Source organism: Aethalodelphis obliquidens, unplaced genomic scaffold (genome assembly GCF_003676395.1).
Source record: "Aethalodelphis obliquidens isolate GAN/ISIS:26980383/991018 unplaced genomic scaffold, ASM367639v1 scaffold46, whole genome shotgun sequence".
Taxonomy (NCBI): Eukaryota; Metazoa; Chordata; class Mammalia; order Artiodactyla; family Delphinidae; genus Aethalodelphis; species Aethalodelphis obliquidens.
Window position 1 is genome coordinate 6393428 of NW_020837990.1, and position 60948 is coordinate 6454375.

Genomic DNA, 60948 nt, shown 5'->3' on the forward strand with positions numbered 1-60948 from the left:
GACAGAGGTCCTGCTTGGCAAGCCCTGAATGTCACAGATACTAATAGAGATGTCAGTGGTTACTGAGACAGGGAGGTGTGTGGATTGGACTTGAGGGTAATCAGAAGTTCTGCTTCAGAAGCAGCCATGTCTCAGGAAGCAGGTGGCAAAGAGAGGCCTCTCAGCGAGGCCATCACTCCCCTCATTATCATCCTGTGCCTCTATACTTCAGAGGATGATGAATAAATTACATTTACCGTAACAGTATGAAACCCCCTAGGCAAGAACTTAACCCTTAGCCCCTACTGGTTTGAAATCTCCCAGTGATAGAAGGATGTAAGGCAGTGTTACTCCCTGGGCACGATTATAGGTAATGATATTCATTATTCATTCATTCATGCGTGCCTACATGTATTCATTTGTTGAGCACCTACTATGTGCCAGATACTGTGCTAAGTGCTGAGATCCAATAATGAGCTGAAACAGACATGGCCCCTGTTCTCACTGAATTTAAAATCTTGACAGATGTCAATCAAATTATCACACAAATATAGAATTACTACTGTGATAAGCTGCAGAGGAGAGGTATGTGGTGACATGAAAGCTTGTTCTAGGAGAATTTAGCTGGGAAAGGAGTCCCTCTGTCACCCCACAGAGGCAGGAAGCCAGCACGGTAACATGTCTGAGCAAAGCTAGATGTGGCTTCTACTGAGATCGCCTGACTTCCGTCCTCTCAGAGGCTAATGGACTGACTGTTTTGTATTTGGATTTGGGGGAGGTCATGTCCTGAAGGGCAGCTAGAAACAAAAGCTCTACCACATTAGGGGTTTGATCAAACAGCAAGATGCCCAGTTGCTTGTCCAGGATTCACTGATCATCTAATCTATCATTTTAAGTGGAAAGAGCTACCGAGAATAGGGAGATAAATGTTTTAGTTAGGATGATCAACTTGTCCTGGTTTACCTGGGACTTTCCCAGTTTGGGCATTGAAAGTCTCATGTTCTGGAACTGTTCTGGTTTTAGAACTGAAAGCTCCACATCCCAGGAACCCCCTGAGTCCTGGGCAAACCAGGATGGTCATTTATCCTAGTTCAAGCCACTGCCCAACTCTGCCTCTCAGTTTCCTCCTCTGTGAGATGAAGAAGTTGGATGAGAACAGGGGCTTCTCAGCCCCAGCTGCTCATTAGAATTACTGAGGAAGCACCTCAAAAATACCAATGCCCAGCTTCTCTTCCAGAGCGTTGGTTGGGGTGAGGGCCGGGTATCAGTGATGCTGGTGTGAGGCCAGGATGGGGAACCATTGCTCTGAGAATCTAGAGTCCTTTCTGGTGGTCTGATCCTCATTTGCGGTGAGTGTTATACCTGAACCCATTCATTAATTTATCCCTAAGCTCAAGTGCTGGCCTGTGTGGCCACTGTTGTTCCTGCTGACAACAGCAGGTTCCTTTCTTTTCCCTCTTCTCCTTCTCCCTTTGCTGCTCTCTTGGTCTTTCTACCTCTGATACCTGGATTCCTAACACTGGTTCTACCCAGCTTTGCCCACTAGGCCTGGACCAATCAATGGTCCTCTAATCAGTGGTCCAATGATATCAATGGTCCAATGACATCCCCTCCTCTGTCCTTCCTCTTTCTTGGCCTTCCCCTTCCCCAGCCTCTCTCAGTTCTCATCAGAGAAGCTGAAAGAGATCTCTAGGTTCAGATGTCCCCTCCGCTGGGGCCAGAGCCAGGCCCTGTGCCCCGGGAGTTCTCCTCCTCTCCCTCTTCGCAGTAGAGACCATTTCCAGTGTGTGCCTCCTCCCAGTTGTTTCCTAGGGATCACCCAGCCCGGGGGCCATGTGGCTGCCTGGAGGCCTTAATTTCATTCCTATTTTGGGGTCAGAGGCTGGTACATAGCTCCCTGCTTCAGACACTAATGTGCTCTGTGGCTACAGAAATAGACCAACAAATATATAGTCAGTTGAGTTTTGGGCAAAGGTGTTAAGGTAATTCAATAGGGAAAAGATAGTCTTTTCAATAAACGGTACTGGAATAATTGGATGTCCAAAATGAAAAAAATGGACCTCGACCTTTACCTCACATCATACACAAACGTTAACTTGAAATAGATTATAGATCTAAATGTAAAAGCTAAAGCTATAAAAATTCTAGAGAAAAATAGGAGAAAAATTCCTTGGGTTAGGAAATGACTTTTGTTTTTAATTTTTAAAAAAATTTTTTTTTGGCTGCACTGAGGCTTGTGGGATCTTAGTTCCCCAACAAGGGATCGAACCTGGGCCTGGCAGTGAAAGCACCAAGTTCTAACCACTGGACCGTCAGGCAATTCCCCAGGAAATGACTTTTAGATAAGTCATGAGAAACACAAACTCTAAAGGGAAAAATTGACATGTTGAATTTCATCAAAAATTAAAACTTCTCTTTAAAAGACACTGTTAAGAAAATAGAAAAATAAACTACAGACTGGAGAAAATATATGAAAACATATATCCAGAGTGTGTAAAACATTCAGAATATATGGAGAGCTCTTATAACTCAATAATAAAGAGACAAACAATTAGATAAAAAGGGGAGGGGCCAAAAATATTTGAATAAACAGTAAAGAAGGTATGGAAATGGTCAATAAGCACAAGAAAGAATGCTCAACATCATTAGATATCAGAGAAATGCACATTGAAACCACATTGAAATACTACTATACACTCACTAGAACAGCTGAAATTTTAAAAGACTGACAATAGCAAGTGTGGGTGAGGCTGCAGAGCAACTGGAACTCTCGTATGTTGCTAGTGGGGGGTGCAAAAATGGTACAACCACTTTGGGAAACAGTTTAGTTTTTCTTATAAGGTTAAAACTTACCATAGGACCCAGCAATTCCACTCCTAGGTGTTTATACTCAAGGGAAATGAAAACATGTCCATACAAAGATGTACATGAATATTGATAGAAGCTTCATTCATGATAGCCCCAAACTGGGAATAATCCAAATGTCAATCAACTAGTAAAGGGACAAACCAATTGTGGCATATACATACGATGGAATACCACTAGCAAGAAAAAAGGAACAGACGATTCCTATTTGCCGATATAGATTAATCTCAAAAACGTTATGCTGACTGAAGGAAGCCACACAGCAAGGAGTGCGTATTTATGACCACATTTATATGACATTCGAAAAAGGCACAAAAAATGAATCTGTGGTTGTCGGGGACAGGGAGTGTGGACAGAGGATTGACTGAGAAGAGGTATAAGAGAAACTTGGGGAGATGGAAATATTGTCTATTTTGAGCACGGTAGTAGCTATGCAACTGTAATAGTTTTCAAAGCTCATCAAACTTCATACTTTAGAAAGGTGAAGTTTATTGTACATAGATTACACTTCACAAAATCTGATTTAAAAAAAAAAAAAAAAAAAAAAATCAAGGGCTTCCCTGGTGGCGCAGTGGTTGAGAGTCCGCCTGCCGATGCAGGGGACCCGGGTTCGTGCCCCGGTCCAGGAAGATCCCACATGCCGCGGAGCGGCTGGGCCCGTGAGCCATGGCCGCTGAGCCTGCGCGTCCGGAGCCTGTGCTCCGCAGCGGGAGAGGCCACCACAGTGAGAGGCCCGCGTAGCGCAAAAAAAAAAAAAAAAAAAATCAGATCATGCCTCTACACTCCCCCCACCCCCACCCTCCCGCCACTTCCACCACTTACTTGAAAGAACACAATGGCTTTTCATTGTTCTTGGAATAAAATTTAGATCATCCTTGCCTGTGGCCTACGGGACCCTAGGACCACTCTTTTCCTTGCTCGTTCTGCTCCCACGATGCTGCTGTCTTTTCTTCTGAGCTCTTCCTTCTACCTAGAGCACTGCCCGATTGACTCTTTTTCATTATCCAGGGCCTTCCCTGACTGTACCATCCAAAGCAACTCCCTCATTCTGCTCCGTTTCATCAGTTTTCTTTCCGTTGCTATGTGAAATGATTGTGCTTATTTACTTTTTCTTGCCTACAGCCTGTCTTCCTTTTTAGAATTCGAGCTCCATGAGGACAGAACCTCATCTGTTTTCTTCACTAGAATTTATTCAGATTTTTTTCACCAGATTTGTCCAGAATCCCTAGCACCCAGCCCAGGCCTGGCACATAGGAAGCTCTCAAAATTATTTGTGAAAAAGTTCCTTAAAATGTTAAACACAGAGTTACCATATGACCCACCAATTCCAATCTTAGGTATATACCCAAGAGAACTGTAAACATATATCCACACAAAAACTTGTATATAAATGTTGGTAGAGCATTATTCATAATAGCCGAAACGTAGCAATAACCCAAATGCCCATCAACTGATGAATGGGTAAATTAAATATGAGATAACCATGCAATGGAATATTATTCCACAATAAAAAGGAATGAAGTATTGATACAAGTTGTAACATGAATGAACCTTGAAAATATTATGATGAATGAAAGGAGCCAGTCACAGAAGATCACATGCTGTATGATTCCATCTATATGAAATGTCTGGAATAGACAAATCTATTGAGACAGAAAGTAGATCAGTGGTTGCCTATGGGGCTGGGGGAGGTAAGCTCCAGCTTACCTCCCCTGACCCCATAGCAGTCACTAATGGAGAGTGACTGCTAATGGGTGGGGTGTATCTTTTTGGGGTGATGAGTATTCTAAAACTCATTGTGGTGATGGTTGCATAACTCTGTACCCTGTAAGTGGGCAATTATATGGGATGTGAATTCTATCTCAATAAAGCTGTTAGTTTTTATTTTTTGTGGGACGAATGAATGCATCTTCTCCTTCTGACCACTTCCTGGCTTTTAGGGGAGACAGATCAGGTAACACATGCCCCGTGAGCTGGTCTATTCTGCTCTATTCTGCACATGCACAGTTGATGCAGGCGTTCCATCTGTACACATGCCCTGCCTACCTCTGGGATTCCATCCCCATGGAGCCCCCCTGGATGCCATGAGAGACCTAATGGGAAGGGTGTCCTGGAGGGCCACACAGGGTCCAGGCCCAGGTGGGACTGCTGGAATTTTCTCTCCAGCTCTCTGAAGCTAGAGCAAAGCATTCTCTTAGTCACTGGCTCTGTCACCCCGCCCGGGGTAATTAACCCTCGTTAGCCCCTCTGTGTGTGTCATCCACACATGTGGGTGATTATACTGAACTTGGGCCTGATGATTCGGGCCACATTGCATCACACCAGCCTTGGCCCAGTGAAGGCAGGGAGAACCAGCTCTTCCAGGTGCTCAGGGTGAGTGGAAAGCCAGGGCACCCAGTACTGAGAAGAAAAGGGGACAGTGGTGACACAGGAGGGCTCTCTGGTCTTCCTCACTCCTCACCCCAAAACTGGAACCCAGAGCAGGTGGGGCCGTGGTGGTTCCAGCTGGAGCTGAGGATGGCTGGCTGGTTGGCCTTGTATTTAGCCTTGAAGCATTGAACTTAGTATAGGAGGGTCTGTGGTTTGGTGTTGAACCAAAGAAGCCTTGGGCAGCCTTCAGACTCTGAGGTCTGGGCACAGGCCTGGGTGGAAAGGCCAAAGGCAGGAAGTGGGTCTTTAGAATCCTGGCCTCTCAAAGCTCTGCCATAAGATGTCAGAGGTTTACCCTGCAATCAGAAATTTAAAAGAATGATTCAGAAAAGAGGATCCCTGAGGTTCTTCCAGGCTGGACCTTCTGTGAGTCTGATTGCGAACATCCACGGAGCACTTGGTCTGTGCCATGGCTGTACACGCACCAGCTCTGTTCACCCTCACGTAACACCATGAGGTGTAGCCTATTCACAGTAATTTTTCTTCATGATGGGGAGATCAGTGGAAGCAATTTAGTTATTAAGCAACTCCTGATAGGCACATAGTACAGACTCAATAAAGACTTGATGACTGACTAACTGATTGCTCAGATTTGTGCTACACATTGTGAGGAGATGCAAAAGAATTATATCAGTCAATTGGTGAAGACTTATTGAGTGTATATTATGGGCAAAGTATTGTGCAATCTTGGAAGGGGAAGCAGACTTCTTTGGGGTTTTTAATGTTGGCAATTAATTCAGGTAAAAGTAATCCTGTCCAAATTCAATAAAATATATTGTGGGGCTTCCCTGGTGGCGCAATGGTTGAGGATCTGCCTGCTAACGCAGGGGACACAGGTTCGAGCCCTGGTCTGGGAAGATCCCACATGCCGCAGAGCAACTAAGCCCGTGAGCCATAACTACTGAGCCTGCGCGTCTGGAGCCTGTGCTCCGCAAGAAGAGAGGCTGCGATAGTGAGAGGCCCGCGCACCGCGATGAAGAGTGGCCCCCGCTCGCCGCAACTAGAGAAAGCCCTTGCACAGAAACAAAGACCCAACACAGCCAAAAATAAATAAATAAATTTAAAAAATATATTGTGAAATAAGAAATTTATGTATTGGTCTCTGTTCCCCACAGTTCCTGTCACAGGGCTCCTGAAACCCTTGTAAATAGGATGCTAGGAGAATTTTTGGTTTTAATATTTAGTCTTTGATCCTGGTTCTGGACACAGGGTTCCTAAAACTCTTTTAATTTCCTGGGTGATAGGAGTGTCTTTTGTTCTAATGAGGCAGCTCTGGGTGGGCTCTTGAATGGCTCTTGGTGGAGGGCTGGTCACCAGAAAGACCAAGCCATGATGAGAAGCTTGGAATTTTCAGCCTCACAGCCCCCATGCCCTAATGAGGGCAGAGGGGCTGGAAATGGGGTTGATCATCGATCATGGCTACATGAGGAAGCCTCCATAAAATCCCAATAGTGTGGGCCTCAGGGAGCTTCCAGGTTGGTGAACACATCCATGTACTGGGAGGGGTAGGACTCTACAGAGACAGAAGTTCCTGCCCTCCCAGACCTCACCTATGTATCTCTTCATCTAGCTGTTCAGCTGTGTCCTTTATCATATCTTTTAATAAAGTGGTAACTGTAAGTGCTTCCCTGAGTTCTGCGAGCTGTTCTAGCAAATAATTGAATCCAAGGGGGTGGAGGTCATGAGAATCTCCAATTTGTAGTTAAGTTGGACAAAACTGGTGGGTAAGCTGGGCTCCTACTACTTGCAGTGGCATCTGAAGTTGGGAGGCAGTCTCGTGGGATGTGACAGAATTGAGTTAAATTGTAGGACATTCATCTGGTGTCACAGAATTGCTTGGTGTGGGGGAAAAAACCCGCCGTCTGGTGTCAGGGTGTTGTGGGTAAGGTAGTAATGGAGAAATATAGGAGGAACACTGAGTTTTTCCCATCACACACATCTTAATCCAACTAGAGAGAAGCTAGTTTTCAATGTTTGTTTTAGATTTTCTAAATATGGTAAAAGTTCCAATATCCAAGACTATTGAAAACATTGTGATTAAGAGGAAAGTTGTATGGTAACATACATTACCGTTTTATCTCATTTAATCTTTAATGGGGTATTGTAACCCATCAGATAGGTATTATTTTCTCTTTTGCAGCTGGAGAAACTGAGATTCAGATAGTAAACTTGTAACTAATGTGACCAAAATTTCACCCTAGGGTGTTTTTTTTTTTTTTAAACCATAGTCTAGTTTACATTCTTAACCATTATGGTATATTGCCATATAGATAAGCAGCTAACCTAGAATGGAAAACCAACCATAGAGAAAATTGAAAACTTCTCTATACAAAGAATTAAGTAACATCCTCTAAGAATCTTGGAGTGGACAAACCTTATTTAAATCTTCATGAATTCTCTGGAAGACAAAATGACCATTCATATTTCTATGTCTGAAGTCGATGGTGAGTTGGGAGACTGTATAGAGAGGCATAGAGTAGCATTAGAAGCAGTTTCAGAAGTCCAACAGAGCTGTTTTCAAACCCATTTCCAGCATTACTAGCTTTGTGGTCTTGGGGCAAATTACTTATCTTTTTTGAGCCTTGATTGCTTCTTCATCTGTAAAATGGGTATAAAATATCTATTTATAAGTTTGATGTGGCAATTAACTAAGACACTGTCCACAAAGAGGGTGCAATACACATTAGCTATTCTTTTTCTGGTAGCAAAGTCCCAGGGTGGGGAGGGTGAGGATGGAGGAGAGTGAGGCTCTCACGGAACGGTAAGCTTCATAATGACGGGTGTGATGCTGGGCTGCCCCTGCTATGTTTTAGTGGCCTGAGCAGTACCTGGTATACGATAGGTGCACAGCAAATAATCGTTTACAGATGTATAAAAATCAGGCAAGATTTCAGGGGCTGAGTGAGTGGCCTTTGATTTGGTAAGTGAAAGGGAACATATCTCAGCAAAATGATCCATGCACTAGCTTTAAGGTCGTGGGCCCTGAGCCTTCTGTCTTGACTCAAGAAAGGGATCTAAACGGTGCTACAAACAGTTTTGGATACAGCCTGCCAGTGGGTGATCCAAAGGGTAGTCGTGATCCAAAGGGTAGTCTCAGCCCAAAAGGCCGATGGAATCTGGGTGTTTTCAGGGAAACATCAGCTGGAAACCTTGTCCTGCTCTGTGTAACAGCCTCCATTCAGTGCTTCCGTGATTAAGGGTCTCCATCAGAAACTGCTAGAAACGTCAGGACCCCTCAGTGTGGGAAAACTAAAGCTGAAAAAATAAACCCAGTATAAACTTATAAAACTTGGAAGGCTGAACTGAATTCTGATGTGTTACAAAAGGGCACATCTTAGCGGTCAAAAGCATTGAGGGAAGACATACTGTAGGGAGATCTGTTTACACAGAGTTTTAAGCTGATAGTATAACATCCTATATCCTTAGAGTACGTCAGCGTTTCCCAAGAGCCATCTCACAATATCATTTGATCCCTAAGGGACAGGCAGAGCAGATCTTACCTTTGCTGGATCACAGTTGAGAGAACTAAAGTGAAGTGATTTGGCCAAGTTTCTACGTCTGGGAGGGAGCTAAGCCAGGGCTGGACCTGGGTCAAGGTGCATTGTCCCTAAGCAGTGCTCTAGGTTGGATATAAAGATAGTTTCAAGGGAAGCATTTGTCTTCATGAATTTTATGTTGATCATAATTATTAAGGGCCCCTGTTTGGGGTGTACCATTAATGTGAAATGCACAGACTTGGAGACATTTCGGCTGTAGCTGGACCCAGCCAAGCCACCAGCCTTGGGACCTGGAGCCTCTCTGGGCTTTCCTGAGATCACCTGTCCTGTCTGCTTGGGAGGGCTGTCCTAAGGGCTAGAGGAGATGAAGAGAAAGTGCTTTACAAATGTGATTATTCAATGTCTTAATACCCATGTGCATAGAGAAAAAAAAATCATATTCCTTTAGATTAGTTTGTTCTAAACTGAGAAGTCTTTTGAGGGCCAAAAAAGCAGAAAGGCTCATGTTCTCTTTCCAAATTCTGAATGACCTATTGGAGAAATGGAATAATGTAGTTGCATGCTCAGACTCACAGACATAGAAAACAAACTTATGGTTACCAAAAGGGAAAGGGAGGGAGGGATAAATTAGGAGTTTGGGATTAGCAGATACAAACTACTATATATAATAAAGAAGCAACAAGGACCTACTGTATAGCACAGGGAACTATATTCAATATCTTGTTATAAACTATAATGGAAAAGAATCTGAAAAACTATATATATATATAACTTAATCACTTTTCTGTACACCAGAAACTAACACAGCATTGTAAATCAACTATACTACCAAAAAAAAAAAAAAAATCTAAAGTTTCTCGTGTTATCTAAAGTCTGTATCTTTGTATCTTTTAAAAAATAATTCATATTCTAAAAGCCAAAATCTCAAAATGCATAACATTTCCCTTTCACTGAGCAAACAATATAAATGTCTATCTTTTGGTGACAGTTGGCAAAACACAGAATGATTAATCTGGGGACCTGCAGGGATTCATCTTCAGTGACTTCACACTTATCATCTGCTCTGATAAAAACACATCTGCAGCAACTGAAAAAATGAAGCTAGGGAAAGAATTACATCCAAAGGAAGTGTTCCTTTTAAAATACTCTGAACTGTAAAGACTATAGATAAAGGTTCTAACAATAATGTACATATTTAGCATTCTATACTGTTTATTATCAAAACAGTGTATTGATAGTTTGGAAAATTTAAAAATATGATGATCCGTTATACCCGTCTATTACAACAGACACTGTCATAGTAAGAACATAGATCCACGTGGAAGCAGAGAATGTGGATTTGAGCATTAGCTCCATCCTTCATAAGCTGTTGACAGGGGAGAGTGTATTTATTTGACTCTTTGCTCCCTGTTGCAAAATGCAGTTGTGTTCTGAGGACAAAGTGAAATAATATTCGTGCAAGTGCTTTGCAAATGTGAGTTATTATTTCCTGGTGTTCTTTTTATATTTAACCATGAAAAAATATGTAGTTTCTCCTCATAATTCTTATTTACTGCACATTGCACCTGTTTTTGCTTTTTCTCTGGGTTCTGACCCCCCTTCTGTTCTGTCTTCCTGGGCAAAACCTTTAGGCAGCATTTTATTCTTTCTCAAACTGTAATTCTATTTCTTTCTGTCAGATTCTCTGTTCCTCAGCTCTTGTGCAAGGATCTCCAGACTGCCTGGTCACCTTCACTGACTCTCTTCTCTTGTGCCCAGTCTCTCTACTTAGAGATTAGGTTCTCCAGAGCTGAAAGGGACCTCACTTTTTAGAGATGAGGAAGCTGAGCCCTGGTGCCCCTGAGAAGTTGCTCAGCAATAACAGAGAAGCAATAAAAGCCCAGTCTCGTGTCTTAGCCCAGGGCTTTCTCCACCAAACTGTCAGCAAAGGACCATTTTCTCCGGGCTTTGAATTCAAAGCATGCGTCTTAGCCCTCTCCATACCTGCTCAGAGCACTACCTGTTGTTCAACCAGAAATTATATCATCTCACAATGGCTCACAATGGCTCACAATGGCTCACAATGGCTCACAAGTTATGTCATCTCACAATGGCTACTACTTATTGGTGAGTACTATGTGTCAGACCTTGCGCCAAACGTTTCATACAAATGATTTCAGTGAATGGACATAAATACTCTCTTTGAGAGGAACCATTATCCCCTTTTAAGGAAACTGAGATTCTGAGATGGGGAGTAACTTGCCCAAGGACACAGAGGGAGTACCCGAAGAGCTCTGATTCCGTGACAGATCTCAAAGTCTATTGTACAAACCACTCAACACTTCCTGCTCTGAACGTTCCTTTGAGGACTCTCACACCCTCCTTGGCAGCCCCAGAGTGCCAGGCTGTCTTACTGCCTGTCTCTCACACCTTCTGGAATCCCACCTCCTCCTCCAGAAAGCCTTCTCAGATGGATCAGAGGGGAGTAGAGATGCTCCTGTCTGAATGTGGGAGTCTCGTGGTCACAGCAGTGTCTCATTTGTCCTCACTCTGTGAGTATTTGAATGTGGCTGTGGCTGTGTGCAGGTGACCCGTGTTTGCCTCTGCAGGACTTAATCCCTACCTGTCTTTCAGCACCGCTGGTCTCTGGGCAGCTGCTTCAGTCCTGTGGAAAAATTAGCAGCAGCCCAGTTGGTGGTTCTGGTGAACCACTGGTTGGTTTTATCTCAAGGAGGAGCCTGTAAATATTGCTGTGGGGACAGTGGCTCTGGGACCACCCTTCAGGGGGGCCATAGTGCCCGTGGGCCTGCTTTTGGAGAAATCCATGGAGGGAAGAGGACTTGACATCACCCCACACCAGGAGCAAGTGAAGGAACTGGGTGTGCTCAGGTGGGCAGAGTGCCGACTCAGAGAGTCACCAAACTGTTCCCTCAAGTGTGAGAGGGGCTGTCGTGCTGAAGTGGGGTTTGACTTCTGCAGGGAGGGGAACTGGTAAGACAGAAAAACGGGTGTGGGCGAATCACGAGGAAGAGCAGCTGCGTCAAACGCTTCTTTGGAAACAGGTGGCACCTAAACAGTCAGAACTGTCTCCGGATGGTGGTATTTTCCACTCCAATCTGGGCACAGCTGGGTGACTTCCAGGTAGGCGGGTCACAGGTGGTCCACCTGAGAGGACTCGGCTGCCCTGGCCCGGGACACCCTGGAGGGCGGGGCCGGCCCTCCTCACGGCCCATGGCCCACTGTTTAAGGGGCTGGTGGCCAAAGTGTGCCAGAGGGAGTCTGGGGTTCTGCCAGAGGCTTTCTACATAGTTTATCCCATCTAATCACGGATTTGGAGTGATGCAACCAGAACTATGATAGTTACGGGGAGAAGAACAGGGCTTGGTCCCTCTCTACCTCCTGTTGGTCCTGAACAAGACAAATGGGGCAGCAAATTCCATGACTAAGGGGAACGCTGGCTCCTGGGTTGAGGGTTCTAGACTTTCTGAGGCCCTGACCTGCTGGGGGGTCATCAGGTGGTCCTTTGGCCAAGCTCAGGCTTTCTGGCCAGCTTTCTCTTCTGGGTGTGGCTGGCCTTCCTCCCTCCCCTGTCCCTATTACTCAGCTAAGAGGCCCCATATCTGCTGGATGTGGGGAGCCTCAGAGTTGCCCCACCAGCAGAGTCCCCTGCCAGCCTTCCTTAGGCTGGCTGAGGGACTCCGCTTAGGCTCACGAGCTGTTTCCTCTGGGTTTGAAAAAAAAAATACTGCCACCCTCTCCAGCCTCCCTTTATAATATCCGGGAGCACCCTTAACCAAGCACCTGGTGTGGGTCCCGGCCAGTAGCCTTGCTGGTCTGGGCTCAGGGAAGAGCGCTGGGGTGGGGAGAGCAGGGGCTGGGGTAAGAGTCCAGGCTCTGGGGTGGGGAAGGTGTCCTGGCCCAGGGGGTCTCTCCTGGTGACTTATTCCCTTGAGGGTGGGCTTGTTGTGTCCTCTCTGCCTGGCCTCTAAGTATGTGGTCTGTGTGTCCCAGCTTCCCTTAGACCTGGAGGGAAGTCCCTCTGTTGAGCTCTAAGTGATGGAGAATCTCAGAAGTGGGCTACACAGGAGGGATGGTACTCAGAGCTTTTGCGGAGGGAGCGGGGAGGAAATTCACAAGTAGGGCTGATGAAGGAGGACTCACGAACCAGGACTGTTGACAACCAGGTGGGCCTAGAATGGCCAAGAGCCCTGTTTCCCGGTCTGTAGCCGCAGGAAAGAGCTTGCAAGGCGCTGGGTAGTGGCAGCTGGAGCGGCCATGAAAGCAGAGCACTAGGAGTTTAGTCTCAAAATAGTAGTGAGATTTCTGTCACTCCTCACTCTCTTGGGGCTGCCTTGAGGCATGTACTTGTTTGCATGGATGATATATTTTCTGTAAAACTCCCTCCACCCTAAATGAAATGAACCAGAGGCGGGAAAAGACCAGGCTACTAAAAGCCTGGAGTCCCCCCTGAAGGCGAGGTAAAAGGTAGAGCAGATGAACACCTGGGCCCAGTACGCTGCTCCCCTCTGGGTGGAAAGTCGTCGTGATCAGGTCTCTGGAGGGAGGAGGGTGGGGAGGCAAAGGAAAGGCGGTAGTCAGAGGGATGCAGGGATGGCACGGACGGGGTCTCCTTCCTTCCAAGGAGACAGGAAGAGGCAGAGCAAGGCTGGAGCCGGGTGCAGAAGCCGGGGTAGGTGGTTACTAAGGCCAGCTCTGTTGGGGGAAGAGTCCAGGCCTTGTGCCACCCCAGGACCTTCCCCTCTGGAAACAGGAAAACCACCAGCAAAGAACTTCATGCCTCAGTGTCCCCTGGCCCCGTCTCCGAGCCCCAACGCGGGATATTGCATGTTCACCCCACCCCCCGGGGCAGGGTCCCCACACTCCTGTTCTTTGCCACCTTCACCTCCAACAGCTACGGCGGGGCCTGGTGCCGAGCTGTCAATGCTGATTGAACTGAACGGACGGCTGATGGGCATTTCCACGTGGGTCAGCTGGTTTGGTCAGCAAGGACCCTGGGACGACTTGTGCCTCTGATGGACCCAAGGAACAGAGCAAGAAATACAACCCACGTCTCTTCAGAGCCTCCCCAGGGCCGGACACATTCTCTGGGTGGCTGTGTCATCACGGTCTTCCAGAGGGTGAATCTAAAGACCTCCAAGTTCACATTGCTGGCATTTACCTCCGAGGTGGGGTTTCCAGCCCCGCCCCCTGCCACGGGCCCAGAGTCCCAATCCTGAGCTCTTACCAGAGGACGGGGGGACCTTCAGGGAATGAAGCTAAGGGTGACCCTGGGAGGCCAGTGGTCTGCCTGGGAGACAGAGTGGGGTTCCTCAGGTCTGGTCTATGGAAGGAAAGGCCCAATGCCAGTCTCCAGCCTCAGAGTCCCCGGTGGCCTGAGGAGGGGTGGGGTGCCTCCCTAGGAAAGAGGGAAGAGGAGGTGCTGAGGACACAATTCGGTGTCTCCTAGGGACTGGATGACCACGTGGGAGGGGTCCCTCTGCCCTGGCAGGCTGGTGGCGGGAGGAGGGAGAGATTGGAGAAGCCTAGGGTCTCTGCCTGGGCCCACCATCCTTCTGCCTCTGGATTCCATTTCCTTCAAGACACCTCTGGAGCCAGCAGCTTCCACTCCGAGCTAGAAATTCCTGTTTTCTTGTATGTAAATGGAGAGAATAGTAGTCACTTCCCTTGTCTTTGCTTAAATGTCAAGTCAGTGATCCCCTCCCTGACCTTCCTGTAACTCTGCCTGCCCAGCCCTCTGGATCCCCTTCTCTGCTTTGGTTTGCTCTGTGGCCCTTTCCACTTTCTGCTACACTGTATCATCCACCTATGGGCACCACTCTTGTCTATCTGGTTTTTTTTTTTACATCTTTATTGGAGTATAATTGCTTTACAATGCTGTGTTAGTTTCTGCTTTATAACAAAGTGAATCAGTTATACATATACATGTTTTTAAAATTCGTTTTGTTTGCCCCAACCCACCCGAATGCTACTGCCATAGGGTGGGGGTCTTCGCTGAGTTTGTTCACTGTGTCCCTAGTACTTTGAACAGTGCCAGGGACATAAGCACTCAATAAATACTTGTTGAATGCATGAGTGAAGGATGGATGCACAGGATTGTTGCAGGAATTAAATGCGTTGCTGTATGTAAAGCATTTCCTAGGACACCCAGCACCTTATTATTATTGCTGCCGCTGTTGTTTGTTAGATGTGACTTGTGAAGTTTCCTCAGCTGCTTGGCTTTCTGTTTCTCCATCTGTAAAATGAGGAGATTGAATCACTAGATGAACTCTGAGCTTCCTTCCATCTCTAAGGGTCTGCAGTTCTATGATCTCTATGCCCCCAAATACTCAGAGGCTGGAAAGTTCTTCCCAAAGCTTACATTCTGCTGTTCTCAGCAGTTCTGCTGGGTGTGGAGGTGCTAACTCTCCCTTCGCAGCAGCGCTTCCTCTGTTTCTTTAGACTATTTCTTTCGACAGGCTGGGGCAGAGGTAGGGAATCATGAGTCAGCATAGTATTTCTTGGAATGGTTTCCATTCCAATATATGTATGTTTTATTTTCATTGGTTTTGATGTGTTGTTTCATAATATTTTATTATTTTCAATAGAGGCAATTTATTATGTGCGTAATTAGAAGCCATTTGATTTGAATTTCCTTGTTGAGAGTTGTTGTGGAAATAAGCAAAGTTCAGGAAAAAACTTCTTTTTGCCAGCCTACGTGCCCTGATTTGGGATTTGGGCATGTGGTCCTTGGAGATGAAGGTTCACTCTGTCCTGCCCTGGGTAGGCGCTGGTCCCTGATCTTGGACGATCCTTATGGGGACAGGGTCGTACCTCAGAGGGCTCAGAAGCACCTGTTTTAGGGGCCCAGGTTGGCATGGCTAAGATTGTCCTCCCAAGGCCTGGGCCACTTCTCCCCAGAATCCCCCTTTGAAAAAAGGTGGTCTGGAACCCCTGGTTTCCCCACAGCTGACTCTGTGGGGACAGCTTTGGGAATAAAGGTAGCTTTATCTTCCCAGTATTTGGTATTTGCTGAGTAACTAGGATGGCCTTGGAGGAGGGACGAGGGACAGGTCTGGCTAGTTCTGCCCTGTTGTTCATACACAGGATTACCTCACATGTCCCAACTGGCTTCCCCGCCCATCTGGTGAGGGCTGGCCCTCAGCCCTCCAGCCCCCTTTTCCTTACCTGCCTGGGAAGCCAAACATGGATCTTCCCGTCAACATCAGCTGAGCCTGGAGGCTTCACCCCTCTGGAGACCATGGAAAGAGACAGCCACCTGGTGAGTGCATCTGTGGAGCTCGGGCCAGAACCTCCGGCACTGAGGAAACAGGGATGGGGCTGGAAGCTAGGTGGGGCAGCGGCAGTGTGCCTCGGTTTCAGGGGAAACTGAATGTGCCTTTTCCAGTTTGAAGCTACTGGGGATCACGATCATGCAGCCTCCTTTTATCATGGTTCCTAAAAGGGGCCCCATGGGAGGAGAAGCTGATGGGACCTGGGGTCTGGTCAGGAAGCACCCCGGGGCTGTGTGGCTGAATCCTGGGCTCCCGCTCTGTGGCCCCTGAGTACCCCAGCCAGGACGTATGTGCTGTTGGGACAACTTTGCTGGTTTGAGAATCATGGAAGCTTAGCATTCTAACTGGGCTTCAAGGTTATCTTTGGGTAACCCTCTCACTAGACTCATAAACCGTCTTAGAAAAGGTGGTATTGAAGATCTTCAAGGGGATTTTAAACTTCTCTTGGTCATTATTTTCAGGCTTAATAATCTTCATGCTTGGAAAGTGATTCTTTATGTCTAACCATGATTCCTTCTGCTACAACTAAGATTACTTTCCTCTTCCGTTTTTTGGTAGAGAGCAGCTAAGTGTCCTCTGTGGGAAAGCCAGTCATATACACATGAAGGTTTCCAAAGGTTTTTTTTTTTTTTTTGCGGTACGCGGGCCTCTCACTGTTGTGGCCTCTCCCGTTGCGGAGCACAGGCTCCGGATGCACAGGCTCAGCGGCCATGGCTCACGGGACCAGCCGCTCCGCGGCATGCGGGATCTTCCCGGACTGGGGCACAAACCCGTGTCCCCTGCATCGGCAGGTGGACTCTCAACCACTGCACCACCAGGGAAGCCCGGGGTCTTCTTAAAGTGGAGCAAGTTTTCAGTCAGCCCAAGACCACAGATGCTGTGCACTTGAGAATGGCTGGAGGCCCCAGGGCTGGTCCAGGATGAGGCACCGTCTTTAGAGGGGGCTGGGCAGGTTCCCAAGATGGCAGACCAGTAGGCTCAGGTCGCTCTGCTATCCCCTAGACCCCAAAGTGCAGGCACCCCCAGGATTCCTGGCACCTGCCCTTTGTCCCTGCAGGTATGCAGCCCTCACCTGAACCTCTGTGTTGCATGTTGGCACTGGTGCCGAGCAGCCTTACACTGGGCCCAGCCCACCCTACCTCCCCCTGTGTTGTCCCTGTGACCTGGCAAATGTAAGCATAAAATGTGTGGGAGTGTGTGTGCGGGGCTCTAGGCGGGGTGCTGGGCGGGAAGGCTGATTGATGGAACAGTAGCCACTTGGCTTAAGTGTCCTGCTTTGGCAAAACAGCTTCCTCTCGGTATGGCAGCAACGGGGGTGGACGGTGTCCAGCCAGGCAGGGAGGGATGCCAGCGCCGGGAACCCAGGGCTTTGTCAGCCAAGTGGAGGCCTTGGTGATGCCAGGTGGCGTCTGGCTCCTGTGATAGGGAAGCAATACCCAGGACTGTCCATGGGGCCCCCCTTATGTAGCAGCCCTGTTACCACCCCAGCCTTGCAGAGAGGGGGCATGGGGAGAAACTGAGGCACCAAGGTCCTGGGCAACCAAACGTTGTTTGTTTGGCAATAGGGGTACTCAATGTTCTTTAAACTATTTGATGAATGAATGAATGAGCAGGAAGGTGTTTTGATTCTAGCCTAATAGGGATCCCCAGGGTTTTTTCACGTGTATAAGAGGCATCATAAACTAGAAGGAGCCTTAGCATCCAATCAGACATGCAATTTTCAAGTTCTTTGAAGTAGCAGCCTCTTTTGTTCAAATGAAATCTTATGTGGAACCCACTGCATAAAACTGAAAAGTTAATCTGCTCTGTTTGAAGTGGGGTAAAGGACTCGAAGCTCTTTACCTACAAGCTGGCCTCCAAGGCATCTCCACGGAACTTCTAATGCTCAGTAGAAACTTGGTTGAAAATAGATGATTGTCCAGCCTTTTCCTTGGTTGGACCCAGAAAGGAATGTGACTATCCTTAAGGTCATGGAGCTGGTTAGGAGCAGAAGCAGGGCTCCCTGGAGCCTCCTGTGCCTGGGGTGAGGGGGGCCTCGGGGCTCTGGCCCAAGCCCAGTTTGATTAGACTGGAGCCCAGTTTGATTCGTCTGGAGCCCAGTTTGATTCCAGGCCGACTGGGGTCCCTGAGGTTAACGTTGCATGTATGTGGGGCGTGCTGGTGGCTGGGTGGCAGGAGGTGCTGGGAAATCTGCCTGTGGGTTCTGAGGGGGCCTGTATCTGCGTGGTTTCTCTGGGTCCAGGGAGCGGGGAGGGTAGGACGGAACCCTGTGTACCTGGAGGTGTAATGAAGCCTGGGTTGGGTAGTGAGGATGGGAAGAAGCATCAACCCCTCCTATCCAGTCCAGTCCACGCTGGAGGGGGTTCAGGCTCCCCTGCCATGGTCCAGGGGGTCCCCAGGCTCCCAACAGGCAAGGAGGCTTTTTAAGTTCTGTGAAAGGGGGCTTCTGATCTTTCTTGGTACCGCTTGTGCTTCTGGTGGGGATTGGGGAACACCTCATCCTGCGTAGCCTGGAATACTGGGGTGCCGGCCTGGGGTGCCACCCTTTGAACATCCTTGATTCTCAGTGTCACTGGGAGAGAGACGCTGCCACCGGGGCCTAAATCTAGCAAGGGGTCCTTCCTTGTTGGAGCTTGGTAAGGGGCAGGCAGTGGGAGAGCATGGAGGTGTGCAGCAGCCTGAGGACGGCAGTCAGAAGAGCTGGGTTCTGGTCCTGGCACTGCCCCCAGCTGGCTGTGTGATCTTAGACAAATCACATTGCCTTTCTGGGCCTTAATCGCTTCATCAGTAGGAAAATGGGCTGTACTAGAGGGTTTTCAAGATGCTTCTAGCCTGTGGTATGCCCAGCCTGAGCGTGGCCCGGAACTGAGGAGGGAGGCCCAGTCAGCTCGTGCTGGACTTGAAGGGGCCCCGAGAGACATGAAAACGTGTTCAGGTCACTGCAGGTGGACATTCTTAAGCCTAGCGTGAGACTTTATTATGGGGTTCTTCTCCCAGTAATGCCGGGTGCTCTGAGTGACCCACAGTGCATCTAGGCCGGAGATCAGGCTGCCGCCTGTGGGTAAATAACAGTCTCTATAGAAAGCCCAGGGCACAGTCCATGGGGGGAGCCACATAACCACTGAGGTGAAGCGATCCAGGAGGTGACTGTGACATCACTCAGCACAGCAGAAGCTCCCTCCTCTCTGGCCCTGCTGGCTAGGCCTGCAGGAGACCCAGAGAGGCCAAGGGTAGGACCCACTTGGGGGCTTGTTAACTTACTCCCATCCCCCACCAGGTAAGGGCCCAGGGCAGAGCTGCCGCAGGAAACCGTAACACTGGCCCAGGTGCCATGGGCTGGGGAATCTACCCCGGAAACTGTGGTATAGAGGGCAGTGGACCGGGTGCAATGGGACTCGGGTTTTAGTCCCTCTTCTGCTCTAAGACGTACCTGAGCGACTTTGAGCAAAGCACACAAATATTTTGGGCCTCTCCTTCCTTGTCTATAAATTGCAAATAATGATCCTTATCAGCTCCTGTCCCGGAAAGTGCTTGGAACGAGCCCCAGAGCCAGGCACTGCTCTTTCCGGGCCTCTCCCTGGCTCATCCGCTGCTGTCTTCCTGTGGACCCTGCCCTACCCGCTCGCTGCCTCCTGCCGCAGAGCGTCTTGAGGGGACTGGATGAGTTTTGAGTAGGGGTCCCTGGGAGCTGCAGAGACACAGGCAGGTGGCATCAGTGACAGCCTGTGGTATAGGCCTGGTCCATGACACAGTGAGGGTTCATGGCTGTATTAGCCCAGGGGGTAAGCCCAGAGACCATGCAAGGGGTGGCGGGGGCAGAGAGGCAGAGAATGATTGGCAATGTTAGGCCAGGGAAATGGCCAGAGTCACCCACGCTCTGCCCTGTCCCCCTGTCCCCATGAAGACCGAGGAGCCTCTGGTCTGCAGGCAGGTTGTGGAGAGTCTGGCCTTGGTCATCTGATTCCCAATCCTGGGTCTGCTGCTCGCTGGCCAAGGCTAGGAGTCTGGCCGGTTCTGGTCCGGGCTCTGTCCCTTGTATCTCAGGACCTTGGGCAAGAATTCTCCTCCCCTCCCTGTTCCCCACCTGCTCAAGACATCTGCTCTGAGGGAGAGGTCCGGCCTCCAGGAGGGATGCTGGAATCTCAGCAGTTGATCTCCAAGAATTAAGGAACGGAAATGAGTTCCTGCTCTAGTAGGTTAGACGTCAGGAAGAACTTCCAGGAGGGTAGGGTGGAAGGCTGTGAAACGGATAAAGAAGGAGGGCTGTGGAATCTCCTGTTCGGGTAGTCCTAGAAAATGAGAACTCTTCCCAGCAGCGTCCTGGAAGTGTGATGGTTTGGAGTCAGGAAGATGGAGTAGATGGCCTCACTCTGGAGGCTGTGTTCCTCTGGTCTTGGCGCTGCGCTTCCGTCCTGCTGTCCCTTGCAGCTCTCTACGTGGGCAGCTCTATCTGGCACTTTGGGGACTAGGGCCCTTCTCTTGTCCTGCTCTGTGGGGCCAGAAACTCTCCACCTGTCTCCCACCCTGTCCGACACCACAGTGCTCGTTCTCCTGAGGCCAGGGCCTCCCGCCCCTTCTCCCCTCCCCGCCAGCTTCCCCTCCATCCCCACACCCCACTCTGCCCAACCTTGGGAAGACTTTGTGCTGGACCGCTGAGGCCCAGAGGTAACAGTTTGAAAGAGTCTGGCTGGAGACTACTCACCCCTCCACCTGGCTCCTTGGGTACAGAGCCCCAGGTTAGTTCCATTTTACACGTCCCACCTCCCTCTAGACTCAAGAAGAGGGACCCAGGTGGCTCTCCTCCCCACTTCCTGCCGGCCAAGGCCGTGGGTGGGCGCGTTGGGACCTACCTGTGGGTGGAGCCAGTATTGGGGAGAGGGACCCGCAGGGCTCAGGAGGTCTCCCTGCCTCCCTGGCTGCCCCCGGCTTCCTGCTATGCCTGCCTGCTCCCTGTTCCCTCCATCCTCCCCCAGGTCTCCCTACCCATCTTCCTCTGGGCCTCCACCACCTGTGGACCTCTCAGCCCTCTCTCTCGTTCAGGCCCTGCTGATGGGGTGACAGGACCCTAGCTGGTCGTGGGGTCCCGCTCAGGTGGAGGGCCTGAGCTCTTGCCGGGGAGGTCAGAAGTTTGTGATAAGAGTCCCAGGGCCACTAATCCTTTTTGGGGTTTTAGGCATGCTCTTGTGTCCCTCTGAACCCCAGTTTCCTCGTGTAGAAACTGGGGATGATAACTCCTGTCCAGCTTGCTAAACCAGGAGCATGGTGAGAAATCAAGTGGAATAATGGGTGTAAACGCTCTTTGCAAATTGTAAGCCCTGAAGAAATGCAGGAAGTTACTGTGGGCATTCGTGATCATTTGGGGCCAGACTCAACTTGCTCTGAGGAGGCCTGGATAGAATCCAGGCCCCGTCACTACCTGAGATGTAAATTTGGGCATGTTCTAACCACCTTGGAGCTCAGTTTCAAAATCTATAACATGGCGTTAATAATACCAACCACAAAGGGCTGTTATGAGGTTGAAATGGGATCAGGTGAAATGCCTAGTGGGGCTGTTCCTATTATTACGGTGATAGGCATTTATAAACCAGCCTCTTTCCTATTTATTCCTTGTCAATCTGGAGGAAGAAGGTAAGATCATTCCCATTTTATATGCAGGGAGACAGATTCTGAAGGGTTAATGTACTTGCCCAAGCCAGTTAGGAATGGATGTAGTCAAATTTGAACACAGAGTTTTCTATTTCAAGCCCAGTGTCTTTAGCAAACAAGCAAATAGACAAACACCCACCCACCATCACAGCTAACGGTCACCAAGTCTTACTTTGTGTACATCAGCTATCACTGCGATGCCATGAGGCAAGGTGACCGGCTCACCGCACAGGTAAGGAAACCGAGATGTGAAGAGGTTAAGCCGCTTGCCCAGTCGCCAGCTGGCTTTGAGAGTACTGCAGGGCTGTGATGCCACTGCTTCTGACGACCAGGCTTGTCCTGGCAGGCCACCGGGCCCAACCCTGCTTCCCACTGGAAACTTTCAGTTCCCTTTTTCCTACTGGAAAGACCAAGATCCCTGCAGGAAGCCTCGGCTCCACCTCCAGGCTCCCCATGGCACTCCCAGCCCGGCAAGGTCCCGGGCCCGATTCTCAAGCCACGTCACAGATGCAGAATGAGCATCCCATGCACAGGGTTCAGAGAAAAGACTGGGCCAGGAGCCTCTTGCTCCTGACTCAAGAAGACAGGAGACTCAGATGCAGCTGGGCTCGGGCCAGGTTCCTGACTATGTGATTCTGGGCAATCTGAGCTCTGAGGCTTGGATTCCTCACCTGTAAAATGTGCTTCGAAACATATCAACCTCTCAGGGATGGAGTGATGACCTCAGGAGGCCAGAGATGTGCAGGTGTATTATAAACCCTCAAGTACCATACATTGGGAGCTATAATCAATCATATTTAATTATATAATCAATTATATAATCAATTTATATTTATTGGATTGAGTTATGGGAATTTCCCCTGAGGTGAGGGACGATGTACACTGTGAACATAACAGGGAGGGAGGCCTGGCATGCCAGCTGAGGTGCCACAATGCCAAGGTCTCGCTCAGGTGCCGAGGCTGGGACCACCACTTGTGGGAAGGAAGCACAGGGCTCTGCACAGCCTGGGCTTGTTCCTCTTGTTGAAGGACCTTAGTCTGGCCTTCGTTGAGCATCCTCTTTTCTCCCAAGATGAGCTCACACCACCTTTTAGCCTTTAGAGGCACCTTTGGCCAAGCCTCAGGGCTGTTAAATCTTAGCACGGTGGGCGCTGGGTGTGCCAGTGCAAAGGGGGGAGAGGAATGACCGTTTCCTGCCCAGCCACTGTGCGCCAGGCACGGGCAAGAGATTTCCTATTTTATCTCATTGAATCCTCAGGAGTATTAGTCCTATTCTACAGATTAAGAAAAAGAAAAAGGAAAGTTAAGTGTCTTGTCTAAGGTCACACTTCTAGAACTAGGATTGGGACCCAGGTCTGCCTGACTCCAAAGCCAGTGCTGTGAACCGATGCATTGTACGTTTCAGCATATCCTCACCCCCTCTCCATGCTGCAGCCCCAGTCCTGTTCCCCTTGAGGCTTCCAGGGGCTAACGGGCCTTCGTTTTGTGGAAATCTAGTCTCTAGACAACAGGGGTGAGAGGGAAATCTGAGCTCTGGTTCAGCTGCCCTTCATATCCCTAAACACACACGAGTGTGTCCCTGCTCTGCTGGCTGGGGCATCTGGACTCATGTGTATTTACCCATGTTCATCAATTAACCCCTGGGACAGTGACTCCTGGTCCCTGCCTCTGGCAAGCTGAGTGTGGTCAGGGACTCAACAACCCTCCTTGAATTCATCCCACAGCCTCCAGAAAAATGGAGAAGTGACCAGATCCATTACCTCTGACTCTTAGAAGATGGAGTTAAAAAAAACAAAAAACCCCACCCTGCCTGGCAGGCTTGATGGTGTTCACTTGAGCCGGATGTTCTAATGAAGAGGACTTTTTATTAACTGAGCTGCTTACTAATGTCAAATGCTTTTAAGCACAGTGGTAGGTGAGGGAAGAAATAGAGGTGCCCAAGGTCCAGAGCCCGTCTCTTCCACACAGCCCTGCCGACTGTGCCCAGAGCGCAGGGTCCCTGAGCACAGGTCCCTTCCCCCACCATTCCTGCTGCTCCCCGGCTGCCCTCCTGGGTGTCCAGTCAGTGTTCAGCAGAAATGATAGTGAGGGGCAGACGTGGCCAGGTCAGTTTCCAGCTCCCCCTGCTGTTCTGCTTAGAAAGCAGAAATGGTGTGAGGGAGGGCAGAGGGAGGAGAGAGGATGCCTAATCTGGTGACAGGGACTGGGGTTCCTGCAGACCAGGGCTTGGCCACCAGTAGAGGCTGCTTAAGGACTTTCCATCAGCCCTGGCTGCCCACCAGCTCCCAATCCCAGATTCAGTGCACGCAAAGGCTCAGACTCTCCAGGAAGGAGCAGTACTGGTGTTCACTGATTGCCTGCTCTGGCCACTGCTGCATCATCTCACGCATCCCTCCTCAGAGAGGCAGCAAAGCCTGGTGGTTGAGTGTGGCCTCCACAGCCCAACTTTCTGGGCTCAAATCCTGTCTCTGCCACTCTAACCCTGAGAGTTTGATCAAGTTACTGAATCTCTCTGCCTCTGTTTCCCCTGATGCAAAATGGGGATAATAAGAGTTCCTACCTCATAGGGTTGTTCTCAAGATCAAGTGAGTAAGTACATAGAGCACTCAGGGAATAAGTCCTCTGTAACTACAGATTAAAGTGCTAAATCTAAACGAAAAAATCACTCCACCTACAGCTGAGGAAGGTTAAGGACCTTGGTCACCTCCTTCCCCTTCATCTTGCGTCTCCTTTTTCCCTGACGTATCGGGGTGTGTGTGTGTGCGCGCGCACGCGCGTGTGTGTGACTTCCTGTGTTACTGAGAACAGTGGGGTACAAGGCAGGTCAGGGTTTTCCTTAGGTAGTGCTTTCACACTTTTTGATGACAGCTCATTGTAAGAATGATGTTTTATAATATAACACACATACACAGAAGGGCGGGATGCAGGGGCGTGAAGAGGGCAGAAAGGGTGGTTACTTCCCCCTCAGAGTGAGGATCCGGTCCAGCAACCTCTTTTCTGAGGGTCCCCAGACACGTGTAGCCAAAGCAGGTGCCCCCATACCCCAGGCAGATGACCCACAGCCCTCTGCCCCCCTCCGCAGGTCCCTGTGATGGGGAGAGACCACAGGGAGTAGGGTACCACAGGCTCTTTGAGCTTTCCTCCATCCCTGGACATTCTCTTCCCTGTCTGGGAGGTCTGTTCAGCCCCTAGCCGCCTGCTCCAGGGCATCTATCTCCTGGCCCAGCAGGGCTGACAGCTGGGTGGGAAGCAGCCTGAGGGATGGCTTTCACTCTGCTTTCAGAATGCCTCCCCAGCAAGGACGCCTCCAGCCCGGGCACCCCTGGCCTGTGCATGCCCAGCCCGGGTATCACCTTCCAGGTCATCACCCGGCGGGTCATCGTCTGCCATGTCAGCCTCCATGACATCGTCTCCAGCGAGAGTACACCTTGTTAGAGCCACACCAGTGAGGGCCGTGCCTGTCGAGGCATCTCCTGCCAGGTCCACACCAGCTGCCAGGGCCACCAGGGAGAACCCAGGTAAGGGGGGCTCCTACAGGGAAGGCAAGAGGAACAGGGAAGCAGTCCAAGGGCGGAGTGGGGTGCAGTGGGGGGTGAATCTCCAAGTTGTCACTCTCTGCTCCTCCTCTAGCTCTTGAATAACGATGACTGGGAAGGAGCGGGGATGGTCCGGGTGGGCAGCGGGGGACCTGGGGAGGAGGGGGCAGAAAGGAGCCATGACATGCAAACCCAAGGCAGTGGGAAATTGCAGCAAATGGGGTGGAGGATAAGAAAGCAGGACCGACCAAGCAGATGGAACTTCGGAGGCTGCTCAGTCTGGGTCAAGGTGCAGATTTTGAGAGCCAGGCCTCCTGGTTAGAAACCAGGGTTCTTTCCTTGGGCTGCCCTGGGGGTCTGCCAGGGAAGCTGGGGTCTGCACTGGAGCACAGTCATGATCGTGGGCTCATCTGTGGGTAGAGGGGCAAAGAGAGAGATTCTGAGCAGGCAGGCATGCCCCACCCCCAACTGCCCAATCTGGCTTATAGGATTCAGCTAATAGGGGGACAGAGACGTCAAACGGTCCTCAGGGACTGGCTCTGCCCTTAGGGAAGCAGCCTTTCTGCCCATCCCAACTTTGCCCTCCTCCTGTCCTCCTGCCCCAGCCCTGCAATATAAACAGGACTGGAGGAGCATCCCAGATTTGGGGCCCAGTCTTGCCCTTTGCAGGACCGGTGAGGCACTTTGGTGTGGAGACCTTTGGGATCCGACACATTTCATTTGAATCCCTACTCTGCCACTCACTAGCCAAGTAAGCTTGAGCAAGTTATTTAACATCCATGAACCTCAGTTTCCCCATCTATAAAATGGGCGTAATGGTACCCAGCACACACAGTTGTGTGTGTTGTTAATTCTGAGTTGTTACCTCAGAATTAAATGAGGTAACACACGCAAATGCCCAGCTGGCCCACCGTAGATGCTGAGTAAAAGGGAGCTTGGTTTCAGGCAGGGGCGGTGCCGTATTCTGGGTGGAGTGGTCCTCACAGGGCCCTCCTGGGCCAGCTTGCTTTCCTTCTCCCTCATCCACTGTGCCAGACTCCCCTCCAACAGCCTCACCCTCCCCTGCTTCTGGCCTGTTCCCAGGTATCCACTTGCCCAAGTTCACCAGGAAGGAGGTCCTGAAGCAGCTGCTGCTCATCGGATGTATCTTCTTCCTCATTGCCCTCGTGGTGTCCCTCATCGTTCTCTGTGAGTTTAACAGAGGGAGCAGGGCTGGGCTCTGGTCACTGCGGGGTGCAGTGGGGTTCAGGGATGGGGACACGCAGCAGGGAGACGAGTGGGGAACACACACTCACCGGCTGCCATGTCCACAAAGGGACACTCCTGCAAATGGCCTTGGCCCGTAGCGCCTCCAGGCCCCTTGGAGACAGTTGGATCGAGAGGGTGGGAAGTCAGAGGAACCTGGCTTTGGTCCCATCTGTGTTACTTACTTGGGCGAGTAGTTAACCAGTCTGAGCTCGGTGTCTGTTTCTTCAAATGGGATTAAATTCATTCATTCAACTTATTATGTGCTCAGTAAAATTTCCTAAAGATTTCACTGGGTTATAAGGAATAACTGAGCTACTGGCATAATGCCTGGCACAAAATCCCACTCTAAAAGAGTTAGTTATTTAAAAAACAAACATAAAAACATTGATTAGGAAAAGTCCCCAGGCATTTTTAATCAATGGGATAAAGTGTTCAGGGGTCCAGGCTCCCTCAATTCCTCGCCCTCCTTTGGGAAAGATACTCAGGACATGTCCCTGGACTCCCTGCCAGGGAGTCCACTCTGAGCCCAGCACAGTGGGAAACCTTAGGAGGGAGCGAAGGGGATCACACATCACACCACCCTGTCCTCAGGGAGAGGACTGTCTCCTGGGGGACGTAGGTGGAAATGATTAAGACCAAGTGGATTTGAGTGTGACCATCAGCAAGAGAGGACAGCTGTATGGGCTGAGGTGGCAGGGGACAGCTCCTAAAGGCCGTAGGGCCAGATGAGTACCTAGAAGATGGGGGGGGGGGGGGGTGCGTCTTGGGCAGGGCATCTGAGCAGGATGAGGAGCTGCAGGAAATGTGGGGGGCAGATGGGCAAGTTGGCATGGGGAGAGGGAAGGGACCCACTTAACCAGACAGAATATTCATTTGGGGACCTGAGGGCTGTCGTTTGGTTGCATGTGGCTGGGCCACATTGTAGAGAGCTTTAAATGCCAGGCTGAGGGGTAAGGATTCTGTTAAAGAGGCAGCACGGGTGGCGAAGGGCAGGTCTGTCTGAGGGAGAGGATTGCGTGGGAAGAAGTTGCACGCTGGTTAAAAGTATGACTTTATGTTTCCTTTTCTGGTAAGTGGCTTGAGGTGACCTCTAAAAATGGTTCGCTCTTCACTTGACCCAGAAAACCCCACAAAATCATGCAAGTCAAGAGGTTCAAATCTTCGTGTTCACTTTAAGAACACTTGTGAAACTGCCCAGGCCATTAAGGGTATGCTTATCCGAAAAGCCATCAAGTATCTGAAGGACGTCACTTTAAAGAGGCAACGTGTGCCGTTCCGTCATTACAATGGTGGAGTTGGTAGGTGTGCCCAGGCCAAACAGTGGGGCTGGATGCAGGGTCGGTGGCCCAGAAGGAGCGCTGAAGTTTCACTGCACATGCTCAAAAATGCAGAGAGCGATGCTGAACTTAAGGGCTTAGATGTAATTCTCTGGTCATTGAGCACATCCAGGTGAGCAAAGCCTCCAAGATGCGGCACAGGACTTACAGAGCTCATGGTCGGATCAACCCATACGTGAGCTCTCCCTGCCACATGGAGATGATCCTTACTGAAAAAGAACAGATTGTTCCTAAACCAGAAGAGGAGGTTGTCCAGAAGAAGAAGATATCTCAGAAGAAACTGAAGAAACAAAAACGTATGGCCCGGGAATAAATGCCGCAAAAAATAAATACAAATAAAAGTAAAAAAACAAACAAACAAGGAGTATGGCTTTAGGACCAGACAGACCTGCCGAAGCATCTCGGCTCTGCCACTTACCAGCTGTGTGGCTTCATCAAGTTAGTTAACTTCCCGAGCCTCAGTTTCCCCACCTGCCTGACAATGCATGTGAAGGCGCCAACACAGAACCTGCCGCCACGTGGCATGCATGTGAACCTCCCGCTGGGGTGCCCCACCCGGCTGCCTCCCTTCCCCACACGGGACATCTGCTCCAGTAGGAAATAACCCATGGAGGGGGGAGATGGCAACTGAGGGCAGGTGCTCAGCATGATTTCACAGCATTCCCTGAAGCCCCCTGACCTCCGGAATTCCCAGGGAAGTGGTCACTGAGCAGCTGTGCAGTGGGGTCAGGACTAGAGCCCCCGCCCCCTGAGAGCTCTCTCTGCTACACATCAAAGTGATCCCAGGAGCCTCAGTGCCCAGGACGTGGGAGAGGGAAGGACCAGGGCACAGAGAGGAGGGGGAAGTCCAAGAGGTTAGGAGGGATTGGTGTCTGGACTTGGAAGGAGCAGTCACACAGGGCTGACCTGCACCCGGGGTGACGGAGAGCATAGTGGGACCAGTGGGATGTGTGAGGGCTGAGGAACAGGTTGCAGACAAGAGGCAGGGTGAGGAGTCAGAACCGGGGTTTCTTAGGCATCCAAGGGGAGGTGTTTCCGGGAAGGAGGGATGACGGTTCCTAGTTTGGAAAGAGATGGGTCTTAGAAGCAGTCATGAAGCTGATTTTCACATATGGTTTGTAAAGCTGTCGGCTTTTCAGCACAACTTGTACGTTTAGGAATCAGCCACCTGGAGCTGCTCGTGGAGTGGGAAGACATTTAAAGGCAGCAAGACAAGTAACGGGGCAAGAACTGAGCCAAGGGGACATCCCTTGTTTAGAGAAGAGGGAGGAGGAAGAAAATCCAGGAGCTTCTGAGGCTGGGAGGACAGCCTTTGCGAAGACAGGACAGGTAGTGGTTGCAAGTGTATGACTGAAGATGGAAATGTCTCTGCTACAACCCACAGGGCACAGAGGCGGAGGGATGCCAGAGTGGCTCTGAGAAGGGGCCTCTGGGATGGTGGAGGAAGGGCTTTTTCTGACCACCACTCTGGCCGGCACATAGGGCAGGGGAGCTCCCAGAGTAGTAACCGTCTCCACACCTCCCTCCCTCCCTCCCTCCCTCTCTGGGTGGCCGCTCTTGAGTGCTGCCCTGCTTGCAGAAGCTTTCTGGAGCATTCCAGAGCATTCCTGAGCAGCCTTTCTCTCCATACAGAAGGGGGACGAGAGACCCAGAGTCCCAGAGGGATTGCAGATCAGTGTCTCAGAACACCCAGGGCCATGGGCTGCTTAGTGTCATGTCTCTCTGGGGCTGGCAGTGACCTGGCTTCTGCTTCATTTTTTTTCAGTCTACTTCTGGCAGGGCCACGTAGGGATCAAGTACAAGGAACCGGTAGAGAGCTGCCCCAAGCGTGCTGTGCGCTGTGATGGGGTCGTGGACTGTAAGCTGAAGAGCGACGAGCTGGGCTGTGGTAAGGAGGCCGGCTGTGTGTGTGTGTGTGTGTGTGTGTGTGTGTGTGTGCGCGTGCGCGCGCGTGAGCATGAGCAAGCGCACACCCGCGCATGTGCACTCTGGGGACTGCAAACTGGGTATCAGCTCAAATGGGAGGCAATGGAGAGAGACTCAGAGGATCTGGGTTCTAGTTACAATAGGCTGGGGTTTGGAACCTGGCTTTGAGTGCTGTGTGACTTGGGTTAATCACTTACCTTCTCTGGGCTTCAGTTTCCTAACTTGGAAAATGAGTGGATTGGACAAGATTAGTGATTCTCGGATACCATCTGACAGCTCGCAGCTACCAGACTGAGCAAAGCAGGGCTGCTCTGGCTGGAGGCAGGTGTGGGGTCCAGAGCTCTGTCCATGTGCCCAGCAGGTGACCTCTGACCTGCCACCTCTATGGTTCCATGAAGGTCAGTTTGTAAATGAAGGCTTTCATGAGCACAATGATCTCTTTGAGCGCTGGTCCTCAGTGGTTTTTACTTGTGTTGTCCATGTACAGCCCCAATGTGGGTGTCTGTGGGTGCACAACTGGCCCTTTCCACCTGTGTGTACATGTGTGTCCTTGCCCATGACCACATCCATCTGTGACTGAGCCTGTCTAGCGAGCACTCAGTTGGATCACCACTCCCCTTGTCCCTCTCTTATTTGGGCACGTCACTGCCCCCGTGGGGTGATAGCTCCTGGCAGTGCACACCCCTTCTCCCAGTGACGGCTGTGGGTCCCGTCGGATGGAGATCTCTTTCTGCTCTGCCCCAGCCCCTTGCCTTGGCTCTGCCCTTACTGAGCATCTTGGGCTCTGAGCACTGGCTGACGACCATCCCGTCCCGGGCCAAGCTCCCGGCTGTTTGCAAGGCCTCAGTGAGAAGCCTTAGGACAGGAGCATCTCAGAGCCTTACTCAGTTCATTCCTCAAGAACTTGGAGCTTCCTGGTGCTGAGGGCCTGCCTTGACCTTTTTTTGCCCTGCAGTGAGGTTTGACTGGGACAAGTCTCTGCTTAAATTCTACTCTGGATCCTCCCATAAGTGGCTTCCCATCTGCAGTGACAGCTGGAATGATCTCTACTCGAACAAGACCTGCCAGCAGCTGGGTTTCAAGAGGTAAACCTCCCCCATGAGTCCCGGCTTCAGGGGCGCCTCAAACTCTTCACAAGGGCATCTCAGGATCATTGATGGAAACACATATTAAAAAGACTCTTGGGGACCAGGGCTGAGGTCACTAGCTAATAGCACACTTGGATTATTCAAAGGGACAGTGGCCTGGGGAGCCCAAGTCTGGGGACAAGCTGTTTCCAGGAGGCCAACGTAGTTATTTGCAGATCTACAGCAGGATGACGTTCCTGTACGGTTTTTTGCATCAAAGCGTCCTCATGCCCACGCTCGCATTCAGTGGTCGCAGAGGCCCTGTGAGGTGGGTGGGCATTCGGGCAGGTCTCGTCTTCTCCTCACATCTGGGAACCAGCAACTCAGGCTGTGCAAACCCTTCAGTGGACTTTGAGCAAAAAAGCATCTGCGGCTTGGGCTAGAATGCGTCAAACGAGGAACGAGATGGGCAGACGTGGCTAGATAAAGTCATTAGCATCTTTGGCTCTACAGATCTGAAACAAGAAGCTGGTACCAGTGGGTGGAGTAGGGAGTGGGGTTCACCGTGACCTTCCCCCTTGAAGGAGCCCCCGGTTGGCAGGCCACATAGTCACCTCCATCCTCCCCCTTGGCCTGGGTTTCAAACCAAGTAGTTTGGGGGTTCACCAACGTGTGTGAAGTTGTAGCGAGAAAGGTTTGTTTAGGATCTCACTGTGGGCTCTCTGTAGAAACCACCTAGAACACCAGGGCTTGGGGACGAGGACTTAGAACCAGTTCTCTGCCCCTACCTCAGCCTCAGAGTTCCCATCTGTGAAAGACGACCTGGGTGATCTAGTTGGAAGACAACGGACATCGTTTATCATTGAGTTGTGTGACCTTATGCAAATGCGAACTTCCCTTGGGCTTCAATAGATAGTGTCATTTATTCAAAGAACATTCATCGAGCTTTTATTATGTCTGAGCCATTCACCCAGACAAGATCCCTGCCCTTGGACAGTCTCTGGTATGGTGCGGGTGAGAGAGGCTTCAACCAATAATCACAGCACCGTGTGATGTGTAACGGAAAGGACACGTGGCAAGCATTATGCACACACAACGGAGAGGGTGCCTGACTGTGCCTGGAGGTCAGCAGAGCATGGACGAGGCCCCTGGGTAGAGGGACAGCGCCTGCAAAGGCATGCTGTCATGCAAGGGTGTCCCGTGTTCTAGAAACACACCGAAGGGCCACGCAGATAGCGGTCCATGGATCACCCACAGAAGAATCACCTGGGGTGCTTGTTAAAATGCACCCTGAAATCAGAATCTCTGGGATTAGGATTTCAGACCTGCTTAACAACACCCGGGGGTGATACTTAGGCACGTTGTAGTCTAAAAGCCAAACGGTTCTCAGGCTTTAATGTGCAAACCCATAACATGAGGATCTTTAAAATGCAGAGCCTGGCTCAGCAGGTCTGGGGTGATACTGCTGCTGTCAGTCCGTGGATCACAGTCTGGAGAGAAACGGGCTAGGTCAGTGTTTCTCAAACTTGAGAGCGCGTCAGAATCACCTGGAGAGCTTGTTAAAATGGAAAACCAGAATTCTTGATTTGGTAGGCCTGGGACAGGGCCCAAGAATTTGCATTTCTAACAACTTCCCAGGCAGTGCTAACATTGTCCCCTGGGATTGGACCACACTTTCAAAACTACTGGGTTAGGGGCTTCCCTGGTGGCACAGTAGTTGAGAATCTTCCTGCTAATGCAGGGGACACGGGTTCGAGCCCTGGTCTGGGAAGATCCCACATGCCGCGGAGCAGCTGGGCCCGTGAGCCACAACTGCTGAGCCTCCGTGTCTGGAGCCTGTGCTCCGCAACAAGGGAGGCCACGACGGTGGGAGGCCCGCGCACCGCAATGAGGAGTGGCCCCCGCTTGCCGCAACTAGAGAAAGCCCTTGCACAGAGACGAAGGCCCAACACGGCCAAAAAATAAAAATAAATAAATTAAAAGAAGGCTCAACATTAAAAAAAAACCCAAAAACTACTGGGTTAGTGCGTAGGGCTAGTAGGGGGCAGTGGTGGAATATGTGGGTGGGGTCTGAGATTGTTGGGTTTTAACTGCCTTTGGCCTCTGCAGCAGGGCTCGCTTGGGACTCTAATGCTGGCTGGGGAGCCATGGGTGTGCGCTGTCTCGAGGAGGTTCATTCTTCTCCCCTCTCCTCCCTTGCAGTGCTTTCTGGACAGCCAACGTGACCAACAGGAATTTTGACAGCAGTTTCTCAATCTCCAAATATAGTTCCACCTTCCAGGAGAGCATCTACAGGTGTGTGAGGCGGCCCAGGCTGTCAGCTGTGAGCAGGGGAGTGAAGGAGTGCTCTGAGTCAGGGAGCCCCTCTCCCTCGGCCTTTCTGGGATCCCACCTCCAGGAGTCCCTCGTGAATGTCAAGAGCATCTCAGAAACAGCTCTCATTCATTACCTGCCTCCTGACTTGAAAGCAGTCGAAGCTGGGTGCACAGAGCACCTCGAGGTCAGAGGGGCCCCCAAGAGTTCACCTGGTTGGCAGAGACAATGAATAAACCTCGGGGCCACTGGTCAGCCTGATGTTTGGACAGAAAGCTGCTGCAGGGAGGGGGCTTGGGGTGGAAAGGGGGAAACATCAGTGGGGTGGGGAATGGGGCGGGGGAGCTTCAGCAGGGGGAGTGCCAGGTGCAGGTAGTTAGGGGGCAGGGAGGCCCATCTGAGGAGCATCGCCATCCCCCTGGGCCTCGCCATCTGTCATCTTTGCACTGCAGCTGCTCTTTCCCACCACCACTGGGTGGAGGGGAGGAGTGGGGGGGGTGCCCCACCAGCTAGCAGTGTTTACCTTGGGGAGGGGAGAGAAGAAACCAGGCTGTGAGATAAGTAGGCATGGGGAGGGAAGGGAAGCAATGAGCGGCCTCCTGGATGCCTGCTTTGTGCTGGGTGGTTCACATGCTACGTTGCTGGCTGAACATTGAGCAACTGTCAGGGGAATGTTGGGTCACCTGTTTAGCTTGGGAAAGATGCTGGGACAGTGAAGTCATGAGTTCAAAGGACATGGACCTAGCCAATATGTGCGATCTGCCACAGAAAAACGGACGTTGGGAGAAGAGTGGGCATGTTTTGCACTAAGCCATCCCCATTCCTGCAGAAAGCACTGGAAGGGTCTGTCCCACTGGGAGGGAGAAAGGTCAGAATCTCCATCTTCAAGTGGGGTTTATCCCAGGAACGCAAGGATTCTTCAATATATGCAAATCAATCAATGTGATACACCATATTAACAAACTGAAAGATAAAAACCATATGATAATCTCAATAGATGCAGAAAAAGCTTTTGACAAAATTCAACGCCCATTTATGATAAAAACTCTCCAGAAAGTAGGCATAGAGGGAACCTACCTCAACATAATAGAGGCCATATATGACAAACCCACAGCCAACATCATTCTCAATGGTGGAAAACCTGAAACCATTTCCTCTAAAATCAGGAACAAGACAAGGATGCCCACTCTCACCACTATTATTCAACATAGTCTTGGAAGTTTTAGCCACAGCAACAGAGAAGAAAAAGAAATAAAAGGAATCCGAATTGGAAAAGAAGAAGTAAAGCTGTCACTGTTTGCAGATGACGTGATACTATACATAGAGAATCCTAAAGATGCTACCAGAAAACTACTAGAGCTAATCAATGAATCTGGTAAAGTAGCAGGATACAAAATTAATGCACAGAAATCTCTTGCATTCCTATACACTAATGATGAAAAATCTGAAAGAGAAATTAAGGAAACACTCCCATTTACCATTGCAACAAAAAGAATAAAATACCTAGGAATAAACCTACCTAAGAGGACAAAAGACCTGTATGCAGAAAACTATAAAACACTGATGAAAGAAATTAAAGATGATACAAACAGATGGAGAGATATACCATGTTCTTGGATTGGAAGAATCAACATTGTGAAAAATGACTGTACTACCCAAAGCAATCTACAGATTCAATGCAATCCCTATCAAACTACCACTGGCTTTTTATCACAGAACTAGAACAAAAAATTTCACAATTTGTGTGGAAACACAGAAGACCCTGAATAGCCAAAGCAATCTTCAGAAACAAAAATGGAGCTGGAGGAATCAGGCTCCCAGACTTCAGACTATACTACAAAGTTACAGTAATCAAGACAATATGGTACTGGCACAAAAACAGAAATATATCTCAATGGAACAGGATAGAAAGCCCAGAGATAAACCCACGCACATATGGTCACCTTATCTTTGATAAAGGAGGCAAGAATATACAATGGAGAAAAGACAGCCTCTTCAATAAGTGGTGCTGGGAAAACTGGACAGCTACATGTAAATGAATGAAATTAGAACACTCCCTAACACCATACACAAAAATAAACTTAAAATGGATTAAAGACCCAAATGTAAGGCCAGACACTATAAAACTCTTAGAAGAAAACATAGGCAGAACACTCTATGACATAAATCACAGCAAGATCCTTTTTGACCCACCTCCTAGAGAAATGGAAATAAAAACAAAAATAAACAAATGGGACCTAATGAAACAAAAGCTTTTGCATAGCAAAAGAAACCATAAACAAGATGAAAAGACAACCATCAGATGGGAGAAAATAGTTGCAAATGAAGGAACTGACAAAGGATTAATCTCCAAAATATACAAGCAGCTCATGCAGCTCAATATCAAAAAAACAAGCAACCCAATCCAAAAATGGGCAGAAGACCTAAATAGGCATTTCTCCAAAGAAGATATACAGATGGGCAACAAACACATGAAAGGATGCTCAACATCACTAATCAGTAGAGAAATGCAAGTCAAAACCACAATGAGGTAACACCTCACACTGGTCAGAATGGCCATCATCAAAAAATCTACAAACAATAAATGCTGGAGAGGGTGTGAGAAAAGGGAACCCTCTTGCACTGTTGGTGGGAATGTGAATTGGTACAACCACTATGGAGAACAGTATGGAGGTTTCTTAAAAAACTAAAAATAGAATACCATATGACTCAGCAATCCCATTACTGGGCATATACCCTGAGAAAACCATAATTCAAAAAGAGACATGTACCACAAGGTTCATTGCAGCACTATTTACAATAGCCAGGACATGGAAGCAACCTAAATGTCCATCGACAGATGAATGGATAAAGAAGATTTGGCACATATATAAATGGAATATTACTCAGCCATAAAAAGAAACAGAATTGAGTTATTTGTAGTGAGGTCGATGGACCTAGAGTCTGTCATACAGAGTGAAGTAAGTCAGAAAGAGAAAAACAAATACCATATGCTAACACATATATACGGAATCTAAAAAAAAAAAAAAAGGTTCTGATGAACCTAGGGGCAGGACAGGAATAAAGACGTAGACATAGAGAATGGACTTGAGGACATGGGAAAGGGGAAGGGAAAGCTGGGACGAAGTGAGAGAGTAGCATTGACATATATACACTACCAAATGTAAAACAGATAGCTAGTGGGGAGCAGCTGCATCGCACGGGGAGATCAGCTCGATGCTTTGTGACCACCTAGTGGGGTGGGATAGGGAGTGTGGGAGGGAGATGCAAGAGGGAGGGAATGGGGGATATATCTATACATATAGCTGATTCACTTTGTTATAGAGCAGAAACTAACACAACATTGTAAAGCAATTATACTCCAGTAAAGATGTTACAAAAAAAAAGAAAAAGAAAAAAAGAAAAGAAACTCCATATTCTTGTGCAGAGGGGATGGGATGAGACTTAGCAGAAACCAATCACGGAAGGCTTCCTGGAGGAGCCAGCTAATGTGCCCTTTTCTCATCTTTTGTGTTTCCTGCTGCAGGTCTGAATGCCCTTCCCAGCAGTATGTGACTCTCCAGTGTTCCAGTAAGAAGATGCCCTTTCTCCTGGATAGTGGCCTGTGTGGGGTGGGAGTCAGGGGGCAGAGCAGTGGGGTCCCTATGAGGGAGAGGGCCAGCCCTGGGTGTCCAAGCCAGGAAGAGGGGCTGGAGCAGCAGGCCTGTTTCAGGGCCAGGGTCCCTGTAAGGCACCTGGATGGACATTCTCAGGGTAGCATTTCCCCTTCTCCTGACTCTGCTTAGCCCAGCAACCTCACCATCCAAGTCTCCTGGATTCTGGGCAGAGGGCAGAGGAGTGGGAGAGCACGTCAGGGCCAGCTTAAAGCTCTGCTATCGATAGATGTGGAGCTAGATCCAGAGCCAACATTTACGGAGCACACTGGGTACCAAGGCACTGCGCCTATGGCTTTACAAACGTGATGACATTTAATTCTCATGAGGCGGGTGCCATTATTGTCCGCTTACTGAAAAGAGACTGAAAATTTTGCCTTACTTAAGGTCAGACCGCTGGTAGGTAAGGAGCTGGTATTGGAGCTTGGGTCTGACCCCAAAGCCCAAACTGTTAACCGGTCCATGAGTGCTGTGTTCTCATGATGGCCGGGCGGGGTGCTCCCCTGAGCAGGCGGGCACAGTGCTGCGGATGGAGCCCCTCAGACCACCGCTGGCTCTTCACTCTCCTTCTTCAAAGAAAGAACACACATGTGAACAAACTCTGTCCATGATTTCGGGGGGAGGACTCACTCCAGAACATGTTTGGAAATGTTCGCTTGGGGTGCAGGGTCCCCAACAGCACAAGATGACCCACTGAGGAAACACGTGGACGCCACCTGCCTGTGCATCATGGGAAGGGCTTTTCTCCTTTGTTTTGAAACGATCCCCCTCACAGTGCTTACCAATTCAGGGTCATGTTAGGCTTGGTCTGCTTTCACGAGGTCCTGACAGCAGCCCTGGAATTCACCGTTGTGAGCCTGGCACAGTGCCCAAAGCATGGGGTATTTAGGAAGCATTTATCGAATTAATGGAAGAATGAATGAGGGGGAGGAAAGAGGATCTTTCCTAGGACCAAACTACCCACTGGATGATCCCAGAAGGCTAACCCGCCACGTGGGAGCTCTGTGTTGGCAGGAAGCAGCTGTGCTGCATCAGATTAAGTGAGCAAAGCGGCCTCCATGAGTGGGTGGTACCCTCAGGATGCGGCTGCCTGAGATTCCCTGGGCCTGGGAGCATGGTTGCAGCTCTGAGAAAAGCTGAGTTCGTACTAGCTTATCTCTTCTACTTCTCCCCAGGCTGTGGACTGAAGGCCCTGACCGGGCGGATCGTGGGAGGGGCGCTGGCCCCAGAGAGCAAGTGGCCTTGGCAAGTCAGTCTGCAGTACGCGCACACCCACATTTGTGGGGGCACGCTGATCGACGCCCAGTGGGTTCTCACCGCCGCCCACTGCTTCTTCTTGTAAGTGCCCAAGGGGGCAATGATGCGACACCGCTGAGGGTCGGGGACGCCAGCAAGGGCTGAGGGCAGACTACTTCTCTCTGTGGAGGGGGGCTTTGTTGGTAAGGCTGGCCCCTGTGGGCTGGGCAGCTCGTGTGTGGTGAGGACCATGGTTTGCCATTGGTATTTGGTCCTGGGACTGTGAGTTGGGATTACTTGTTCTGAGCCAGTACAGATTGGTGGCTCCAAGGGAGAGAGAGAGGCAGGTAGAAGGAAGGAATTGTGAGCCTGCCCTGAAGAACAGGGTGAAATAAAGAGGGTTGGGGCTTGTTGCTGCCAGAAACTGCAAGTTAGAGGGGAGCAGCCCAAGACATCAGGAATGCTGTCCCAGGAATTGAGGGATAGGGATTGTGGGAAGGGCAGTGCGGTCAGCTTCTGACAGTCACCAGCCAGGCCTGTCCTTTGAGCTGGTGGACAGGAAAGGGCTCGGAGACGAGGCCTCAGGGGCACTGGCTTCCCCAGTAGTGAGGCTTCAGTGGGTCACTTTGTCCCGTCGAAAGCTCCGTTTCTGCTGAGGATACTACCACTGAGATGTGTCCCACCCGCCTTATTTGATCCTTGGTGGCGTCCAGAGGAGACAGTGGGGCCAGTGGTCCTAGAAGTCTTACTCATCCCCTCCCGTTTTCTATCGTAAGGTACAGAGCCGCCAGTTCAGAGTGGTTGTTTGGAAGTAGGGGATTGTCCTAGATCCCTGGGCTAAGATAGAGAGCTCCCTCCAGAGGTCATTTCATCCATTCTCCTGCCTCCAGTGGCGCTCTGGCTGCAGCTCCCTGTGTGCTGCCAGAGGGCTCTGCCATGTGGTAACTGGCCCATGCTCTCTGTGGCCCTAGCAGGACCCCGAATAAGATCCTGGAGGACTGGAAGGTGTACGTGGGCACCAACAACCTGCACCAGCTGCCCGAGGGAGCCTCCATTGCCCAGATCATCATCAACAGCAACTACTCGGACGACGAGGACGACTATGATATCGCCCTCATGCGGCTCTCTGAGCCCCTGACTCTGACCAGTGAGTGAATCCATGCCTGTCACACCCCACCCTGCTCATCCAGCAGCCCTGGGGCCCAGCCTTGACACTTAGCAGCGTCCACTGACCCATCCCAGGGTCCAGAGCTTCAGCATGGTGGACGTCAAAGATTGTTAGAGATCATTTAGTGGAACACCTCTGTCTTACAGTTAGGGGAACTGAGACCCAGAGGTTGGAAACAAACTTGCCCCAGTGATACATCTGACATTGCAAATTGGTGACAGAGCCAGGGTTTGGATACTGGCCTTCATCAAGATAAACAGATCGAATTGTTTCACTGGTATATCGAGCACTTAACAGAGACCAGACCCTGTGGTAGGCATTTTACATCTACAATTTCATTTACTCTTCACAACCCATCCTGTGGAGCAGGTACTATTATTAACTTCATTTTACATTTGAGAAGAGGAGCTTGAGAGAGAGAGAGTTCCCCGAGGCCATGCAGTAATGAGTAGCAGCTCCAAGACTGGGTCCAGTTGGGTCTGGCTCCTAAGCAGTGCTCTTCCCTTGCTGCTCTCTGCTGGCAAATTGCCAACACCAAAGTTGCGAACGCGAGCAAAGTACCTATACATCCAAACATCTAACTGCCGTGAGAGCTGAGGGTGGAGCTGAGGAGCGAATGGGGCTACAGGAAGGAAATGCTACTGAAGTTCTCAGGAGATCAGGGTTTATCTTCATTACTTCATCCACCCATTTGTTCACGCGTCAAACACTGTGTGTCTCCCACATAGCGGCTCTGCAATTTCACCGCAAAGAGAACAAAACGGATGACACACACAAACAGCCACTTAGAAGCTAGTGATGTGATGTCGGGGGCACCCCGGGGAGCCGTGGTGGCACAGATTCGGGCACCTAATCCGTCTTGGCAGGCTACAGGGGCTTCTGGAAGCCTTGGAGGGCTCTCTGCTTAGTCCAGCCTTTCTGGTGCTCTGGGTCTGTGAGCGGGCCTTTGCCGGCACGTGAATTACGGAGGCGGTATTGGTCCTGAGTCGCAGAGGTTAGCTCATCACAGCGGTGTGCGGAGGAGAACCCCAACCCCAACGCAGGACTGGGCTGGGTGGATCTGGCCCCCAGCGGATCCCAGCAGAAGCCAAGCCCACCACCCGCCACGGGCGAGCCCTCTCAGCCTTTCTCCTGCCCCTCCTAGCCTCGTCTGTGGAGCCTGGAGCGGTGAGATGGGGGTGCCGTGCTGCCCCTCGCGCACACATAAAAGCGGGCAGGCAGTCTGAAGGATCAGAACAGGCCTTCCCAGCCTTGTAAAACCCAGACTTCATTTGACTAACCGTCCAGATCTTACCTGCCATCACCCCCAACCCCCTGAATATTATTTGGAATTCCAAATAGAATTAATTTGTAAAACTAAATTAAAGCTATTATAGCACTACCTATGCTTTTCAGACTGCAGCAGTCCCTCTCTAGACTCTGATAGCCGCTCCTACCCCCTCCCACTCTTCTGGGAAGGAGGAATATCTCTAGGCTGAGACACTCACAGCTTAGATTTATGTAGTCCTGTGGTCAGACCATGTGCGCTGATTTTTGGTTTAGAGATCAGGGCAGAGTTTCTTAAACTGTCTGGTAGGCTGAGCGCTTCGAAGTCACAGTACTAGCTGAGGAAACTGTGGAGGCTCACTGATAAATTTAATTACCCCATAAAAAGAGTAGAATATATAATAGTGTTACATGTTTTTAAGACTGCATGTCTCTAAAATAGACACACTATTTTAAGAAGTCAAGTTTTGTGTTTTTGCTTAATAATTGATGGCATCCCTTCATTTATTTTTTGTTTGTTTACTCTCTAGCAGAGAAATGTGTTCGACTCCCAATTTACAGGAGAAAAATTTTACATTCATTCTCCCTCCCTCTGTCTTTCTCCTCCCTCCCCCCTCCCTCCCCCCCTCCCTCCCCCCTCCCCTCCCCCCCCCCCTCCCCCTCCCTCCCCCCTCCCCTTCCTCCCCTCCCTCCCTCCCTTCCTTCCTTCCTTCTTTCCTTCCTTCCTTCCTATGAGCACTTTCTATGTGTCAGGCACTATTTTAGGCACGGGAAGCTGCAGTGAGCATAACAATCATGAACACTGCAAACATTCTATCAACTCTTTTCTTCTTGCAAATTGGTCGATGCTCTAGTCCACATGGGAACACTGGTCCTCAGAGGGAGCTTATGAACTGATGCACAACCGCACCTTCTATATGATTCTGAGTGTGGGAGCAAGGGAGCAGCAGTTTTGTGGTCTGTGCCTCTAGGGATGTGCTCTCCCCACTTGGAGAGGTTGTCTCACCCTGGAGAGAGAGGCTCAGGCGCTGGCCAAACAGGGGTGCTCTCCCCAGACCAGGCAGGACACACCCTGAGACGTCATGGCAGTAATACCTGGGATTTAGCCTGCACTGCTCCTTGCTCTGAGGGACAGGCGTGGAAGAGGCTCAGCCGGGACAGCCACTCTTGAAGAGAGAGACCCTCAGACACCCAGTACCAGCTTGGCACAGGGGAGCTTCCAAGACATATGCATTTGCCCACATGTCACCCACCGAAAAATCAGAATGTCTGGGGGACTCTGACGACACCCTGAAGGCTGAAGGGTCAAGATAAAGTGATTGAGTTTCTTGCCTGGTCCGTTCAAGGCCCTGAAAGATTCAGAAGCACTCTGGGGGGAAGGAGGAGGTCCTGGGACACTGGTACTCCTGTCCCTCCACACACCCCCCACCAAAACCTCCAGCCTTGTCCCTTCACTGATGTCTTGAGGTCTTGTCACAGCACATGTGCAACCTGCCTGCCTCCCCATGCACGGACAGACCTTCAGCCTCAACGAGACCTGCTGGGTCACAGGCTTCGGCAAGACCAAGGAGACAGATGGTGAGAGGCAGATGCTAGAGTGTGTGTGTGTGTGTGTGTGTGTGTACATATGTGTCTGTGTAGAGTGTGTGGGGGTGATATGTCAGGGTATAGAGATGAGGGTCTACCTAGAGGAGGGTTTGGATATATAGAGTCATGGGCCTTGGTGTGAATGTGTGTGTATATACACCTGCGTATACATCAGGGCAGTTGCCGTGACAATGCCCCAGCCAACAACACAAGGAGAACCCCTGTCTTTGAAAGACCTGGGTTCATTGCTCATTGAACCGAGGGAGAACTCACACCAGGGAGAACCGTGGGGCGTCTCAACAAGAGGGTGTCAGAAAGGACTTACAGGATTCGGGTGCTTTGAAGGGGGTTCAAAGAAGTGAAGTATTTCTCTAGATTGGTTGCCTGTAGGAAGCAGGGATAATCCTGTGAGTGGATATCTTAAAATCTCATTTAGAAAGAGTTAATAGACTGCGTCTAAAGCTGTAGTTGGTGAAGCAGCAGGAGCTGCTCCTCCTGGCTGGGACAGGGGGCTGTTTGGTCCTTTCGTGGATTGACCTACTTTGTGTTTTGTCTGTGCTGAAACAAGGCTAGGAAGGGTTTGGTTTTCCCTCACTTCATCGTGATCACAGGTGGCCGTGTCTGGTGTCCGGTCTGTAAGGTCATGTATACTGGGCAGGAAGGCACAGCAGTCAGCTGGCCTCGCCGTGAGCATCGCAAGCTCGTGGCCGCCGCAGGTGTCGGGCCTGCTCGTGGGATGGAGCGGGGACTGGCCAGGAGCAGCCTCGTTTTGATCTTGGCCCTGTGACTGACTCGCTGGGTGGCCGTGGGCAAGTCCTCCCTCAGCCCTAAATTTCTCCTTCTGTAAATGGATTCATCACACCTGCTCTCCTCAGAGCACGTGGTTACGAGAAACAAATGATCTATTTGACGTTGCTTTGGACACAGAAAGGCACTGTGCAGCATGTGAGGCAGCCTGAAAGGCCTGTGAGTGTGTCTGGGTACGTGTGTCTCTGTTACGTGTAGTGAGCTGTGTCTGGTGTGAGGGTGTATGTGCCCATACATCCTGGGTGGCCTACCATGGGAATGGTGCCCTCCACGCCCAGGAGGCTGCCAGTCTGGGGTGTGGGGTGGGCAGCTGGAAGGCCACAAAGCCGCCCGGAGTCTCACTCCCTTCCCTTCTTCTCTCTCCTCCACTGCACTGAAGAGAGGACATCCCCATTCCTCCGAGAGGTGCAGGTCAACCTCATCGACTTCAAGAGGTGTAACAACTACTTGGTCTACAACAGCAACCTCACCCCGAGGATGATGTGTGCGGGGGACCTGCGGGGAGGGAGAGATTCCTGCCAGGTGAGGCTGCTCCCACGTGAGGCTCAGGCCCTGGGACCCGAAGGGAAGGGAGGAAGGCTGAGGTTTTGGGGTCGGAGGGAGAGTCAGGTGCCCACCGTTTCCTGCCCAAGGACTGCCTCTCTCACCCTGCTGATGCGCGTGCACTCCCCTGTAGGGAGACAGTGGGGGGCCCCTGGTCTGCGAGCAGAACCACCGCTGGTACCTGGCAGGAGTCACCAGCTGGGGCATTGGCTGCGGCCAGAGAAACAAACCCGGCGTGTACACCAAAGTGACGGAAGTCCTGCACTGGATATACAGCAAGATGGAGGTGAGAGCCCTGCGGGGTACCCCGCAGGTGGGGACTCCCAAAGGTGGGGTGCCTGGAAGAGGGCCTAGCCTTTCCCCAGGGTCTCGGCGAGGTCCCCTTGCCCCCTCGCCTTTGGGGGTGTTCAGAATGTGGAAATGACCAGGACAGGACAGGAGTCAAATGTTGGGCCGACCCCAGCTGCCTGTGCTTCTTCTGCCCCTTTGCCTCCTGCAAACCAGAGCTCAGAGGGTTGGAAGGTGGTGGGTCTAGGCTGGGTACTGGCCCCAGCCTCTGCCCAGTGATGGCCGCGTCGTGAGCCCACATACTGACAGGAGGAGGCCTCCCCTTATTGGCAGGAGGTGGGTCTCCCGGGAAACTGGGCATCAGGAAACGGAGGTCTACCCCCCACCTCTGTGGACCCGGTCCAGCTCCTACCTTCCCTGGGCCTGCATCCTAGCTGTAGGGCAGGGATGCTGTGCCAGCCCTTCCCTTCTCTGCCCAGGCAGTAGGGCTCAGGTGAGAATGGGAAGGCTTCTCTGGAAGTCCAGTGGGGCAGGTCCTGTTCCCATCTTTTCCTCTGGGCTGCCCCTCTTCTCTGAGGGGCAGTGCCCGATGACAGCTGGGCTGAATTTTAGGCTCTGAGCCCCCACCTTCAGCCTTCTGTGTTCCAAGCACACCCTGCCCACCCTCACCCTGTTCTCCCTCTCCTCAGAGTGAGACGCGCTTCTAGAAAGCCTGAGTCCGGCTCCACCGCACGGCGCTGGCTGCTGTAAAGACTCTGGCCAATGTGACCGGGCCATAGGCACCATCATCTGGGCTAAAGGCCACCAGACACCATTGTTACTGCCACCTCCACTGTCTGCTGCCTCTGTGAATACACATGTGTGTGTGCGTGGGCACATGTATGTATCACTGCTTTCCCAAGGTCTTCAGAAACCAGGAGCGCTGTCAGCTCTTCTCAAACGCCAGGCTGGAAATCACCTGAAGAGAACTGTTTGGACACCATGGAGGTTCCCACAGGGGTGACCATAATGGATGCAGGAGGTGGAGCCCAGGGAAGGGCCTGGAAGGTCACATCAGGAATTCTTGCTTCTCTGACCCTAACTTGGAGACTAGTCCAGAATGGGCTGCCCCCCCGCCTCCAGTGGCCCAGCCATCACTGCTGTCAGGGGCCAGTAATATGCTTCATGGAGTACTGGGACCATCCCTAGTGGGAAGATATTCCCACTGACCTTCTGCGTGGCCTCTCCCCTCTCAGCCCTCCCGCTGGGGCCGTGTCGTGGCTCTCCCCGCGGACAACTCAGGACAGGGCTTGCTGTCCTCGTTTGGTCACAGGCTGTTGGAGGCAAATTTCATTTCATTTTATTTTTATATTCAAGAAATAGAAGTAGATGTATTTTTAAAAATTCTCCACAAATCCCAGGAGCAAAAGAATCTAAAAGAAAAAAGAGTGGATATGTGTACATGTGTAACTGAATTACTTTGCTGTACACCTGAAACTAACACAACATTGTAAATCAACGATCCTCCAATAAACATTAAAAAAAAAAATTCCAGGAGCCAAGAGAGCTAACGTCAATCACCTCAGGAACTCAGAGGGACTCCCGGCAGCTGTGCCCCTCTGCAGTCCCACAGAAGGCTCCTGCCCTCAGGGGGGCCTTTGAGATACTCAGGGAAGCAAATCCTCACTTGGACTGGCGGACAAATCCGTCACAAAGAGAACCACAACTGTTGCTGCACCCAAGGGCTGCAGGAGCGTGAAGGAACCGATGCTGCTTCTCTGTTGGCCCCGGAGCCTGGGAAAATCCAGCTGGATGGGCATCCCTGGTACCCAGGGCTGTCCTGGGACTTTGGAATTTCTTCTCAGCTTTCTCCATTTCAGCTTCTCATAGACACAGTGTTGCCATGAAAACTGCCTTGGAGAGAAAGCTGGCTCTGTCCCCAGGCCCTCCAAGCAGCTTTTCTGAAGGATCCGAGTTGCCCCTCCTGCAGGGCATCAGTGCGTCTAGTCCCTGCACCAGCTGAAGTCCTGGACCTTACCCATCCTTTTCTCTGGGGCACCCGATCCTCCCGCAATCCCATTCTCCTGCCATCTTTGGGCCTGTCTGGTAGTGCTATGACTCCCATCGGCAGGGTCCGAGCAGATCAGCCCAGCCCAGCCCAGGCAGGCGGCTGCCCGGGGGAGACACTGTTCTGGAAGAGCAGTTGGAATTGGCTAGCGTTCACTGGGCGGGGTCTGAGGGGATTGGTGACATGTTATCACAGCTGGGGCTTTTTGGGGGACGGCAACATTCACATCCACAGCACCCCTAGCAGTGGTCTTCAGCAATAAATGTTGTGTGACCTGAAAAATGTGTCGCTGGATGTTTTCACGGTACCCTAGGTAGAAAACTGAGATTGTCCACCCAGGTGCCCAGACACCCTCAGTTTTTGTTCTTAGTTTTGGTTCTTCAGTTTGGGGTTCTGCTCATTTAATCATACATTCATTTATTTATTCATTCACCCACCGTATGGGTGCCTGCTCTGTACCGGGAACTTGCGCCAGGCCCAGGTGGTACAAAAGTCACAATGGTCCTCAGGAAGTCATGGTCGTGACCCAGTGTGATAGAAGCTGTGATTCGGTGTGGACACCGTGCTTGGAACACAGCCAGGAGCTGCACCTAGAGAGGTCAGGGAAGGCTTCACAGATGAGGTGAGATTTGAAATGAGTCTTAATAGAGTAGGCGAGTCTTCACCAAGCAGCTGGGGTGGGGCAAGAGCAGGCCAGTGCCTGTTCTGTTTCCCTCCTTCCTCTTTCTCTGCCTCTGCCTTTGCCAGCTCAGCAAAAGGCATGTTTACAAAGAAGCCCCGGTGCTCACTCAACTGTTTCCAGGAGAATTGGGTGGGCGGTCCCACTGGCCTCTTCTGAAAGCTCTAGCCCTTCTTGCTCTGCACTTACTTTTCCGCCGTTTAATATCAATATATTGACCTCACCCATTATGATCCACGATGAATTCCCAGCACCCTCAACACACACGCATGCCTCTAGCCATGAGCACAGACTTCTCCAGACCTGCCCCCGTGGGCCTGGCCTTTGGACACCCCAAGATTGTTTAATCTCCTCTGTCAATGCCAGGGGAAATCCTTCCTCCAATTATTTTCTCGCTCCATCTGCACGACAAAGCATGGGGAGGGGGGCAGGTGCCAGGCTTACTATATTTAGCAGTAGGGGTAACACAACTGCTGTCACAGATCCCCAAATTTCCCACAATCTCAGTGGCTTGACCCGATCCAAGTTTATTTCTCGTCTACCTAACAGTCCAGTGAGGGTGTCTGGCCAATGGGAGGCTTTCTTCCACATGATTTTTCAGGGGTTCAGATTCTTTCAGCCTAGTGGCTTTGTCATCTGCTTCCAGCCGGTGGACAGAGGAAAGAAAAGATGAAGAAAGCATTTCCACTTCTTAAATGCTCTGGCTCCGAAGTGACACACGTCATTTTCACTCATATTTTATGGGTGTCAACATATCACACGGTACCACCTAGATCAAGTGGGAAAGACACTAAGAAAGTCAGTCCCTGGGCAGTTCCCATGCAAGAGTAAACACCTGTTTTGGAAGATAACCAGCCATCTCTGCCCCCCAGAGGAAGCTGGTCATATCCCAGAAGCCAGGCCTTGGGGCTGAGAGTTAGGGCTTAGGGCATTTCTGTTCGTTTTTACTTGGGAACCAGACCCTTTCTCTCCTCTCTTGGCTTCCTAGGGCAGAAATTGATTTGCTGGGGGTGCAGAGGTGTGTGTGTCAGGGAGAGGTAAGAGAAAAAGCAGTATCTAGATGGGAAGAGAAAAATATTCCTTAGGCCCAGGACATCTATAGAGGCTATAAAAATCATGGAGGGTGGGTGATGGGATTTCCCACATTGATCCAGAATCCAGGGAGATGGGCGTGTGTACTGAGGGGAGGTGTTGCTGGCGACACTGTCCTATGGTCCCTGGGTCCCAGGCATCTCCAGGTTCCAGTCAAGCTCTCTGGCTTTGTGAGCTCTGTTGACAGCTGAATTTCCCTGGGGAGAGGGGGAGGGTCAAGTGAGCGCATTGGGGGTGGGACAGGTGATGACGGCTCTTTGGAGAAGGAGCCAGTTACAGCCTTGCTGCCCATCCAGCTGCCTCTGGGGTTTGGTTAGATTCCCAAGACCTATTGTTTTCCATAATTGCTTAGCCGATGTCCTGATGCAATTGGGAGGACATTGAGAGATGCACATGGAGAGAGCTCCTCGTAATGATAACGATGAGGATGATGACAGTAATAGCTAGCCTTTGCTGAACGTTGCTACGTGCCAGATGCTGTGCTGACCACCTGATGTGTATTATCTTCTGTGAGCATGAAGTAGGCATTGTTATTATCTCTATTTTACAGATGAGGAAACAAGGCCAAGAGAACTGGAATAAGCTTCCCCCAAGCTAACAACTACTAAGTGACAGGGCTGGACTTTGAATCCAGGCTGTCTGATTTTAAAAGCTGCTCTAGAAGCAGGTGGAGGCTTCCTAGCTGCCGCCTCGTGGGGTCTGCCATCTGGCTCTGTAGATCTTTCTGTTCTCCACCAGGCCTGTGCTGTAGGAGGGGCAAGGTGGCACAACTCCCAGAGGAGGATGGGCATATCCCTCAGAGTGTCACACGACCAGAGCCTTAGACCATGCAGCTTCTAGAACCTGGGACAAATGCATCGTGGATGGGACGAGGCCCCCTGGCACCTTCCCCACCACCCCCAAGTGGGTGGTTTCTGGGAGACCCTCCCATGCCATGCCCCACTATGGCCCCAGGACACCTCCATGTCTCCTCCATGTGGGTGGGTGACTCTGAGAGGTACGTGCCACTCATTCCCTACCTCCTCTGCACTGGCCCAGGCTTCCTGTTCCTTGGAAACTGCCACCGAGCCCAGGGAGAAAGCCCCATGCTGGTCTTGTAATGGGCCTACCCAGGGAACACAGAGTGCTGTGCTCGGGCGATAAGCAGCTGGGATGCTCCAGGCAGGAGCCTTTATTAGATGAGTCCTTTGAGAAGGGAGGAGCATGGCTTGGTCTTTGGTCCTTCAAGCTCAGTTCTTGCCAGCGGAACCTGTGGATATAACAAGCTGTCTCCTCTGTCCAAGTCCCAGGTCCCAGAATTTCTTCACTTTTCATACAAGGAGGGAGCTGGGAGCCTTCTTTGAATAATTCCTCCTAATCACACTATGTTGTAGTGGAGAGAGTCCTGGAGCTGGAATCAAAGCAACGTGGAGGTACAAATTCCAGCTCCGCCGCTTGTTTGGCTCTGTGGCAAGCTGATCTGCTCCCTCATACATGAGATGGGTGTATCTAGGCCACACGTTGTTGCAGGATTAAGTGGGAGGATGCGTGTAAACACACAGGGCAAAGTGACTGGCATATTAGGACCTCTCAACAAATGTTGAGTTTGCAACAAAAGGGCCAGATCCTTCACCTGCGTATCACTTCACCCAATAAGTGAGATAGGCGAGGGAAATTTGGAAACATCTCCAGGGCTTAGGAAATTTGCCATTTCTCTCCATAAACTTTCCTCTCAGTCTCATAGCAATGGCTGATCTTCCATGGAGATGACACTACCATCTGGGGTAGATGGCCGTCCCCTACGGGTGGCTTCTCTAAGTCACGGAGATGCACTGAATTGAGCTCACTCTTCTCTCTCATCACTGATGGGACCAGGATGGATTCCTGTCACTGGCCCTGCTCTGGTGGCATCTGACTGCTCAGCCAAAGGAGCTGACAGTTCAGGGCTGTGAGGGGACACACAGCCTTGTTCCCCACGGACTCCTCCATCCACGGCCATCTGGCTCCTGCCCCATCATGTCAGTGAACTGTCATGTTGCCAAATCTGATGGAACATTTTTAGTCCTCATCTCACTGGAACTGCAACATTTAACTCTTGAGTACTTCCCACTTTGTGAAATTGCCACGGCTTCTGTGGCACCAAGCTCTCCCAGTTCCCCTCCTGACCCTCTGGCTGTTCCTTCTGTCTTCCACAAGCTCTGTAAATGGTGTCCCCAGGACACCAGCCTCAGCTCTCTTCTCAGGGTAAATGTTCACCCTGGGTCATCTCATCTATCCCTGGGTTTTCCAGCTAACATCGGTAGAGCCAGTAGGAATTTGTTCCATGTCATTAAAGTGTAAGAAATGTCATCTTTGTCTTTACAAGTAGATTAAAATCTGACTTTGAACTGCTGCAGCCTGGCTGGAAAACATCTCTCATCATGGTCTGCCCCAGGAAGCTCAGCCCCAGGAGAGCCTGTCCACTGCTCTTCAGGCAGGGTGCTCAGTCCGCAGCCATCACAAGCACCCTCAGGGGGTTTACAGGTCAAGGGAGTAGCTCACAAACTCTCTGCTCTCTGTACCCCTAGTCTCAGGAACCCCACTCTCCCTGGGTCAGGCCCAGGCTGCTCCCCTCTCTTCAACCCCCAAAGCCCTTCTGCTTGCAGACAACTCAGGCCTGTCTCTTATGAACACTGTACAAAGGCCAAGAAATTCTCTCTAGGATCAAAGCCATTCTTTCCTGATGAGATCATGGCAGAAATCAAGATAAGCATAGATTTCAATGATCGTGTACAGATTTTCATGTGAACCTCAGTTTTCACTCCTCTAGGACAAATTACTGTAGGTGAGATTATGGTTACCATATGTTTAACTCTATAAGAAACTGTCAGGCTGTTTTCAGAGGGGCTGTACCATTTTGCATTCCCACCTGCAATATGAGAGTTCCAGTTGCTCCGTATCTTCACCAGTTCTTGGTATTGCCAGATTTTTTATTGTAGCCCCTCTAATAGATGTGTAGTGGTGTCTCATTGTGGTTTTAACTTGCATGTCTCTAATGGCTAATGCTGTTGAGCATCTTTTTATGGGTTATTTGCCATCTATCTAGCCTCTTGAGTGAAATGTCTGTTCATATTTTTTGTCCGTTTGTTGGGTTGTTTCTTATTGTTGAGTTTTGAGAGTTCTTTATATATTCCAGATACCAGTCTTTGTTGAATATGTGATTTGTAAATATATTCTCCCCATGTGGCCCGTCTTTTTGTTCTCTTAATTGTGTCCTTACAGAGCAAAAGTTTTTAATTTGGTGAATTCCAATTTATCGATTTTTTTTTTCTTTTTGGATTATTCTAAGAACTCTTTGCCAAATCCAAGCTCTAGAAGAATTTTTCTGATATTTTCTCTTAAGAATTTTATTGTTTTATGTTTTACACTTGAACCTAAGATCCATTTGGAGTTACTTTTTGGATACCACTGAGTTATAGATTGAGGTTCATTTTTTGTTTGTTTCTTTGTTTGCAAATGTACGGCCAGTTGTTCTAGCACCATTTGTTGGAAAGTCTGTACTTTTCCCATCCAAATGCCTTTGCATTTTGTCAAAAATCAATTGAGCATATTTGTACAGGTATATTTCTAGACTTTTTATTCTGTTCCATTGATCTACATGTTTATCCTTCACCAATGCCACCCTGTCTAAATTACTGTAGCTTTATAGTATGTCTTAAAGTTGGGTAGGGTGAATCCTCCAATTCTGTTCTTTTTCAACATTATTTTGGTTATTCTAGCTCTTTACATTTCCATATAGGTTTTAGAACCGGTTTTAGAACTATTGAGGTTCTTATTAAGGTTCTTATAAATATTGAGGTTTTAGAACTATTGAGTCTTCCAAACCATGAACACGATATGTCTCTCCATTTATTTAGATTTTACTTGATTTCCTTCATCTAGGTTTTGTAGTTTTTAGCATACAGATCCTGTTCCTATTTCATTATATTTGTAGCTGAGTACTTAATGTTAACAAAAATAATGTTTTTATTGAAATAATACTTTTTAAACAGAAAAGGGAGAAGAGTGGCATTGTTTTACATTTTTGCAACTGTCTTTAATGTCTGGCTGAATGAAATAGCTGGATTCTCATTTTTGTTTCAGTGTTCAATCTGTTGTGATATGTTGTTTTGGTTGAAATATATGAAGAAAATTCAATATCACACAGATATAGAGTTGGAAAGTAGAAACATAGTTTATTAGCCTTTTCGGGTAATTGTGGATACTTTTTTTTTGATACTTACTATACTCAAACTTGACAAGTGGCAGTTTCGTAAAGGTCAGATGCAATGTGGAATCTAAAACCTGTCAATGAACTTTTTTACTCAGTTACATTAAAATCTCTTGGTCTGTGTTGCACTCCAAATGGGTCTTTTTACCCATGCCTAATATTGTAACATCATGCCTTCATCAATTGGAAAATATTGATTCTGAGTTATGAACATCTTCCACATGCTGACATACTTCATTATACAATATCAAAAATAATATGTGTTATTATTACCACTGATCTCGGGACTTCCCGGGTGGCACAGTGGTTAAGAATCTGCCTGCCAATGCAGGGGACACGGGTTCAAGCCCTGGTTGGTGAAGATCCCACATGCTGCGGAGCAACTAATCCCGCTAGCCACAACTACCGAGCCCGCGTGCCACAACTACTGAAGCCCGCACGCCTAGAGCCCGTGCACTGCAACAAAAGAAGCCACTGCAATGAGAAGCCTGAGCACCTCAAGGAAGAGCAGCCCCTGCTCGCCACAACTAGAGAAAGCCCGTGTGCAGCAATGAAGACCCAACGCAGCCAAAAATAAAAAAATAAATAAAAATATTACCGCTGATCTCTTAGAAAAGTATTTAAGGATTGGAAATCAGTCAAGCTCATGGGAAGGATGCAAATTTTCCAAAATTCTAATGTTCAAGTGAGAGTTTAAATTCTATCCCTAGCAACAAATATTGTCTGTTGTTTTCCTTGCTGCGACAAGCTCATTCTGTTCATTTTTGAGAAAATGATTGCCAACTATCAAGTCTGAACAGTCATTTGTATGTTAATCTGCATTCAAGGAAAAATGGTATTTCACGAAAAAAATGTGGCTAGTTCAGCTTGCAGCTCAAAAATATTGGGTTGGCCAAAAACTTCGTTTGGGTTTTTCTGTAAAAGCTGTTACAGAAAAACCCAAACAAACTTGTTGGCCAACACAATACAAGGCTTTTCCTCAAGAAAACCTTAGTACTTTGGGATGCAGCAGAAGTGGTTCGTGCATACTTCCCATTTTGTCACACTGAATGTTAAAAAGACATGTATTTAGGATTGAGATTAAATAAAATGAATACTTTTCAATAATTAATCATTTCTACCACTTCATCAAAGATGTTCTTAAGTGAAACTGGCAAGAGTGTGCTGGCAAAGAACACAGTGACTACACACACGGTTTGGTGCCATGGCCTTGATTCATGGTAAGGAGCCTGTAGTTTTGCGCACCACTGCTTTTGTACCATTGGTAAATGTCAACACAGTGAAAAATGCGAATGACATCATAGCATCATTATGAAAATAGTTTTGACCCTGCTGATCCCCTGAAAAATGTCTCAGGCACCTTAAGGGGTCCTCAGACCACACGTTGAGGACTGCTGTATTAGACCACACAGCAAGACAAAAACAGGGAAATCCGCAGGTATTGATTTTGGATACGCACTTTCTGGAAATTCTACTGGAACCATATCTTGATCTTACTTCGCTGCTCACTCTGAGGAAAAAGTGAACAACCTCTCCCGTGAAGGGGGCTGAGGCTAGTCAGGTTTATGTGGTGATGTTGGGTCTTGTTGGAGAAGAGGGATGTTAATTTAACTGCAGTTTAATGAAGAGCTCAGTGGGTGGGAGAAAGAAGAGTGATTGGGAATTTGCATTTTCTTAACTTCCTCGGCTTGATGCACCCCAGGTGTGTGTGCTAGAAACACTTCGATCATTCTGCCCAGGATTGGGGAAGCATGGCCAATAGCTTCAATATTGCAGATGAAGCCTGTGTGGGGTCTGCTTTGTGGTTGGGACTGGAGATTAGAACTCCATCAGCCTCTTCTCTGATAAGCCTTCTAATTGGACTAATAGATGCCCCAAATTCTGTTGAATTCAACAAATTATGACAAGCACTCACTAGTGCAAGGACTGCATTAAGTGCTGGGAGCAGGACTTGTGGTTGGAGTGGAGAACACATACCTATATCATGGTGTTCCTTCCCTGCCCCTTTCTACTCTGGTCTTTCTTTTTTAAAGCTTGATTGTTTCTGTAATTTTGCAATTAACTCTCACTACAGGAGCATCTGAAAAAAATCCAAACAATCCTGAAAACTATAAAAATAATATAAAGGGTACCATTTATTTGCCAGGCATAAACTCTCCGCATCATCACATATTTTACTATCTCATTTAATCTCTCAACAACTATTACAATAGTAGGTACTATTGCAAAGAAGAAAGTAAAAATCACTTTAAATCCCACCACCCAGAGGTAAATATTATTAGCCCTTGGGTAAAATCTTTCTAGACCTCTCTCTATGTATCCATAGAGAGAGGTCTACAATTTCATATGAATGGGATCATATTATACAGATTATTTTGTACCTTGATTTCGTTTCCCTCAACAATAAGAGATAAACACCTTCCCCAGGGGGACGGATATTATCATCTTTAATGGTTGTAGAATACTCCATTGTGTAGATGTATCGATTTACTTAATCTGTCAGTGGACGTTTAAGTAGAGTAGTTAGTTTCCAGATTTTGATATTATGAACGTTAACGCCATAGATTTCTCTGTGCATGCTTCATTCTGAAGCAATGATCTCCTAAGGGTAAATTCCTGTAAGTAGGGTTGTCTACCTATTTATCCAAAATGCTAAACTGTTTTTCAGAAGAGTTTAATTAACTTCTACACCTCCACAGTGTCTAAGTCTGTTACCCCATGCTTCAAAGAATGCTAAAGGCAGACATAAAAGTACACATGAACGTGTTCTTACATGAATACCTGTGTGTCTATGTGAGCTGTCCACATGCATGAGGGGTTCATTTATTCATTTAACAAACATTGCTGAGCATCTACTGTGAAGCAGGCACACAGCTAGGGGTGGAACTTTGAGAAACTCAACGTGATCACAGCTCTCACGGACTCAAACATACATTTTTTAAATATGTGAAGAAAAATTATACAAAGATATGACCAGGGCTTCCCTGGTGGTGCAGTGGTTGAGAGTCCACCTGCCGATGCAGGGGACATAGGTTCGTGCCCTGGTAAGGGAAGATCCCACATGCCACGGAGCGGCTGGGCTCGTGAGCCATGGCCACTGAGCCTGCGCGTCCGGAGCCTGTGCTCCGCAACGGGAGAGGCCACAACAGTGAGAGGCCCGTGTACAGCAAATAAATAAATAAATAATAAGATCCTAAAAAAAAAAAAAAAAGATATGACCAATGTTGATGAAAAATTAATCAATACTCAGTCTAAGAAAGAAATGGAAAATTTTATTTGCACCAATCTGGGGATTATAACCTGGGAGACAGTCTTTCAAAAAGCTCTGAGAACTGTCCCCCTTACCCCCCAACATTGCTATTAGACAAAGGGTTATATGTCAAAGGATTATACATCAAAGTAATATACTGACAGTTTACACAGTCCAGCAATGTGAGTAGTTGGTCATTTTGACCCCTTACAGGATTAAGGAAGGAATGTTATCTCCTAAGGAGTTACCTCGCTGGCACGAGGAGGAAATTTCTTTTCTTTTTTTCTTTTTGTGTTTAATAGGCATTGCTGTGTCATCTAAGGGGATCTAGTTAATGTATAATGCAGATGCACAATGCATACTAAAGAGGGGGCGGTAGTGGCTCAAATAGCAGAGACAATTTTATGTTAAATTTTTTTCCTTTCGTGACTTAAAATAATTTCATTTTATCACCACCTATAATTAGACTCTGCCCTGGTCTAGTGATGGTGGTGGGAGTGGTAGGGGAATCAGGGAAGGCTTCCTGGAGAAAGAGCTGTTAGAACTTAGATCTGAGGAGTTGGTAGGCATTAACTAGACAAAGAGTAGTGAAACCGAGTCCCCCTAAAACCGAGTTTTCATACTGAGTTTATGATTCATCTCTCTAGCCAAAATTTTATTCTTTTTTTGTCCCCTCTGACCTCAGTTCTATGCTAACTGAACACTAATCAGAGTCAGACTAAAATTACTGTTGTCAATAACACAGTTAGTATACTAAAATTGCCGTTGGTGTTACTGAACCAAAACCTGGGTCTGCTCGCCCACTGCACAGCAAAGCCAATCTACTGACACTGGGTTGTGGTGAAGGAGGGTACAGTGTTTATTGCAGGGCACCGAGCAAGGAGGATGACAGCTTATGCTCCAAAGACCTGAACTCCCTAATGGTTTTCAGGGAAGAGTTTTTAAAGGCAACATTTGGGGTGAGGGTTTGCAGCTCGTGGACTTTCTTCTGATTGCTGCTGGTGAGGTGAGGTAATAGGGTGGTATTCAAGGAATCTTAATCATCAACCTTCTGGTTCCAACCAGTCTGGGGTCTACATGCTTGTGGTCAGCATGCAGTCACCATCCTCCACCCATGTGGGGGCTTAGTTTCTGCAGAATAACTCAAAGACGTGTGTCAGATTGTTCCGTATATCCCTTGAGGAGGAACTAGGACTCTGCTCTATTGCTGAACTCTTGTTTAAGCTATCATTACTTTTCTTGCTAGACTGCTTCTCCTTTGTTTCTGCATTCCCTCACTTCCCTAATTAGGACATACTTCAGTCTATTCTTTGGAATTCAGGGAAGGCCTAGGAGACTAAAGCCTTTTTCTACAAACGAGAAACAGGAAACACGGAGGGACTTTTGAGGAGGGCGCCGCAGGATCCTGCTTCGTTTCATTGCCCATAATGTAAATATACTAAGATTGCTATTATAGACATCATCATTAACATACAAACTCAGGTTGCTTCTCCAAGGCAAGCTGAGCTAACAGACCCCCCAAACCATGGACCACCTGGCCAGAGAATTGTAAACCAGAGGCATTCTGACTCCCGAAACTATGATTACGAAATATCACAAGACGATGATTAATCTCAGTCTTTTTGTTCTCCTTTTTAAAAACCGCTAGCTCAAAGGTCAAGTGGAAGTGGATGTGAGGCTTGTCTCCCACTCCCTTGCTCAGTGCCGTGCAGTAAATCCTTACTTTGATGCAAACTCCCACTGTCAGAGTTCGGCTTTCTGCACCACAGACACACAAGCCTTTGCTCAGTTTCAGTAGGAGAAAGTGTGTTCCAGGCAGAGAAAGTTTTTGTCTCTTGTTCCAGCCTCAGTGAGAACCATCTTGCCAGGAGAATCTACTGCCACTTCCCTCTGTCGACTGAAAAAAAAAAAAAAAAGCACAACCTAAAAGTTGAGAATTATGTTTTATTCCGCAGACTTGCTGGGGACTTAAGCCCGGAAGACAGCAAGGAGCCAGGATATATAGGAGTTTTTGAAAAAAAAAAAAAACCCGGGCAGCTGGAACACCAAAAGATTATTGTTAATTAAAGAAAAAACAAACAACTAAAGTTAATGAATTTAGCACTTTTCTATGTATGGGAAGATGCAAAAGTCTGGCTTAATGAAATCATTCCTTTGATATGCACCTCCACTATCTAGGGCCGGTATCCTGTTCTTTTCCATCCTGAATCTCCTCCAGTGTACACCGTTGGGGGCGCTACAGTAGCTGATGGTGTGGTGGCAGGCAGCCTGTTTGTCTCCATCCTGAGTTCCCTCAGGGCGCACCGTCAAGGTAGCTGCAGTGGCTGATGGCTTGATGACTGCAACATCCTCTGTTTGCTGATTCAGCAGGCAGCGTTCTTGGTCCACACCTGACCACAGCCCACATGAGCGTTTCTGCTTTTCTGCTTCAATTTATTGCTCTCCTACCTCTCTTTCCTCCTGAGGCAGGAGGACCATGGCTTGAAGAATGCAGAGAAGACTGGAGATACTGAAGCCCAAAGACTGAGGGAGAGAGTGGGGCCAGAGGATGCTTAAGAGGTGGCAGGACCTGTGTCTGAACACGTATGTCTGTGTGTGTACATGCATTGCAGCACACGTGTGAGTATCTCAGTGCTGTTGGTAGAGGCATTATTAGTGGGCTGGTTCTCAAAGTGCGGTCCCCTGGGGGCGGAGCCCAGCACTCTGTTTTAACAAGCCCTTCTGGTGGTTGTGAGGCTCGAGTCTCGCTTACATTCGTGAACCCCTCCTAGAGGACCTGTTTGTCTGAACACACCTGTGTGCACCAGGCTTGGGATATCTGACTTGCAGGTGGAGATTTGCATGTAGGCCTCCTGGCAGCAGGAAGCTCACTCCATCTTTCTTGACTATGTCCTCTCAGAGCACTCCCGAGTCTAGGGCAGGTGCTCTGGGGCACTTAGCAGATACCAAATGATGACAATAATGACAGTAGCCAGATGTGTCTCCAGCCTATTTCTTACCAGTTTCTGGTTAGAGCAGCCACAAGGCACCCTTCTTTGATCACAGACAGAAGTCTAATCTCAACAACACAGAAAGCAGGAAGTTCACGATGGGAGATGGAGGGAGATGGCCTATTCAGAGGGAAAAAAACTTCCGAGCACTTCCCCTAAACAGGTTACTGGGACAAAGAAAGCAATTTCCTGCCTATCCCTGGCTAATGGCTTCTGGAATGCAGAGAGGGCAGGGGTGGGTGCCAGCGCCTCAGCCCAACACAGGGCAGGGGTCAGGGGTGGCTGGTGGCTATGAGAGGGTGTCCTTGTGTCACAAGATCATGCATAATGGGAGCCCTGGGGATTGGGGTCTTCTCGTGGGGAGAAGCGGCCAGGAGTGCAGAACCCCTGGAAGCTGTGAGCCGAGGTTGCATCCTCACCAAACAAACCCCAAACAAGCACTTGCTTTGCACCTGGATTTGGGTCCTGGCTCTGCCACTGATCAACTGAGCAACTTTGGGAAATTGCGTCATTCTTTTAGGCTCAGTTTCCTTGTCTGAGAAATGGGGACAAAAATAGGATCTGCATCACAGGGCTGTTGTGTGGATTAAATGAGGGTGAGGCAGGAGATAGATGGGCTCCAGGCTAGACATTTACAACTGGCCACCTGTTCACACTTCTTGGGGCTGGAAAAAGATGGGCTCCAGGCCGGACACTTATTACCAGCCTCCTGTTTATATTTCCTGAGGCAAGAGACAAGTGGGCTCCGGGCAACGTATTTATGACCAGCCTCCTGTCCTCACTTTGAGATCTGCACTTTGAGATCTGCACTTTGATATAAAAACAACAGGAATAGGGTAACTAGCCAGACATAGAACAATTTTATAGCAGGAACAGAGAGGGACTAAACCCTGTTTAAAAGATCAAGAGGTCACTTATTTCCCATCCTTGGGGCAAGGGAGACACGACACATGTGCAGAAAGGCTCCGTGGGGTCGAAAGGCAGGGGACGCCAGACCATAATTAGTCTTGCCATCCTCCGCAGACGCCCTTGCGCTGAAATCCACCCTGGCTGAGGGGTTCTTGCGCACCTAGGGGAGGGCCCTGAGAAAAATTAGCCATGGGGTCAAAGCAAGACGATTGGCCCGGAGAAGAACAAAGTCCCAGAAGACCGCCCCCTTATAAAGGCTCTAAACTTCCCAAAGGCATGACTCTAGCTACTCTCTCGATGAGTTCACCCATGCGTCTTCCCCCACATATTCTGCTTTTCTAATAAACGCTTTACTTTCATCTATACCTTCTGTCTCCTTGTCAGATTTTTCCTCTCAAGGCAGACAAGGACTGGGGATTTATACCCTAGACACTGGCCCCCATGGTCTAGCAGTCAGGATTCCTGGTTTCCACCCAGGCGACCAGGGTTCAATTCCCAGTCAGGGAACTAAGTTCTCTTCCAGCTGCTGCTTACCGCAAGCTGCCACTCCCTGCTGCGTGCACCCGAAAAGAAGAGGATGTATGTGAACTCATCAGTGCTGTGCCAGGCCTGTGGTAAATTGCTCAGAGGTGGCTGTTGGCATTTGTATCTCCTGCAGAATCCTCTCCCAACCAGAGAATGGTATTCAGTTCTCTTGGTCACTCCCCGAGCCAGCCTGATGAGTTAAATTGGATCAATCAGGGTCCCCCAGATACGGACAGGGTTAGCAGAACTTGGCACTTTCATCCTTCGCGGAGCACCCAGTTTCCTGCCGACGTGCAAAGGTCCACAGGTCAGAGCAGGGGGCGTGTCCCTCTGACCCTGCAGTCGCTGCTGTCTTGCATCTCTGCACCTGCTAGGACTTTTTGTCACAATGGTCTGCTACAGGGTGGAGTTCACAGGAAACTGGGAATCAGGAACACCTGGCACTCAAGGTTGTTGTGTGAGAAGGAGTGGGATGTGCCTAGTTCCCTGCCTGGCACACGGTAGGTCCGTGATAGGTGTCAGTTACAGTTCTCTGTTGGGGCGGGTCAAAGTGAGCTTGGATAGTACAGGAAAGTCAAGAAACAAATGTCTGTTGAGCCATTGTCATTGCCAGGCACTGTGGTAGGTATTTTACACGTGTTTTCCATCCCAATCCCCATAATAATCCCATGGAATAGAGACTATCAATAATATGTCTTCACAGGTGAGGAAATTGGTGCCCAGAGAAGTTAGGTAGCTTGCTTAAGACCAACAGCACTCGAGTCCAATCAGTGATTATCCACGTCTGTTCTACGACTGGCTCACCGCCTTCCAGAAGAACCTGTTCTCTGGCATGGCGTTGTGGATCTCTCCGATGAGCAGGAATTATTTACCAAGGAAGTGAATTTACCAACCTCGCTCATTTTGCCCACTCTGATCCCAAGGGAGTTCTTCCCTCTACGGGCCTTGACCTCTCCTACTACAAGCAAAATCCCTTCTCTCTTGTAAAATCTTGGGCCAAGGGCAGTCGGGAACATATAAATTGTGTGTTCCGTGCCTAGCAGTTCTTAGGAAAGAATGGGAAACTGAAAAGAAACTCAGCTGGGTGGTGTCTCTGAGGTCTCCCCTAATGATGAAGGGGGGGCTGGACTTTCAGGGGAGAGGGGGGCAGAGAATGGAATTCTGACACCAAATTCAGAAGCCCAGGGCCTCACTGAATTAGCTCCTGGGGCTCGCCCTCCCTCTCCCAGGACCTAGTCAGCTTTCTTATTAGCACAGCGAGGGGTTAGGTAGGGGCTCAGGAAGTCTGTGTCCAGGTCCTCCCACTTGGGCACCCGCCAGGCAGTCCTATCTCTCCTCCACTGGTGGAGGAACCAGACAAGAAAAACAGGCCCTAGATGGAAACTTACAAACCCCGGTGCCTTCCTGGCAGGGCTTCCAAATCTGCCAAGTAGATGGCCTGCACCTCCCTCACATCTTATTCCAACCTCTGAGCCTCAGCCTGCTCTCCCATCCCAACCCCCAACCCTCCTCCTTCAAAGCCCAACTCTTCCAGGAAGATGCCCCTGATTAGTCCCACCTCTTAT

At 49.4% G+C, this 60948-nt stretch overlaps 1 protein-coding gene and 1 pseudogene across 3 annotated transcripts; both read left to right on the forward strand.

Moving 5' to 3' along the window:
• The first annotated feature begins 15876 nt into the window (after window positions 1–15876).
• TMPRSS13 (transmembrane serine protease 13) lies at window positions 15877–45063 on the forward strand. Of its 3 annotated transcripts, none has more exons than XM_027082201.1 (13): window positions 15889–16029; window positions 24972–25206; window positions 26308–26412; window positions 29575–29697; window positions 30691–30820; window positions 33005–33097; window positions 36642–36685; window positions 37944–38106; window positions 38979–39151; window positions 41918–42016; window positions 43212–43354; window positions 43509–43661; window positions 44353–45063. In XM_027082201.1, exons 1-13 carry the CDS (start codon window positions 16009–16011, stop codon window positions 44368–44370), a joined length of 1500 nt encoding a protein of 499 aa, XP_026938002.1. In that variant the 5' UTR covers window positions 15889–16008; the 3' UTR covers window positions 44371–45063. The 3 variants fall into 3 exon arrangements, with proteins under 3 accessions (XP_026938003.1, XP_026938002.1, XP_026938005.1); XM_027082204.1 differs by lacking the exon at window positions 15889–16029 and adding an exon at window positions 16866–17214; XM_027082202.1 differs by lacking the exon at window positions 33005–33097 and having other exon boundaries at window positions 15877–16029.
• On the forward strand, window positions 26419–28159 carry LOC113607116 (60S ribosomal protein L17 pseudogene; annotated as a pseudogene).
• Window positions 45064–60948: the final 15885 nt, after the last annotated feature.

Bases quoted from the DNA above. Each gene is read 5' to 3' on its own strand.
- TMPRSS13 (XM_027082201.1), top strand. From the start codon at position 16,009: ATGGAAAGAGACAGCCACCTG. The intron at 16,030-24,971 runs GTGAGTGCATCT...CTCTGCTTTCAG, and splicing joins TGGAAAGAGACAGCCACCTG to AATGCCTCCCCAGCAAGGAC. The intron at 42,017-43,211 runs GTGAGAGGCAGA...ACTGCACTGAAG, and splicing joins CAAGACCAAGGAGACAGATG to AGAGGACATCCCCATTCCTC.